This window comes from Manis javanica, chromosome 4 (genome assembly GCF_040802235.1).
Source record: "Manis javanica isolate MJ-LG chromosome 4, MJ_LKY, whole genome shotgun sequence".
NCBI classification, from domain to species: Eukaryota; Metazoa; Chordata; class Mammalia; order Pholidota; family Manidae; genus Manis; species Manis javanica.
In genome coordinates this window covers 166,503,005-166,563,952 of record NC_133159.1, presented here as the reverse complement: position 1 = coordinate 166,563,952, position 60,948 = coordinate 166,503,005, and the positions used below count along the sequence as shown (strand labels likewise).

At 48.3% G+C, this 60,948-nt stretch overlaps 2 protein-coding genes and 1 long non-coding RNA gene across 12 annotated transcripts; 2 read left to right on the top strand and 1 right to left on the bottom strand.

Annotated features, from left to right (window-relative positions):
- Positions 1 to 428: 428 nt before the first annotated feature.
- On the bottom strand, positions 429 to 27,536 carry NMT1 (N-myristoyltransferase 1). Of its 3 annotated transcripts, none has more exons than XM_073235700.1 (12): positions 27,368 to 27,536; positions 17,522 to 17,630; positions 14,456 to 14,600; positions 9,109 to 9,227; positions 8,469 to 8,560; positions 7,493 to 7,609; positions 6,504 to 6,674; positions 5,556 to 5,664; positions 3,313 to 3,383; positions 2,436 to 2,721; positions 1,502 to 1,639; positions 429 to 785 (listed from the first exon to the last, which is right to left on the bottom strand). In XM_073235700.1, the coding sequence occupies exons 1-12, from the start codon at positions 27,496 to 27,498 to the stop codon at positions 765 to 767; spliced, it is 1,509 nt and encodes a 502-aa protein (XP_073091801.1). In that variant the 5' UTR covers positions 27,499 to 27,536; the 3' UTR covers positions 429 to 764. The 3 variants fall into 3 exon arrangements, with proteins under 3 accessions (XP_073091801.1, XP_017526452.2, XP_073091802.1); XM_017670963.3 differs by having other exon boundaries at positions 2,436 to 2,603; positions 3,213 to 3,383; positions 27,368 to 27,535; XM_073235701.1 differs by lacking the exon at positions 2,436 to 2,721 and having other exon boundaries at positions 3,213 to 3,383.
- Positions 27,537 to 27,684: 148 nt separating this feature from the next.
- Positions 27,685 to 50,873, top strand: DCAKD (dephospho-CoA kinase domain containing). Of its 8 annotated transcripts, none has more exons than XM_073235702.1 (6): positions 27,685 to 27,911; positions 29,175 to 29,239; positions 43,355 to 43,579; positions 43,953 to 44,156; positions 47,531 to 47,618; positions 49,648 to 50,873. In XM_073235702.1, exons 3-6 carry the CDS (start codon positions 43,468 to 43,470, stop codon positions 49,937 to 49,939), a joined length of 696 nt encoding a protein of 231 aa, XP_073091803.1. In that variant the 5' UTR covers positions 27,685 to 27,911; positions 29,175 to 29,239; positions 43,355 to 43,467; the 3' UTR covers positions 49,940 to 50,873. The 8 variants fall into 8 exon arrangements, 7 of the variants coding, with proteins under 7 accessions (XP_073091803.1, XP_073091804.1, XP_073091809.1 ...); XM_073235708.1 differs by lacking the exons at positions 27,685 to 27,911; positions 29,175 to 29,239 and adding exons at positions 33,783 to 33,867; positions 33,957 to 34,074; XM_073235706.1 differs by lacking the exons at positions 27,685 to 27,911; positions 29,175 to 29,239 and adding exons at positions 33,783 to 33,867; positions 33,957 to 34,083.
- Positions 50,874 to 51,670: 797 nt separating this feature from the next.
- Positions 51,671 to 56,913, top strand: LOC140848769 (uncharacterized). The gene is made up of 4 exons (XR_012129886.1): positions 51,671 to 52,772; positions 54,254 to 54,432; positions 56,534 to 56,735; positions 56,875 to 56,913. It is a non-coding gene; the product is annotated as an uncharacterized lncRNA (long non-coding RNA).
- Positions 56,914 to 60,948: the final 4,035 nt, after the last annotated feature.

Sequence of the window (60,948 nt, the reverse complement as noted above, 5' to 3'; positions counted from 1 at the left end):
TGTAAAATTAGCTGGCAGGATGACTTCCCAAATAGGCCAAGAGGATGAAATCTCCTTCCCCAAATCGTGCCAGGCACCTGCAGGAAAGTCTGAGCAGGGTCAGCCCCATCTAGGACTCCACCTGCCATTCTTAGATTTGTCCTCTCCAACACAGCCCCTGCACCTTACCCTGCCTCCTCAAAGCCAATCATTCCAGCCAGTTCAGAAGGGGGACTCATAAAATTCCCCACATCCTCTTTCTCTTGCTCCCCCAAGAAGTCATGCCTGCTTTTGGAAGGAAATAATTCACTGTACCAATATGTGTTTATCTGGCACTATCCTTGGATTCTAATTTTGAGAAATGATCTGGATTGAGTTTTTCATTCAAGAATGAACATCCTTGTACATTTGGAACATGAAAGATATTTAAAATATTTATATATATAATATATATATATATATACTTTTATTATTCACCCGTTAACTCCATAATATGCCAATCACGAGCTAGTTTTCAGCAGTTACATTCCCTTGATCATGGCTGCGTTAAGGAAGTGATTAGTTGGAAAACAGGGAGACCAGAGACACGGCCAGAGGTGACATCACACAGCCTACGCCATTGCAATACAACTGTCAAGTTCAGTGGCGATTTGGTAAAGCCGGTTCGGTTCTATTCCCTTCACCAGGGATCCTCACGTTTGTGAAAATTGGACCAATAAGTGGCGGGGTTCCATTTCCTGGTTTGAATTCTCAGTGGCTTTATCCAGAATCTCACTGGCGACTGATTACTGTAACACCAGCCCAACCTAGGAGAGCCAATGGGGAGAGGCAGGGTTGAGTTGACAATTTTCCGAAGACTCTCCCACTTTCCCACCCAGTCCTGAGGTTCCAAATGACTGAGCCTGCAGTGCCATGGGGCTGCAAGCAGACTCACAGCAGGCCTGGGGCTCTCACTTGACCTCAAAGAGAGGCTTGGTATGTCTATGAGATCCTTCAAGGAAAGCAACTGCCTGCATCCTGAGGACCACCGGTCATAAGGTCTCCCTCTAGCTCGGCAGTTATTCAGTCATGCTGATGACATCCATGGTCCCGGGCTGCCCCTTGAGCTGGCAGAGCAATGGCTGAGGATGAGGGCAGCAGCCCAGATGAAAACCCCTCAGAGCCGGAGACTCTAACCTTCCTGGCTACCCATGGGCAACGCAACCTGCAGGCTCCTGAGATAGTCCTGAACGCCCCACCGCCATCCAGCTGAGGCAGCTCACTGGTGGGCAGGGAAGCTGGAAACAGCCTTCCTGCTTCTGTGTTGCTCTGGGGCCTGTCCCCTCTGCCACCCTCTCACCAGCTGCTGAAAGGGGAACACTGGCCCTGCTAGTCTGGCCATCAGAGAGGGGGACCCACCAAGGACCCAAATACCAGTGAACAGAGGCCCAGACTGATACTAGATCCCAGACTCATGGCCGTATTTCTGCTGGAGACACCAAACCCCTGACCCAAGCTGCAGCTGCCCAGGGCACACACGTACCTTCTCGGCCCCCATGCTGGGGCACTTCCAATTGTAAAGATAATACTGCAGGTTGCCGTCCCCTATGCCAAATTTGAGTTTCTCCAGGAAGGTTTTGTTCTCCATGAGATCCAGTGCATTGAACACGTCAAACCCTTTCTGCACGGAGGCAGGGACAAACAAGAACAGGTGAAGAGAGTACATGCTTGTACTCGGACCAAGCCACTGCTCCCACTGATCCGTTATGCCTCCCGGAAACACTGGTAATTCTCACAGTTCTCTCTGGACATGGAGCCCAAACACTCCCTCAAGTAGCTGGCCTCTATCAGCCACTCTCACATGCATTACTCCCTTACTCGCCAGACACCCAACCCTTAGGCCTTCAGTGTGCACCGTGTGATTTTTATGGCACCTGATACGCTGCCCTGAGACCGTGACGAAGACACCTCCTAAATCTCATCAACTTGATTAGATGCTCCCCCAGGGCAGGGACTGGACTGTCCACTGTTTGGCCGGCCTGCAGAGCCCATGATGAGGACTGACGGACAACAGCCTCTTGGGGGATAAAAGAAGCCTGTGCCCTCCCCTGTGCTCTGCAGTCAGCTGCTCCGATGACTCACCATGACAAGAGACCGATTTCCCCATTCCCCAGGTGGGGCAGTGTGTAAGGAGAACCCCTTGACTCCCCGAGCAGGCCTGGCTATTCAGGCTCCTTGGCAGCGCCTCCTGTGAGAACTAAACTCACTGAAATGAATCAGGAGTTCAATGCCTTCACTTCGTGTGGGCGCTCCTTGCTCCCTCCTAGCCTGGAGCGGCTGGCTGAAAACTGCTGGGACCCTTTCTAAGCTGAGCAAGAGGGCAGGGAGGGCTCAAAGCCCCCTGTCTGGGGCAGCTACCTCCCCGCACTCCACTGCCCTACCCCCTAGATGTCAGGACCCTCCAGTCTGCTCCTCACCATTTTGGCGAGAACAAGTGCGTCGCTCATGAGGTCTAGAAGAGGGGTCTGGGTATGAACGTTGTAGAAAGAATAAGCAGCCTTTAGACTCTTGTGGGTTGGATGGTTCATGATGGTGGAGGGAAGCGTATAAAAGCTCAGGAAATCTGTCACCTCACCATTTGCATTCTGAAGGGAAGACAATAAACAGAGGCAACGTCGTGCATGCACCGCAGCCTGGGAACTGTGTTTCCTATGCCTCTCACACCCTCCGGCGGCTCTGCCTCTCTGGATGAACGGGTGGAAACTGAAACAGGATACGCAGGGAAGAGAAAAATACACTGGCCAATGCCACTTGTGGACAGAGTCAGGAGGGTAGTAATCCAGGCCGGACTCTAGGCTGAACCTGTCACACACACTTTCCATGCCTGCACAGCGTCAGGGACATCCTGAGGTTCATATTCCCCCAGACTGGGCCCCTGATGCCTGGTCTGCACAACCTCAACCTGGGGCAGGCAGGGAACCAAAGGCTCACCTGACTGAGAGGGTCGTCTCTACCGTGTCACCAGTGGGGACTGAGGGCAGGGGCAGGTGGAAGGAGGGCTTGTGCCAGGTCCATTTTGGCAAGTGCGCCACAACTTCCTATTTTTAAGGAGGGCCAGGCACAGATGGTCAAGGAAGTCTGGGGTGTCAAGCCCCCATCAGTCAGTTCTTCAGTCACTGAGCCCAGGAAATACAGCCATCCAAGGACACCTCTCCACGTATGGTCAGAGGCCCAGAACACCTCTCCCTGCTCACCTCCACTACAAAAGTGTCGATGATATTCTCCTGGGGGAAGAACCAGTGCTCCACCTCCTCCTGGCTCATGACTGGAGTGAGGTGAAACTGCTTCAGGTACCTGGTGAGGAGCTGGTGCACTACTGGAATGTCCTTTTTTTCCATTGGTCGCAGCCCCGCTGTCTTGGGAGTCTGTAAGGCAGACAGACAAGACAACGTCAGATGTGTGGACTGTGAGCATCTTGGTCCCCTCTCAAGTCTTACGGACACTCCAAACTTCACACTGTCTCCCTTCTAACCCCAGTATGTGTCCACCCAGACCCTCAAGAGAGACTCATCAACCACCTTTGGCGACTCCCTCCTGCCCACTGTCCACACGCACGCAGGCACAGCTCCTGACTCTGTGCTATCTTTGGGCCCTTCCCTCCTATTCAAGCCCGTCATCCCTGGCTAAGGCTGTTGTTTCAATCCGTTATCCATTCGGCCCAGGCCGTCTTCCCAAGAAAACACAGCCCATCACACCCCTCCCTTGTTCCAAACTGTCTAACGTACAGCACAAGATCTGTAGCCTCTGGACTCGTAGGCTATTCTGGGTGTGACTTCTGTCCCTCAAGCCCAGTGGTTCTCAACGGGCAATTCTGCCCTCCAGAGGGACATTTGACAATACTCAGGGACATTTTTGGTCGTCACAGCTAGGGGGAGGAGTGCTTCTGGCGCCTAGTGGATAGAAGCCAGAATACTGCTAAATGCTCTACAGCGCACACAGGGAGATGCCCGCGACCATACCCAGCCCAAGTCAGTGGGCTGTGACAGCAAGCCTTCCCGACATCCCATGGGTGTTCTGGAGCAGGCCCAGCCCAGTGCTACTCCAGGACTTCAGCAAAAAGTTTCTTGGCACCTCTCCTCGGAACCCTCACAATTCTCTCCCACTGGACCACAGCTGGTCACTTCCTACACAGTCCCTCTCCTGTAGACTTAGAATGCTTCACAGCCAGTCCTAGCTGCAGGCACCATGGGACCCCAGAGCCCAGCAGTCTACCCTGGAAGCCCATTTTGTCCACCTGGACAGGGCTACACTAGTATTGGCCCCAGCAGAACATTGCTGCAAGTTGAATTCAGAAGAAAAGCTCAACTCCTGGGATTTAATACCAAACCAGAATCCCACCCCACAGCTGCTTTTTCTTAAAAAATGCTCATGTGGAATGAAGCCATGTGATGCTCTGGAGTAAATATTGGGGCTGACAGAACATCTCCAAAGGCAGGGTCAGCCAAGTCTGAAAACAGGGAGGAGTTACAGTTTATATACCTCAGTCACTGTGATACAACTGTTGCCTATGTAGGAATTGCTTTTAAAACTGCAGTTCCATGACGTCTAGCTGCCAAAACTCCTTGCTAATCCTGATGCCTCCAGGGAACACTTACTGACCTCGTTTCTACATGGCAGATCGTATAGTGACATCTCAAATCCTGGACTGAAAAAACAGCCATGCTGGGGTTCTCACCTACAAGTGGGAGATCCAGAGACAGTCTTCTGGCTGCTACACTTCAAGAGCACTCTGCCTGCCTACCACTCAGGGCAAATCGATCATAGTAACTGATAGTTTGGGGCGCCAAATCTGGTCTTTGGGGCAGTGTCTAACTACACTGCAGTGGTCTCTCAAAAGGTGACACCAGTGACCTTAATCCAGTGGTGGAGCAGCCCCATTCCAGGGTGACTAATCCAGTTTGGTAGCCAACAAGTCCAGGTGGGCAGTAACTTCTGACCCTGACTGGAAGACTCTGAGGGAGGAGGAGTGATTTCAAGACCCAACAGGATTCTGAAGTCAGGCACAGGTGGAGAACAAGCAGCACCTATTTCGCTGAGAAATGAGGCAAACCAACCCAGAATAGAAAACTAGCTCATTCCTAGGTGCCTGGTTCTTCAATGGCAAAATCTGGATGGGGAGTTGTGATACTGGAAATCTGGGCTTACCTCCCAAACGCAGGTCAGCCCTCCTGCACCTGCCGGGCACTCTAAGGCATATTTGCACTGGGCTTGGGGTGGGCTACAGTTCAGTAAGTGGATACATTTTTCTATTTATGCTTCCCTTAGGCTAAAATTACAAGAACATGCATTCTCTGAGCCCTCAACAGACTGACAGAAGTTAGCCCCAGCGAAGGTGCACGAGAGCTGAGAAGGTCAGACTAAAATAAAACCCTTGCTGAAGATAACACAAACAACAGAAACGGCAGGTCTAGGAATCTGGAACTATGGTTTGGGTCACTATTCTGACCCCAGCTCCCTTCCCCCTCAAAGCCGTGCCCCTGGGCCAGACTCTCTTCAGCTTCTCTTGCCCCTGCCCACTGCCCCAGAGCACCACTGGCCTCTGGCAGTCGGTAGAGTTTCATGGTACGCTGCATGGTCATATTTCTGCTCAGGTGGGAGAACTTCACTTCAATCAGCTTCCGAGGGTTTAGGGACCGATGCCAGTACCTGTGGGGACACAAACATCCTGTCCTCAGAGGATTCTGGCAAGTCCCCTTTAAGAGGATGATGGCATGGAGGATCTCCAGATGGCCAGCAGGTGGCGGGAGAGGCACACCAGGCCCCGTGTGAGCCAGCGGCTCCTCCCCTTCTCCAAACGCCCCCAAGGAATGCAGAGCTTCCCTGGCTCTTCCCGTATTTTTCTTCCTTCCTCAATTTCAAAAGCCACTGTCTGCTACAGTCGTTGTCTGGGAAGGGCAAACCTCACTCCTGGAATGAGACTTCTGGTTTCTGTGAATATTTACCCCCCTTTTCCTCCCCTACTGCATTTGCCTGGTGGTCTTGCTTCTGAAAATCTTGAGGCAGAGGCTGTTGAATCATTTTCAAACACCTTTCTGAGGCAGAGGTTGTTCTTGGGTCACACAGCAATCACACATGCTCTCTTTGGCTCACAAAATATTCAAAACAAAATCGAGCCAACCATTTAAAGCATCTGGACATTTACCATAAAAATGCACATTTGGGCTCATTCTTAAAAAAACTAAATGAAACCCTTGCAGACTGACCCCCCATTTCCAAATGGCAGGAATCAGCAGGAGCTGAGGATGACTAACCCCTGTGGACAGAACACGTGCTTTCCGGTGGCCGTTCTAGAGCCGCTCCCTTCACTCCTTGCTTCCTGCCCGGCTCCCCTGCACACGCCCCACCCGTCTCAGCAGCCTTAGAGAAGCAAGATGCTCTCGGCCACAGACAGCTGCTGACAGGCAGAGCTGCGACTCACAGTGAAACAATCTCCTCAACCAGAGCAGGCACGCCAGTATCGATAGGACCTTGCAAGAGATTTTTACCTACAGGTGCCCACAGGCTTTGGTAACACCACCCCAGCAGTGTAAACGGCTTGGAAGACGCCCTCCAGGTGAACCCGCCGGGTTATCTCTCGGATCAGGACCGGAGCCACCCTCTTGGAGCGCAGCTTCTTGTGGACACATAGGAAGTTGATCTCCACCATCTTCTTCTCTCTGGAGAGGGAGGGGAAAACCCAGTGAACAAAGCTTTTAACAGGGAAATCACTCCCTTCATGGCACGTGGAGCCACTGGTACAAGCACAGAGCCTCCAACGCAGGCATGTGTTCCGCCATCAGCCACACTCAGCAGACAGCATTTGGATTCCCACCTGCTGCTCTGCTGTACCCGGCAAGGAACCCACTCTCTCAACACACGCACGCCCTGCTTCCAAAGGTAAATGGGACCCAAGCAAACTTCTTTATTTAAAGACACCACCAGCTCCTCCCTGATGAATCCCCAAGAGCGGGCTAGGGGCATTCCACCTTTAGCAGGCAGGGCACTCCACAGTGTAAGTCGGGGGGCTATTCCAGGATTCCAAGGGTTCCAACTCCTGTAGAATCCATGGCCTAATAAGCCCAGAAGACTGGCAGATGGCTCTGATGTTTCCAGGGAAAATGAAGAGCAGAGCTTGAAGCCCCCATGACTATTTGGATGTGAGTCACATTGGCTCTGGCCCATTTCTGAAGCTGCTCAAGTGCATCAACATGTGACCGGTGACCACGTTGCAAAGAGTGCAAACACTGAGCCCTGTTCAGTGCATACTGGCCCTCAGGGTGCACCCCTTCTAGCCCAGGCCACGCACGAGAGAACGAGCAACAACTAAGAGCCCAACAGGCAGTTCCTAGTATAAATTTCTCTTCCAGGACCTAAGTTCCTTCCCTGGATGGGTCCTTCCCTCTTTTTTGTAGAAGGTATGTGTGTTTTCTTTCCCTCCCTCCCAGACCAAGCGGGTTGGTGGGTATGTGAGGGTGGTGGGTGGGACTGGGCTTACGTGTCATAGATGTGGATGTTTGCTGGGATGGCACTGATGAACCCAACCAGTTTTCGACTTGAGACCACTCGAACCCCACAGTGCCACTGGGGAAGCCAGCCAGGTGGCCGGAGAGCCCTAGAAGAGAGACAGGGGCTATGGTACTCCTTGCCAAAAGGCTAGGAATGCTGTTTGGGCTCCACAGCTGAGTCTAACCTTGTGCTACCACCTCCCTGGATGGGTAACAGCTAAATTAAATTTAGGCCAAGCCCTCCTGGACACAAGTCAGATGGAGCCATAGCCCCTTCCTGCAGCTCAGAAGGAAGCTTAGTCTACTTATCCACCTAATCCAAGGCTGTCATACTGAGGATTTTGTACCCAATCCAGTTTCTTGTGCTCATTCACCTTGACAACTTAAGCCAGATGACTGGCCTCCTTGGCTCTGAGTCCAGTGGGCCCCATGGGCAGGAGCCAATTGTAGAGCCCTGAGAGCTCTAGTTCCATAAGCCCCTCTGGTACCATCACTCTCTCTGCTCACCCATTCTTCCTTTCCCTCCCCTCCCAGGCATCTCTCTCCATTGCAGCCTCATGCCTATATCTTCCTGGACAGTCAATGTGGCCCAGGAGGGTGGATGGCTTAGCCAGGCAAGGCTACTTTCATACAATGAAGCATGCTCAGCAACAGGATTGAAAAAGACCCTTCTTTTAAATCTAGTAGGTTTCCTCCCTTCTACCCTTCTTACATTAAGTTATCACACAATAAGTGTTCTTTTTTTCTGGGTACCAATGACTCAAAGGTGTCTCTCACTCCATCATTCTGTCTTACATAAGGTTTTGATTCTAAGCTCCCCTGGAAGCAAGTCTCCTTCAGATGTGGGAACTTCAAAATTACACACTAAGTTCCCATTCAAAGGTTGACACTTAGCAGGGATGAAAAATCGGGTTGTTCTGCTCTATGCCTTGACCCAGAACATAAGAAAGCCCTCTTATAACTCACCACAAAAGAAATTCTGGGGAGTAATCAAATCGGAACATGTTGTCATCATCTTCCACATAATTCTCATTCAGGAGGGTATACAGTTCTTTCAGCTGCAGAGAAAGAAGGAGCTGCCTCAGAGATATTCTGCCAGCTGGGGACCAACTCCAATACCCTGAGGCTCCAAGCTTTTCAGAAGGACAAGGCAAACTACCAAACACTATGTTTAAACTCACAAATCCTTTCCATCCCGCGCATGGAAGAGACTGTTTTGGAACAAGTGTTCTAGCTGTAATAGGAAACTAAGCCATGAAGGACAGACGCAAGTACATAAAGTGGCAGACCAAGAATGTCATCCAGGTAACCAACCACTCCATCATTAAGACAAAGGAATGAATGAATGACTGGATAACAAGAAAAATGAATGCATGACAAAAGGGTTATCAGCCATGGGGAGCTTCAGAGGCTAACTCTCAACCTGCTAGAGAAGCCAAGTGCTCTCTACGTGGAGTCCTGGGCAGGACCCAGAGGCAACAGATGGGGGCCGCTCCTGACTGCTTGGCTCAGCTCTCAACAGTCCGTGAAGCAGGCTTGGGTAGACGCAGGGCTCACTGTGAGGTGGCGCCCAATCCACACCTTGGGCCTGCCTGGGCCTACTCACCACACCACGGTCCCCCAGGTCCAGGGCGTCCCAGGTGAAGCCCTGGGGCAGGGTGTAAGGCTCCTGGCGGATGTTGTCTTTGTCAGGCTCCACAGGACCATGGGTGTTCACAACTTCTCCTGGAAGAAGAGCACAGCCATGAGCCTCACCCTCTGCCTCCTGGGGGAGGGAAACAGCTCAGCTCAAAACTCAACCACAGCAATTCTTCCTGTCTCTAGGAGCCCTCCATCTGAAGAACACTCTGTGCTTGGCAACCGCAGACCATCTCTCCAGCTTCCCTTGGCTCCTAACTGAGGTCCAATTCTTCAGAACAATTACTGGGATCCAAGGTGGTTGGTTTTTTGGAAATCCTTTTAAAACTCCCTTTAGCTAATGAATGACAAACATTTATCTTGACTAATTTGGCTTCCTGCCTGCTGGGTGGTGTAAAGAGCACTGTCATAGCCTTGGCCCAGACCCACCGACCTGGATGGATTTATAAGGAGATGCAACAAGGCTACTTTTGTGTCAACGGCAACAACGTGTTGGGCCCATTCCTGAACCAGATGATGGCATCTAGGCGCCAGGCTCGATCTTAGCTCTGCCAGCCTTAGCTTTCAGCAACAGGAGCCAGTTAACTGCTGCCGCCAACTTGAGCCCTCGGTGTTTACAAAGTCCTGTGAATGCCTTTAGGATGAATCAGTCTACACAATGCTGCTGGGAAGTTTCCCTCGACACAACATCCCACCCTGGACAGATACCCTCCTCTATAGAGGAGTGCTTGGGGGTGCTCAGAAGATACAGCCTTAATTCCCACCCACAGCCAAATCAGACGCATCTGATAAACTTGGACGCTTGACAAATACAACCAGTTAATTTTGGCCCTTGCAATTATTTCGTTCCTATAATTCAGAGTCCATTCATGTTCACACTTGAAGGAGTGCAATATTTAGTACATTTTGAAAACTGAGTCTTCAAAAGGAACCCACTCAGTATACTGCTTGTTCCCAGAATAGGGTTTGGTATACAGTAGGCACTCAGTTTATGCTTTTACTGATTTTCAGACCTTCCAGCCCAAATATGTCATTCTAAGGTGCAAAAGGCAGCTCTAGACACTCCCAGTAATGGGTGTGTGGGGCAGGGGCAGTGGGAATGGCTGCATCAGGCTGCGTGTATGCCGAGGACCACACCATCAGGACCGACCATCTCTCGTTCACTCATCACATTTACTGAGCACCCACTGGGCATTAGACACTGTGCCCTGGGACACAGTAGGGAAAAGACAAGGCCCTGTTTCCACAAAATGTACCATCTTCTGAGCAAATCTTTAATAAACAAGTCATTACCAACCTGCTATGAGTCACAAGAGGGAAAGTACAGGCAACACAGGGCACATATAGCAGAGAAGCACCTGGCTGCCTCCTATTTGCCATCTGGTTCCCCAATAGGTTTGCTTGGGAGAAAGGTTATTCTTTTCTGTCCTATTTAGAAACTGGCCTTTTGATTTATTCATAACGTAGCAAATTAGTCAATGTAAGCAAATCCACTTCCAATCACTGCCATGTAAAATGTTTTGAGCCTAAATCCAAGGACCTGACCCTTAGAAAGTCCCAAGGTTCTACTCCAGCCCTGCCTAGGTGTTAGTCAAGCTTTCCTGTCTTGTACTGAATTTACACTTTTTCCAAAATACCTTTGACTTCAGAACCTGTTAATTGCTACTTTTTTTTAATGATTTCCAGAGAGGACACTGGCAAACTTTCCTACTGTAGGACGCTAAATCTCAAGGCCAAATCTTTTCATTTAGGCTGGTTACTAGGTCCAACACACAACAACACATGTTCAGAATCCTAAAATGTGCCAGATCAGTGGCAGAAGCTGGCGAGTGAAATGGACTCAGATCTTCATCATCACGGGCACCAAGCAGATAGGGAAGCAGGCACCTGCCACCGAGCATGAGGAGCGCCCACGACACTGCTAAACCAGCTCTCCCAGGGTACCTCGAGGGGGCTTGATGACTCTAAGACATAGCTGACAAAGCAGTTATAGCAACACTGAGAAAGCAGAAGGCACTTTTAACAGATGCGCAGTGTGGGGTGCCCACAGAGCAGAGAAGTGGCCTGAGGCGCCTGCACCGCCCTCTGCCAGTGCTCAGCCTCAGGGTTTCTGCCTGTGGGGACCACCTGCCCTCTACCTTCTGGAGGTTTTGAGCACCTCCTGCTGAGCAGGGGTGGGAGGCTCCGGCAGAGGATGGGAGACAGCCAATTTTCTCTAGCCACCCAGAGCTAGTGAACAACCGAGGAGGACACTGGAAAATGGAAAAGAAAACCCTGGACTTTCAGAGGGTTTCTTTCTGGGTACTTCCCCCCAAATTCTCTCTGCCTTCCAGTACTGAAGATCCAAAGCTAAGCACAAGAGGGCAATTGGGAAAGACTTGGGAGAAAAGAATGTGAGATTTGGAAGACATTGAACTAAACAAGCAGGACACGGAAGAGGGGAAGAGTGGGGAAGCTTCTCTCTCAGAGCCCAGAGAAGCCAAATCTGCATTTCTCCCTTTGGTTTGATAGTTACTTTTAAAAACTAAGAGTGGTCAGATTCCAATCCACTGAGATGAGGAAGGAAAAAGAGAAAAGGATTTACCACTCCCCTCCTAGAGTGGGAAAAGGAGGTGACTTTAAGCAAGTAGAATGACACGCTCTGAAAAGGGAGATCAAAAGTTTATTTGGGAGCACAGAGAAGTGTTACACAGCCTAAAACACTTAACTGTTTAGAAGGTCTTTCAGTGGTGAATGTAGGATGATTTTAAACTTCTGAAGAATTCTAGGTCTTTTCAGTCAAATACTAAAGATCTATACTTAAGTGGATCTAATTATAACTCTCCCAACAAGGTGGTGAGTACTGTAAACACAGTACATTTACATGCTTGAGTTTTACAATCATTAGTTCCCATTTAAGTGAGAAGAGTTAAGGCAAGGAGCTATAAATCACACTACCCCGGGATTCTCAGAAGTGAACCAGGGTACCAACTCAGCCATGCAGACCAACTGATGCCTGCAGTGTGGTACTTTCTAAGGGCTGACTCATAGAAACAAAGGAATCTGAATTTGGCTCAACTGACCACAGACCTGCAAGGCAGACCGGTCAGATGCTCAGTGACTGCTCTTCCACAGAACCCCATACAGCATGCTACACAGATGGCACATTCAGAGGAAATAGTTCGAACGGAGCCTCGTTCCACCTTCCTGAGATTGTCAGGGCTCCTGTAGCAACTGTGTGAGCTCTCTGAGAATGAACCTGTGACACTTTCTACATTTACTGTGGAGAAACTGAGGCAAACAACAAAGAGTATCTGTCCTAAGAGGAACAGAAATCCATTAATCCACTTCACCTCTTCACTAGCTCCCACTGTCTATGAAAAATGGAGTTAAGTCATTTGTACATTCCTAATGAAAAACAAAATCAAACTAAACCCATCTGAAACTGGGCCAGCCCCCACAATGCACCACCTCCGTGCATTTCACCCAGAGGTGGAGTGTGTGGCTCTGCGTTCTTCCTGCTCCTTGGGGAAGTGGCCACTGGGACCTATTACTAACGATGCCCTAAAAGCATTACTTTGACCCAAAGCCTCGCTAGAGGATTTAGCCAGTGGGCCTGGGACCTGGCTGATCCAGGCAGCCTGACAAGGTGGATGGGTCAGGACAGGGTTCTGGAATAGCGCCCGCTGCCGATTCACCTCTCAGAACCATTCAGCAGTGCCTTACTTCCCACCCCCCGTGGGGGCAGGCCTCAGCTTGTTTCTGGACTGTGACTAAGCTGTCCAAGAACTCCATCTGCTCCAGAGCAGAGTTCCTGAAACTTGCAGAGCAGATACAAATCCCCTGCAAGTTCTGATTCTGTGGGTCTGGAGTGGGGCCTGAGATTTTTCATTTCTCCAACTCTTAAGCTATGCCCATCCTGCTGGTCTGAGGACTACACTTTGAGTAACAAGGCTCTGCACTGCATACTCCTCACCTCTGGAACAGCTGCATTTCCTTGGGCACAGCTGCCCCTCTTCCCTCACCAGTCCTCAGCCCTGCCCTCTCCACCAAACATACTATCAAATCTCACTGTGTTTCTGGAGGGGAGCAGTATCATGGATAACCTGAAGGCCACTTACATTTGCTGATGGAACACATCTGTTTTCAAATATACTTTCTCATTTTCATAGAAAATAGGAATTGGACCATCAGTTGGGCTTAGAATCATGGTGCAACCACTCCAGAAACTTTGTCAATAGCAGCCTCTGAAGTTAGCCATCGACATTAGCTGTGGCTCTGTCTCAACAGGCATCTATAACTCTGCTATGTCAGGTCTCTTCTGGAATCCTTTTAGATGTCTGCCTGTCTCACCCCTCTAAGAGTCTGTGTAACTTTTTTACAGGGTGCCAACCAAACCTGCGTATGGTACTCCAGGTGTTGAGCCATCGCTGTTAAGCAATGTGTCAAATTACTTCGCATTTAGTAAGCATGCACTGGCTGGGAAGAGGCTGGGGACTAAGCCCATTCCATTATTAAACATTTGCCCAGATAAGCAAGATGGTCTCTCTATAAAATCTATGTGGGAATACAGAAATCCCTATCCATTGTGTGCCAATACATTGTTTTTCTTTGTAGATTCATATTGGATGATGATGGGCTAAGAGAATTATCTGTTCTCAGAGTGTGCTATTGTGAGATGATAAGGTCCCTGAACAATAGCCTTTCTATACAGCATACCTCATTACTGCATGTCACTTCACTGTGCTTCCCAGATACTGCGTTTTTTACAAACTGAAAGTTTTACAAAATGAACTTTCTTGTACAACTGCACTGAGTTAGTTGATTTGCGCCATTTTTCTAATACCATTTGCTCACTTTATGTCTCTGTTTCACATTTGGTAATTCTCACAATATTTCAAACTTTTTCATTATTATTGTATTTTCTACGGTGATTTGTGATCAGTGATTACAACTCACTAAAAACTCAATGATGGTTGGCATTTTTTAGCAGTAAAGTATTTTGTAATGAAGATATGTACGTCTTTTTTAGACATAATGCTATTGCACACTTAACAGACTATAGTATAGTATAAACGTAACTTTTACAGGCACTGGGAAACTGAAAACTTCATTTGACTTGCTTCATTGTGACATTCACTTTATTGCAGTGGTTTGGAAACAAACCCACATTATCTCTAAGGTATGCCTGTAACTGCAACTTAAAGACTACCCTCTAAATAACCACCAAGGAACTCCAGGACTTAACTGTCTTCCCTCCCAAATTCAGAGTGAGACCCTGAGCGCGGCTAAGGCGCATCCATGACCAGCGCCTGGGGAAGAAAGCACATACATACCCAGTTTGGGGACGGGCTGCGTGTCCCAGAACTGGTAGCTACGCTTGCTAGCCTCCTCCATGGTTTTGGCAGGCCCCTGACCCACTGAAAACAGTTCAATGGCCTTCTGTATTTCCTGGATCCTCTCTGCTGGCAAAGAGTTCATCTGGACAAAACAAAATTGGGGAGAGAAAAGGCCCATTATGTTAATAAGGACTTTTGACTAATTACAAGTTCAAGAGTTAAGGCGTACAACTCAAAGCAGAGGAGTGGTTCCTCTGTCCTAATCCCAGAGGTCATATATTGTACAACTGGAGAAAGAGTGGATGACGATGAGCTATATAATGGGTGGGTGCTTCCTACAGGATCTCTCCTTTGCTTAGTCTTATGATATTTGATGGCAAAAACAATACATGCTCTGTGCAAAAATTCAAATAATGCAGAAATGTATAATAAACATAAAAAGCAAAAACCCAACACTCCCATCCTTCAGATATAATCCTTGTTACCAACGGTCTTAATTTGGGAGGCAGGGTGAGAAGAGGCAAATATAATTCCAGACTTTTTTGCATGCAGGCTCCAAACACACACACAATTTTCAAAAACTAAAACTAGATCATATGGTATTATTCTACAAGCTGCTCTTCTTTAAACACTATTTCTTAGAGACCTTTCCATGTGGACACAGAGGCCTACTCATTCTGGCAACTGAGTCCACTACGTGCACAGACCACAATATATTGAGCCAACCCCCTCCTGATGGTCATTTTGGTGGTTTTGTCCCTCAGTTTTGCAAACAATGTCGTAATGAACTTTCTTATACATCTGTTTTTGCTCACTAGAATATGAACTTTTGCAGAATTAAGTGGTAGCTTGCTGGGTCAAAGGATGTGTATATTTGGAATTATATATCCACTTACTCTTTAAAAAAAGAATATTAATGAATAACCCAATGAACAGTGTTCATTAATTAACATCAATAACCCAAAGACCATGTGTTTCTCTAGACCTTTATCATTAGATTTACTAAATCTTAATCTCTGCCAATCTAGGAGAAAAAAAAAATACTGCTTTAATTTTAATTTCTTTCATTACGATTTTAACCATCTACACTCTTGGAACATTTTTTTCTTTGAGCCACCTACTCATTTCATGATTTTACATTCATTGATTCATGCATTGTAAATATTTTCTCAGTTTGTTGTTTATCATTTTTAGTTTTACAGAGACATTTTAAATTTGTTAATTTTCCTTTTATGGTTTCTGGGTCTTATGTCAGGCTTACGATTATAATTTCCTCTAAAACTTTTACTTTACTACTTTTTTTTATTTAGAATGAGAAGGAAAGAAAGAACATCAACCAATATGTATACATTGCTTATTCCTGGGAGGTAGGACTATAAGTGATTTTAATTTTCTTCCACTTGCTATGTTTTTTTCTAAATTCTCTACAATGAACTGCATCATTCTCATAAAAAGGAAAATGAAAGCTATGTAAATGATGTCTTACTAAAATTTTCTAATTCCAAAGTGACCCATTTGACGATTTCCCTCATTTGTGGAGTATAACAATGAAGCAAGACTGAAGGAACAAAATGGCAGCAGACTCAGAGACTCCAAGAAGGAACCAATGGTTACCAAAGGGGAGGGTGGGGGAGGGTGTGTGGGGAGGGAGGGAGAAGGGGACTGAGGGGTGTTATGTTTAGTACACATGGTGTGGGGGATCATGGGGAGAACACTGTAGCACAGAGAAGGCACATAGTGGATCTGTGGCATCTTGCTGTACTGACGGACAGTGACTGCATTGGGGCATGGGTGGGGATTGATAATATGGGTAAAGGTAGTAACCACATTGTTTTTTCATGTGAAACCTTCATAAGAGTTTTTTAAAGGTTTTTTAAGAATGTTTTATTAAGGTATCAAACATACCTTAATAAAAAATTAGAAAACAAAAAAACAAAAAAAACAAAGTGACCCATTTGATACAGGGTTGAGCTCTGAGACTCCTGGAGTCATCCAAACACCCACATCACACAGGCAAAGAAACAAAAACCCCTAAGGCCAAAGCATGGGCTTGGGTAAGAATTTCTGACTGAAAGACATGGGTGAGCCACCTGTCTCATCTTTAATATGAAGAAGACCCCCACCTAACCTCGCGGGGATGTAGACGGTTCGGGGGTTAATAAATGAAGTGCCTAGCAAGCACTTAGCCAACATGGTGGTCAATAATGATGGCATTTTTTTCATAGTGGGCTTGATATTGAAAATAGTAAAAAAAATTACTTGAAGCCGTATCTCACCAAGGTAGGAGCTTCAAACTGGAGCATAATATTTGAGGTATAAAGCAAAGAGTGGGTATACTGGAATGACACGATTTCTTGTGAGGCTTACAAACTGTTCTGGAGGCAATTCTGAGAGTGGAATTACGATTTGTCTTGAGCTTTCCCAGGGCCTATTCTGAAGAGGACAGTACTTACCTGAAATATAGGGTTTTCTTTTTAAAACATTGTTTTAGTTATGACAACAAAACAATCTTTACCCATACTTCTGGGTTTCATGTCAGTGTGTCAGTCGTAGGTCATAAGCTCTAGGCCAGTGGTTCTCAGCCAGTGGAACTCAGAAATTGCTTCTGTGGGCCTCATGGTTTTCATCACAGTGACTATGGCATTAGAAGAATGCCTGCGATATAGAAAGATCTGCCTTACAAAGAACAGGTCCTTTATTCTCACAGTGATGAGGACTTTCAACAGGAAAGGCCGAGAACCACTGCTCTAAGCAACAGGGGCTGTTACCACGTGACTCCTCTATGCACTGAGCCCAGCACCACATGCAGTTATGTGCCTGTACATTCTCGGGGGCACCATGCTTGGGAGCCAAGGTCTAACCTGCTGTGTCTTTTAAGGCACTGATAGCAGTTTCATCACCTAGGTTTAGGGCAGCAGAGGGCAGCAGAGAGATCCGAATCCTCCATCTTGAAGTAACACCAGTGGAGACTGTCAATCTAAATTGTTCCCGCACATTTATCCCCAAACTCTCTCATCTGAAAATGTGACTCTCAGTCACAAGGAAACAGAGCCTCCTTGTTACCTTCACAGGCTGGTCCTGGGCTGAATCAGCCTCACTGCCTTTCTCTTTCTTCTTCTTTTGTTTCTTTTTCTTCTTTTTGGCTCCAGTGTCATTGGCTGGACTCAAACCACTGTAAGACAAAGTAAATACTGATGCAGGGTTTAAAAAAACAATCATTTGTTTTGAGCTACACTGACAAAGAGCTTTCTGTGGAGCCAGACTTTTTTTAACCAAGCCTGTTGGCTTCAGAAGCAGCCTAAAGAATCCAGATCCCAGAAGGGGCATTTGGAGGACACCAGCAAACAGCTCTCCCCCTCACTCCCATCGGTTCCCAGGGAGGCAGCGCTGTATAAGAAATATCCTATTTGTTTGGAAGCACCTTTTCCACACTTGCTCTTATTTTATGTATTTATTTTCTTTAAATTGCCAGGTGGCTGGCACCAAAGGCAAATGATAATTCTTAACAGGGCATTCATACCATCACCCCTTCCTTAAAGCCCTGAATTTAAAAAGATGACAGCCAAAAGTGGTCTGTTTGGAAACCCTCCTCACCCCCACCCTCCCAGAGCATTAGGTTTAGTGGGTTTCCCCAGCTGGACCTAAAGCACAAGGCAGTACTGGGAAGGGAGGAAGGAACAAGGAGAAAGGCCGTTTAACGTTGCTGCACCCTGTATCCAAAATAACCAAACAATCAGGAAAATGGCCTAACTCAGGCCCTGAGGATTGAGAACTGTCAGCTGGCTCGGACTGGGTGATCACTACACGCAAAACCCAGAACTAGGGATCTTGGGAAAACCACCACGATGAAGCACCCAGCCACTCGGGCCAGAGCGCGACACATAAGCATGAGCATAACGAAGTGGATTGCCTCGGGCCGCTTTGCTCTGCATGACAGGCACAACGAACACAACACTTTCTTAGCCACACCGAACAGTTCCCTAGCTTTTTATTAGCGTTTTCTTTATTGTCTCTCAATATCTTTATTTAAACACAAATTATATTATTATACTGGTGCTTTTCATTTTCTATTCATTTGCTCCCAAATGTTTTCTCTTGATTCTTGTTGATTTCAGAAAAACAGTTTTGAATCTGGGTTTCCCTCACTGTATTGATGAATCTTAAGTTCACCTTGTAGCTCGCTTTCCTAATTATGGCTGCAGTTGGTTTCTGCCACAGCTGAATTGATTTTGGCATTGTCAGTCTGATGTTACTCTACAATTTTCCCTAGAGGTCGTCCATGAAAAGTCAAAAGTACTTCAATCTGAGATACATGAACCTGAATCTGCAGGATCAGCTAAATACAGGGTACTCTTTTAACTGTGTAATAAAGAACCAATCTTCAAAGAATTAAAACTGTAAAATACACATTCCGTACCATTATGGTAACTACCATTTAAGTTTTATTTTGTAATTCAGAAAGCCTTCATGGCCTTAAAATGCCTTGGGGTAATTCTTAATATTCATCATCATCTCATGGCAAGAGGTACTATGCAGGGAAAAGGCAATTTGAAGCCCTATGCTGCCATTTCTTATTGTAGAAAGCCTTCAATGTATCTCTTCCTAATCCTGATAGAGGAGCACTGCTGCCAAGACCTCATGACTTTATGCTCAAATTAAGGTTACCACCAGCCTTTACCGGATCTCCCTGACTTCACAATCTTTCTGCATCATCCTAAACCCTATACAGCTGAGGAACTCACACTCTGAAAATCGCTTTCCATGTGTCCCTCCTATGCTTGAAAGCCTACAGTGACAGCAGCTTCTTAACCTAGAATGTACCAAGCCCAGCTTTTCCCTAGGCCCCAAACTCTGCGTTCTCATCTAGCTTACCCACCCTTTCCCCCTCCTGTTCTGGAGTGACTGTGCCTGCCCATCCAGCTGGCCTCTTGGTGGTCCCTGATGCACAGAGACTAAAGTCAGGGGGATACAGTAAAAGCTAGAGGTCACTTTATCCCAAGGGTAAGGTCAGGAGGTCTAGATGGAAGTGTACCTCCTAAGTATTACCTTAATGAGCCACAGTAGGCATAACATGGAGGACCAGTAACACTCAGTTGTGGCAAAGAACAGGCACCATGAAGTCATTTACCGCCTGAAGATAATTTTTCCCTTCTAATGAACTCAGTTTTGTTATCACATACAGGCCTATTTGCAGTCTATGGCAACTCCGTATGGTTTTCTAATTCCAGAGATATTCATACTTCAGCTGCAGAATCATATAGAGCTTAAAAACTGGTTGATGTTAGGGGACAAAGTAATGTTCCACTGGTGATGCAATTTATAAGTCCTTATTCATTTCAGCCAATGGAATAAATTATCTGGTCCCTGTATGTGAATTACCATAAGAAATATTTTATAATTCTCTAGATTAAAAGAATCAAAAAGGTCAAGGTGAAGAACTGCTGCATATTAACCAATCGGATACTTAGTAAACACAATTTTACAAAAAGAAAATAGAAGAAATTACTTCCTCCAACTTTGGAAATCTTTCAAGTATGCAAAATCAGTGAAAAACTACCTTTCTGCCTTCGTTCTTGCTATTTAGTGGAGATATTTCTGTACAGCCACTGCCTCACAGACCCCATTTCTGTGGGAGGATCCAGGCCAATGTACCATCAGTGTAAGTGCCTGATAAGTTCCAAGACCCAAACTAAAATGAGTGAGCTAATTTCATTTTCCCTGTACTAAGTAACAATCCTGTTTCAACTTGTACATCAAGCATACAGACGCCCAAAGCACAAAGGAAGTTTTTTAAAAAAAGATCATCTTCACTGAGCTACCAGGTATTGAGTCACGTCCATGAGAATAACTTAAGAACACTGGGGCTTTACAAGTTGACCCAAATAGGAAGACAACTGACTCAGAGGTGAGACTTCCAAGAAGCCCACTAGTTAGTGTTCAAGGTGATTATAATAATTTTAATTATCCATAATAAATCAAGCTCAGAGGCCTTGAGGTCCTCAAGAAGCTTCCTGAGAAGCCAATTCCACTTCACAGAACAGCTTCTCCTTGCACCTGAGAACCAAATCAGAAGACCCCACTGAAGCCAGGCTAATCCTGGCTGGGATTCAGCCTTGTTTTCAAAGGCACCTGAAGTCCATATTCACTAGGTGGATATCTGAGGGCATGCTGGGATTCTGTAAATTGAAACATCAATCTCTCAGAGATTTCTCTAGGCCTGCCAGTCACCTTAGCATACTCCAAAGAGATGGGCCAGAACCTTGGAATATAGCAAATCAAATCCCAACTGGTTCATATGGTTTCAAAATAATAAGCAGATAGTTGAAATTTGCTTTGGGGTGGGGCAGGGCAAAGCTATAACGGACATGGAGATGGGAGTTCATATAAAAATTCTGAAATTTACCTTCTAAAGTGAAGTTGATCAACTCAAGGCATTAATGACCAACCTGGCCAATATGAAAAGAATTAGCAGAATGACAAAGCCGGAAACGGGAAGGAAAGCAATCAAGAAATGTCATTTCTTAATGAAGGTCAAAATATTCTAAGTTCAAACATCTAAGAATCCTGTGGATGCTCTAGTATAAAGTCAGGGCTGGGAGAGGAGATGGAAAATGAACCTCAGTACTTATTTCTAGAAACAGAATGCAGAGGCAGGGTGTGTGAGTAGGCAGGAGGGGAAGGCAGGCTGACAGATGAGCAAGAACAGAGAACCTCCAGGCAACACGACAAGCAGGGATAGGGTGTAAAGTAGGCCTCCCATAGATCCCACTGGACGACAAAGCCACTCAAAGTGCGTAGCTGAGGAGCAGAGGCTGTTATGGGGGAGTGTGGGCTAAGCCACGAGCACTGGAAGGAATCTCGGGGCCCCCTGGCTTAAACCTGTTGTTCACAAAAGAGGAAACCGAGGCCCAGAGATACAAGGCAAACTGGTCACGAACTATCCAACCAGTAGCCAGGGATAAAGCCACCCATCTCTAGAGACTTGGACCATTCCTTCTCAAACACTATGGTCCTGTTTCTGTGCAAATTCACTTGAGAATCCTCCAGAGCCACAAGAACAGTGTCTCATCGCACAGGGCCCTAAAACACATTTCTGTGTGTCAGAGGAGCAGGTATTAGAGGTCATAAGGAAAGTGAGCCATGCTTTATACAGAAAGCTGCCTGACAGCTCTAGCTCTCTTGATTTCTGAGATCATGATCTCCCAAAAAATACTTCATATATAACATATTGTTTCCTGGCTTCCCAATGAGATTAAATATTTCCTGAGCACAAGGATCACATCTCATAGAACTCTTTCCCACAGTACCTCTAGTTATGCTGAGTACACAGTTAAGAGTTCAACAAATATGTGCTTGACTGACATTTTCCAGATATAATAGACTAAAAACCATGACAAGCTAGAGCCCAAAAGAGGGTCAGCCAAACATCTTTAGTAATGTTTCCAGGGGATAGCTGCGTTAGTCCATGAAAGCAGTAGAACACTAGGTTCTTTTGAGCCACGGGATGAGATTTTAAATTATCAATTTCTTACTGAATTATTAACTTCCTTATTTGTTGTCTTCTCCCTCTTTAGGACCCGTGCTACAGGAGTTAAAACAAACACCTCTGCCATAACTACTTCAAATAGTTCCAATGTGTCTTAAACACAAGCCACAGGTTTAGGTTTGATTATGAGACCCAAGAAAAAGAGTTCAGAAAACAAAATTCATAACTTGTCACTTAAAACTGAAAGATAATTCTTTGGCCCAAAAATAAAACTTTTCATAGAACTTACTAAATAAATCCTAGCCTCTAATATCCTTTTGATTCCACTTTTAGGTATCAGGAAATCCTTCGGCAAACTAATTTGTGTGTGAGGTATAAGACACTCACGAGCAATCCTACCAGTACTCAGAAAACCCAAAGAATGAAGTGGCATTTACAAGGGTGCCCAGATGGAAGCCACGTGGCACAACTCAGTATCAAGTGGCTATCCTCTGTACCGCTAGGACTGCAGGATCACTTAATGAAATATCCCAAACATGGCAAATTCCCACCAGTTATTTATATAAAAACTGCTGTGAATCCTAAATAATGAGAAAAATAAAAACACTTTAGTACTGCCATCAAGGTATCCTAGGAGGCCTGTGAAAAGAACAGCAGGTTGTAGAAGGGATTACAAAAGATTGTTTTACTGCCTCCCTCTGCCCTCCCTGGGATGGTGAGCGAGGGTTCTGAGGGTGAACAAGCCAATTCCTGTCATGGAGGATGACTGGTACTTTAAGGGTCACAAAAGCTCTGATATACTAAACTGTTTAAAATAGGAATGATAAAGAAATGCAAATTCCACATCCTCTGAGTTGGTTTGGTGAGCTAGAGTGTAACCTGGCAACTCTGAGGTCAAATCAAATGCTGTTCAGAGACCATTTTCAGTAATTTTCTGAGCAATGACTCAATGCTGGCAGCAATTTCACACACTAGAATGACCTCTGCAAAAGACATTAGTCTACCAAGGAGAGTTTAAAGGGGCCAGCCACCTCCATCATCAAATAGCTCCCTAGTCTGGGAAAGCCTGTGGGTTGCTCAATGGATTCAAAGGACTTATACCACTACAGAGTCCATTGCAGAAGTCAAGACAGCAGAGAAAAAAATTCCAGGAAGTTCAGAATGGATCCTAAACTTCTTGAAATTTTTCTTCTTGAACAGTCAGAGGGAGAGGTAGGGATACAAATCCCAAGCCTCACCACAAAAGCTAAGTGAGTCTTTCAAAGTGAAGTCTGTATGAGATAACCCATACACAGGCTCGGCACAGTGGCAAGCACATAGTAGTAACACCAACAGGTAACATTTATTGAACACTTCACAACTGTGAGTCCTTCTTAGCTGCCTCTCCAAGTCAGCAGTGGTAGAAAAATGTTGGAAGCAAGTACTAAACTAGTTGAAGAAATTTAGTGGGGTTTTTTGATGTTCTCAATAGAGAATGCCCTGTTTTGTGTGCCCTAAATGCCACATTCACAAGAGCACCTTTCTAAAGGAATTAGAAGAGAGGACTTGCAGGATAGAGATTTCAGATAAAAGGATAAAGAGAAACAGCTAAAGAAGCATCCCCCTAAAGTTATGACATATATAAGTTATATATAGTCCAAAAATCGATGAACTCCACAGGGAAGGGGTGAACAGCACACTTAGTAAAGCTGGGAGATTTTAGAGTGAGCACACTAAACAATGTGAAAAATCAGCAAAACGGGTTTGCCATGAGCAGCAGTCTCCCTGAAATAGCCTCTCATTTACTTTTCATTTCTTCTGCTTTCCAGTCTCTTCTCTTTGAAGCAGCTCTTGATTAGTTTCTTTTTAAATTGCCACTTAATTGGGAAATAAAATTAGAACACTTGTTTGATATCTGTGATGAAGTTTCTCTTTTCATTTCTGCGTTGCTCTAGTTTTAAAAAACTAAAAGCTGAAGAGAGAAATTAAGCAAAAGGGACTAAAAAGATTTCTTCTTTCCAAGAGCTAGATGCAGCTATAAGACACCAAATAAAAATGGGAAAGAACCACTCTTGAAGAATCTGAAAAATAGAACAAAAGTTAAGTAAGGTGAGCTTTAAGGAATTTCAAGAAACCTTCTTTTTTCCTAAGTTTTTCATAAGGATACTATCTCATGATTAGGAAATGGGGAAAGCTTATAAGATCTCATTTTTACCTGTCCCCATAGAGTAAGAGAGCAGGATGGGAAAGAGACTCGCCTTATCAAAGTGCTCTTGAGCCATGGCTTACCAGCATCTCAATGGTATCAATGACATTGCAAAACAAATTCCTGAAGAATCCTAGGAACAAAATAGTCTAGAAATTCTTTCCTGTTTCAAAACACCCAGATAAACTTTATTGGTTCCCTTCTCCCAAATTAAAATCTACTGCCAGCTGATAAGGTTTATTCTTTAGCAATATTTCTTGGAAAGCCTTTCACTAAAAACAAGCATGTTAAACCATATAAATAAATCATGAGCTGGAGGGGGATGCAGCATAAAGATTATCTTAGTCTGATTCTCCTCTCAATTGCTTGGGGTTACTTATGTCAGGCAAGTAACAGGAAAATGCTACTCGCCTTTCCTCTGTTGAGTAGACTTAAAATATTAGCTTATAAACTTAGAGTCATAAGCGTGTGTGTGTGTGTGTGTATCAAACTACATATATACATATACTGTGTGTGTGTCTGTGCACTTTTATATGTACATATGAAATTTATACTCACCAAACAGTTTAATTGTGGAAGAAACACATAACTAGAAAAGTCAAGAACTAAACTCGTACACAAAAGGATGTAAAGAAACTAGCACACGGCATTTCCTATTATTCTAGTGCAGGGATATAGTTCATTTCATCAGTACCCAGTACTGTGAGCCCATCCTGAACAAAAGGCCTAAGAGACTAGGGGTTAGTTTGAACTATCATTAACTTTTATTACACATTACACTTTAGAATTGTTAACATTAAAAGGAAATATTTTCCTGCAATTCTAGTATCACTTTTGAAGACATATTAAATAATATTATGACAAGAAAAATTTCAAGCCAAAAAACAGTGGAAAATTAGGGGATCCTTCATTTCTGTGTATTTCATAAAATACACTAGTAAGGCTTACAATGAGACTAACGTGGGTGAAAGTATGCATGTAAGAAAAATCTGACATCCTCTCCCTCAATGAAGAGAAATGAAACTCCATTAACATTAGGCTACAAAATTGAACATTTGCCATTCATTCATTTAGCAAATACTCATTAATGCCCATTAAGCACCAGGCATCTCAAAAGCATGATCTCTGTTCTCAGGCACCTTACAGTCAGCAGAGGCAGGGACTGGACACCTGTTATTTAACTATTGTTATGATAAAAGCCACAAAAAAAGACAGTATGTGGTAAGAGTAGGGGAGCATGGTCCGGGAAGGAAGACAGGGAAGATCTGAAGAAAGAATAGGAGGAAAGGGGGAGGTGGCATTCCAGATTATACCTCATTTAATCCCTACAAATGGTGGTAAGTAACTTTCCCAAGGTCACAGGACTGGTAAGTGTCAGAACTAGGCTTTGAGCCCATGTCTGACTGACTCCTAAGTCTATGCTTCCCCACTGTGCCACTGCTTCTTCCCAAAACTGTTTTCTCCCATAACTAGTGGGAAAATGTTAACTCTACCTCAGATTCTAAGTGCCAGAGGTAGACTGTGTCCTCCAGGCTGGGTCCTCTGCTCGCCACCTCCAAACTCACACAGACCTCTAGATTCAGGATGCTAATAAGCTTAATTTGTTCACCCAGAGGATAGCCACCTACAACAAAAAACACCTCCAAAGGTTTTTTTGGGGTTACCACTTTGTTGTACTATAAATAAAACACAGAACTTTCTGCCAAACAATTTTGTAAAGTGATTCAGATTATAGGGAACAAAGCCACCTTGAAGATACAGGCATTGCTCAGGGCAACACTTGAGCAGAGAAAAAGAAAAGGAACTACATAAAGAGGAAAGGAAAAAGCCTTACAGTCACTTCTGAATGACTTTCAAATTCAACAACTCTCATCAATGGTTGGGATTGCTACTCTGGAGGGCTGCATTTTCCCTCCTTCCTATTTCTATTTCCTCTTTCTCAGCTCTTTCTTTCTTAGGATCTCAAACTTCAAAACAAGGTTGTTACATTAGATTTGTTGTGAGTCACAGCAAAAGAATAGTCTTATAAAACCAAATTTGACAAACTTCCTTTTTCTCTACATTCTTCTTGTGATTTTTAATGTGAGTTGAAGAACATAAAAGCTAGATCTTTTAACCTAAGGATTCATCACAAGCAGATTATAAATCACTTAAAATAATCCTTTATTCTCCCATCTCTTCAGGGTAACAGAATTTTTAAGTTTATCCAAAGGCATCAACCTTCTACGTTTACCTCCAGGACTACCACCAATATTGCAAATGATAAAATGGCTATGGAAATCAGACTGCCACAGACTCAGCCAAAGTTATACATTCAAAACAGTCTCTGGTAACCTTCCATTAAAAAAATCTATGTAAATACAGATAGGAAGAATCAGTCAGTGCCAGCCACTATAACAATATGAAGAAAATGGATGACAGGGTGTGGCTTACAAGAGTGAAAACTGATTTGTAAATAGAATTCAACACTCAAACTCCTGATGCATTTCTTCTGCCCAAGGAACAGTTTCTAATAGGCGAGAACCTAAAGTACAGGAGATGCAGTATTAGACCCACTTCAAAACACTGTCCAAGAAGCGACATCACTCAATTTCTTGAGGCTTGAGACTACTACGCAAATTTAACCAAGCAAAGACGCTGAAAGACCTAATTATATATTATTCCGGAAACTTGCAGAGTATTTGGAGCAACGGACACTGTATACGTCAAAACATCGCCACACGGTAATTACGTACGGTTTACAGGGTAAATTTGTATTTTGAGATCCCCTGATAATATTTTACTACATAATTATGGTTTGTATGGCCTGCTCAATTTCCTCATTGTAGGAGAACTGAAACGAAATGTTCTATTAATCGTTTATTGCTAATCACGTTGTTCACACACCTCTGTTAAGTAATGTTCCCTTTGCACTGTAATGTTAGATTGACCCATGCTGTGCCATCAGGAACCATCGTCCAACATGCTTTTTTCCCGGGACGCACCTGACACACGAGTGGCACATCACACAGGAAAACTTTCATATAATGAAAGTATTGAATGTCTCCGGCCCTTAATATACTGAGCACCACCCCTGGTAAATGACAAAGACAGCAACCAATCGCCAAGCAGGATCCAATGTCTCAGCCAATAAGAATACGGGGGTGGGGTTACACTAAGCTCCCATTGACTTCCCCGCACCCCAGAGACCCAGGCTGTGGGAGACTGGGCAGGAATTGAATTCCGAGGATCTCGTTACCCCCGGTTGTAGCTGTTGTCCTCCTCGTTCTCACAATCGCTGCAGTGCTCATGGCTATTTCCGTTCCCTTCCATCATCAGCGGCAGCGGAGGTGCCGGGGTCTTCACTGCTGTCTCACTCTCGTCCGCCATCTTAAGTTGCGAGAGCCAGCCTCCGCGCCTCGCTACACGGGCGGTTCCTATTGGACGAAGGGAGCTTGCGCTATACTTTGGGTTTTGTAGTTTTTACGGCGGAGGAATCCCCGAGAAACCGGAACAACGTGGACTACAATACCCAGAAATCATGAGGGGCGGCTGCCCTGGGTTGGGGGCCAAGAGCTACCGGGAAGTCCTGGGCATTTGGTCGCGTGTGAGGAAAGAAGGGCCACAAGGTTGGCGCGCCGACCCTAGCTGACTCCGGCGGCCGCATGGCATGCTGGGGATTGTAGTTCGGTGCAGGTTTAGTGTGTCGGACATGGAGTCTCCAAAATCCGAGGTTTGACTTCAGCCAGCTCTTGCTAGTGCCTTGGTCATTGGCTGTCGTTAAGGCCTGTTGCCATTCGCGGGTAAGTAAGAGATCTGAGCCCGAATGCGTTGGGCTGTTCTGGAGGGGCTTTCCTTCAAGAAGCCAGTTTGGCTCCTGGTTACTTTCTTCACTCAAGACTCTGGGCGGCCCCTGGTCGTTTGTAGTTGTACAGAGCGCTGACCCTGAGCCAGGACACCAGAATGCTCGCTTGAGCCTTGGCCTCGGGGTACTGGTCTCCACAGAGTCCTTCCGCACACAGTGTCATTTTTATTCTCCGCAGCAGCTCCCCATAGCTACTCTTTAATGAGCGTGTAAGGGCTCAAGGTAAGGCTTTTCATCCGTCTCATTTAATCTCAACATCCCTAGAATGTGGGTGCTATTATTATTCCCCTTTTTCACAGACAAATATGGCCAAGACTGGTTGGTAAAGTTCAGTCACATAGCTAATGTGACAAAACCAGTATACATATCTGGACCTGTCTGTCCTTAGGCTCTCTGAATTCCTTACCACTACAAAATTCCCATTGTCTGATACATCCACCCAAAGAATTCAGTTATTAGAAGGTAATTGGACATCTTAATCTATTTTTAGCCTTGACTGAATGCTTCTATCCCTTGCCTCTTACCCCTGTGATAGAGTAATTGCACCTGAGTCTTGAATAGACAGTGGAAGACATGGTGCCCATTCCTAGAGATTTCCCATTCAGGTTGGTTTGTGGTGGTTGGTGAAGGAAGCACAAGTTCTTAGAATTTAGAGAGCTCTGTGGTCATAAACGGAAATGATCTTTGCCTTTGGGAAACTCTCAACATGGGAAGAGGGTAAGTAGGAGAAACAGTTCCCATCTGACTCAGAAAAACAAAACAAAAGAAACAGCTAAATATTATCAACTCTTCGTTTTTATATTAGTGACAAGAGCAGAAGTTAATATGATCCAAAGCATCAGATAATCCCCAATCATTTATATTTGGCTTTGGAAGAGAAAGAAACCTGCTCAGGTTGAGAACTGTCACCCACATTCATTTCTCCAGGGCCAAGTTGTATATAAGTCATGATGCCTTATATACAACTGCAGGCAAGAGGAGGTCAGAAACAATAATAACAACGCGTTACATGTGTTAGATGGATTTAACTTTTCTAAGTGTCTCATCTGTTGTAGCTCACATGACTTTGTTAAGTAATAGTGAAGGGGAGTTGAAGAAAATTGTATGTGCAAAAAAAATATGTATCACAATGATACCTCAGTGCAGAACCAGAATTCACATCTATATTCTAATCCCAACCCTGTATTTTCTTTTCTCACAGATAAGCAGAGGTTGAATGAAGGCTAATGAAACATAACCAAGCAAGTCTGATTGTAGGAATTGAAGGTTGCTTTCTGTGGACCCTGCCATTCTTGTAGTTCAAAGCTTAAGTGGGATACGCTGCCTTGTATTTTACTTCAAACTGAGTTTTTGCTCAGTGGAGAGCCTTTCTGGGAGGTGGGGAGGCAATGTGACTGTCATGTCCAAGGTCAGAACGCAAGTACAGGTCCAAAGTTGTGGAATCCAGCACCTCTGAGAATTTTTAGAGTTAGAAAGGAACTAAGAGGCTTTTATTGTCTCTCTCTTAGGATTTTTCAAGTTAGAATCCTCACTTAGATTTTATAGGACCCATGGTCTCTCTGTAATAAAATTTAAACTTTATATTTTTAAAAAGAAATTGAGAATTTGTGACACTTTTTAAAAATGACCACTTGGTAACAGAATATTCCCACATGTGATTTTGGTGCCTAAGTTTACTTTTGAGTTTACAGTTACACTTGTACAGAATGATCACCCAAAACAACGCAATGTAGAGTTTCCTAAATTGGCCCTATGCATGCTTTCTTGGGGTTCCTAGAGTTCTGGTATTTGTTCCTCCACACTCCCTCATAAGAGAGTGCCTTCCACTTTCAAACAGCTTCCATTGGTGGAAAGTTGGCCAAGTTCTGCCTTATGGAGTTATATAGAATCATAATCCTGCGTCCTTATAGATACTTGTTATGTATTCTACAATTAATACCTGTTTCCCTAAAATTCTTTTTTCCAAGATAAACATTACCAGCTTTCTAAGTACCTCATTACTCTAGAATAACAGGATTCTGCCATCTTGCTTTGCAGGCTCCTCCTACCCACTCATTGTGGCAGGAGCATTATAAGAAGGTAGTGGGGCTCAGGGGGTGACTGAGGGATATGTCTGAAGTTCTGCAGATTTTGGATCTCTCCTAGTGTAGATACCCCCATTATCCCTTCATGTTACTGGAGACAGTGGAATATAGTGGTTAGGAGGTCCACCCATATTGCAAATGGCAAGATTTCTTTTTATGGCTCAGTAATAGTTCATTGTATTTGTGTACTATATCTTCTTTATCCATTCATCTGTTGATGGACACTTAGATTGTTTCCATATCTTGGCTGTTGTAAATGCTGCAATAAGCATATGAGTGCATGTATCTTTTCAAATTAGTATTTTTGTTTCTGTCAGGTAAATAACACAGAAGTAGAATTATTGGGTCATGTCTTGACCCTCTGTATGTCTTCTTTGGAAAAATGTGTATTCAGGTCCTCTGTCCATGTTTAGATTGTATTGTTTCTTTTCTTGGTGTTGAGGTATATGAGTACGTTATATATTGTGGATATTAACCCCTTATTGAGTATATCATTTGCATATTATCCTCCCACTCAACAGGTTGCCTTTTGTTTTGTTCATGGTTTCCTTGCTGTGCTGGAGTAAGGTGCTTTTGAGGTACTGCAGTGAGAATCATGTGACTGGGACTTAAAGCATGAGGAGCATTTGGGAAGTTAAGACTGAAGGAGTCAGGAATCAGACCTGGAAGGGAGGTGGATGCCATGCTGAGGAGTTTGGGCTTTGTCCTAAAGACTCTCAGGAGCCACTGAAGGATTTTTAGCTGGGGAGAAATATGATCAAAATTTTAGTTGGCGAAAGATACTGGGCAGCAGCAGCCTGGCTGTTCTAAGGAAGAGAGTTTTTTCTCTGAAGAACAGGGCTAGTGGGCGCAGTTGTGAACTAAGGAATGGGGAGATGGTCTTTGGCAACTTCCTATCTCCCCTGGAACTCACTTTCAGGGAGGGTAGCCTTCTTTCCCTGTGACAGCCCCTGACACAGGGGCCTGGAGACAGTGGGCTCGGCCTTCTGTTTGGTGCTGTGGGATTTAAGAGAGACTGAACCAGGCATTCCCTGCCCAGAAGGCACTTAACAGTGAAATTGGGGGAACCAGGCACACTTGAAAACAAAATAATAAGGCCTGACTGCGTATGATTAAATGGACTAGACAGATAAATTAACTGAAGCTGAGGGTGGGGCGGGGGGTGCAGATCTCTGGGGCAGCATTGTTAGGAAAGGCTTCCTGGATAAAGCAGACTTTGAACTTAGCGATGGAGGCAGCTTAAGCCCTAGGTTCTGGGGGCCCTGGGGGCCTACTCCTGAGCTGGAGTCACAGCTGCAGTTTTACTTCTGTTTATGTGGTTAACAGTTTGCAGCTATTTCCCCCTATAAGCCTCTGTGTTCTGTGTGGGAAGAGAACAGGTTGGATTTTCCTCACCTCTGTATCCCTTTGGCCAGCACACAGTAGGCCCTTGATTAATATTTGTTGAATTAATTAATGTGTTAGTAAATGGTGAGAGAGAAGGGATAAGGCCTTCAGGGTGTGGAAATGTTACAAACAAAGGGCAGAGGCAGGAACACAGTATAATGGCCTCTCTTATTTGTGTAGTGTGCCTTTTTGCTCATAAAATGTGCTAACATGCTGTCTTGTTTGCTCCCTACCATTAACTGTCTTGTTTGACCCTGTGCAAAGAGCTGGGCAGGTGTTATTCCTGTTTTAGTGTGAGAAAACATGTTCAGTGATTTGTCCAAAGTTTCACTGCTTAGAATGAATTCAGACTTGAACCTGGCCTTGTAACATCATGTCTGGTACCACATCTAAGTTACCTTTGTCCTTCACCTTTCCCAAGGGGAAACATGTCTGGAGGAGTGATCAGGGGCCAAGGCACAGAAGGCCTGGAGTTTGGACTTGCTGGTGACAACCTATGGGAGCTTGTTCTTTTTTCTACACCTGCCTAATAAAGGATAAATATTAATGATATTTGTAAGGTATAAATTTAATTGCATATTAATATTTATTTTAAATAAACATAAAGAAAGTATGTTTAATTTTAAGAACCAAGAGTCAAAGACCCAGGAGTCAAAGGAGTCACCTCTGTTGGACTCAGAAGATTGTTCATCAAACACAACTTGAAGCAGCTTGGTCTTCTAGACATCAGGCTAAATGCTGAGGGCTCAAAGATTATTGAGATTCAGGTCCTTGTCAGGATGAAGCAAGATTGTGTAGGCAGCTAGAGCCAGCTCAAACTTTATTATTGCCACCCAGAATAATGGAGGATATGTGTTCGAGCTAAAAAAGCCCTTGATGGTATCACTTCAGAACTGCAAAGGCAGAGCCTCAGCTTGGAGGAAGTGCCTGGGTTGAGGCCCCTGCAGCAGCCCTTCAGCCTTCTAGGATTGTCCCAGAGCAAGACATGCAGCGGCTATTGGCAGATTGGACCACACAGATACCTACTTAGAATACAAGGCCTCTGTGTGTATACCAATTGCTCATGATACTCTAAGACAGTTTCTGGAAAAAGCAGGATCATCAGCAGGGATTTCTTAACTGTTGCCCTAGGAAGACCTTGGTAATTTGGGGAAGGGCAGGCATGTTCTTATCCCTATCACTGCCATGGCCAGCCATTGTTATGGATGTGAATCTGGGGATCCTGATGTGTCAGGAGTAGGGAAAAGATTGGGAACCACAAATTTAGGTTATCTGTAAATTGTTTAGTCAAGGAAGGGGACCGGGCCGTTAGATCAGGCTCTAAGGAATAGGAATTAGAATTGTTCTGCTTGACCCCATGGATTAAAACCAAGAGAGATACTAGCTGAGGGAAAGCTTCCTAACTGTGAGAACTAAACTTGAAAGACAGCATGAAGCTGTCTTGAAAGACAGTTCAGACACTGGATATGTTCATGTATAGAAAGCAGAGATGATGAAGAAATTCAGATCCCGGATAGGTATTTGGACCAAATGGCCCATTTGATCATAAGATGCAGTTCTGTTTATTGGGTGACAGCAGTGGGTGCTGTTGAAGGGAGAAAGTTTTCAGGAGCTGGAAGTCAAAGATGTTGAATTACTTTATTCTTCAATGTGTTGGAACCCTATTATGCCTGGCACCGTTCTAGGCACTGGGGATGCTAGTGGTGAAGGTAGGCAAGACTCCTACCTTAAATGAAGCAGAAAGCAGAGGTAGTTTAAGAAGGGAGAAAGGAGGCAGGGTAGGAGTTAGGGACCATCTACTGTATGCTTTTATGTATTTCCAGTTTTTTCAACAAGCAGCACAGTAGCGATTACCCTCAATTTAATAGAGACAGTGAGGAGGAAAGTGACTTGCTAGGTTTGTATGGATAGAATGTGAGCTGTGCAGCCAATGCCATTATAAGAGAGGGCAAATGGATTAATCTCTGAAAGTCAGTTCCTTGTGTAAAATGAGGACGGTGACAATACCTTCCTAAAGGATTATGAAGATTCAGTGAGATAATGCCCACAGAATGCTCCTAGGACCTGGCAGGTAGGTGCTCAGTTAACTACCGTTGCCATCATTGCCATTGTCAAGAGTTTGCACAGCTAATGATGGCCAGGCCTGACTTTGAAGTTAGGACTCCAAGGCTTTCATTTTCCTGGGCTTGGGGAAGCCTCTGGCTCTGAGGGAGCAGTGACTCTGCAGTCCCCGTCCAGCGCAGCGCTGCTGGGCCACGCGCCTGCCACTCCCATGCCCCCCGACCCCCGCTCGGTCCCGCCCCTTCCGCTGGCCGGACGTCCGGTCCACATGCATGCGCTTCGGGGTTCCGCCTGCTCGCCGGGACCTCCCCAGTAAGCGCCCCTGAGATTGGGCGAGCGACCAGGCCGGGTCAGAGGTCCCGGGTACGTAGTGCGCCTAGCGGGTGGGTAGAATCCGCTCCGAGGATGCCTGGGCTGGTTGGCAACCCTCCTGCGCTGCTTTGTTCTTTTAGGTATCCCGGCCTCCCGGTCTAGTGGGCTTGGTTCCCCGCCGAGGCTCTGTGTCTTGGCTTCCGGCAGGGCTCTGGTCGAACAGAACCACTGCCCGAGGCGCACCGATCGTGCTGAGAGGTGAACATAGTACGCACCTTTTTTTCAAGCTTTAATACAATTTATTGGGCACATACTATGTAGCAGCCACTGTAAACGGTTTTGCATCTATGGCTCATTGCTTTGACAGCAACCCCCCCCTCCCCCAAGAAAGGTTTAATTTATCTGTTTTTAAGCCGTGGAAACGGAGAAAGATTTGCGACTAGAAAGCGGCGGAAATTCAAGAGTAGGTTCAGTCCAAAGCCGCTACACTTTTTAACTTTGTGGTAAGATCTAATTTTGACTTGTAAATCCAGCCTCTGCCACTTCCAGTTGGTGGTCTTGGGTACCTTTCCAACTTTAAGTTTGCCTCGTCTGAAAAATGGGAATGATGCCTATTTCAGAGGGTGGATGGGGAAGTGCCTTGCTGCGTAGCTTCTGTTTTGCTGAGTGATTATCTCAGCTTTTGAGATTCAGCTTCCCCTCTTTTACGTGTTCCCCAGGAGGCTAGCCAGGTAATAAAGCTTTAGCCAAGACCCCCCACCCCTGGGCGGCGGCGTGGAATTCCCACTCATCCGTTAGTAAAGAGGGCGACACGACTGCCTGCTTCTCTTCTTACCCAAGTTCCCAAATGGAAGCGTTACACCTCTGGCGTTTTTTACTTAGAAGTTTTAAAAGATTTTTCTCTTTCCCTCAATTATGGAAAAAGTATTACCCAAATAAACCCTGGCATTAAGTCCTAATTTTAGAGATGAGGAAATGGAAGACTTTGAATATGTTGGGGGCAAGGGACGGCTGATTTTACCCAAAAAGACGAGATGGATTCGGCAGGATGCAGAGAGGTCTCCGGAAATGGTGAAATGCTAGAGAGAGATTCCAGTACAAAATGGACAAGACGGTTGGGGCATTATTTTCTTATCAGGACCCTAAATTTTCACCATGTCCTCATCTGTCTTGATCAAGGTCTGAATCTGTCCTGGGTAATATGTTTAAAGGGTTCAGAGCCTCTCTTGGTGCCTGTGCCTTAAGAGAAAAGATGAGGGCTGATAACTGAAGGCAGGCAAACAGCTTAACTTTGTTTTGAAAACTACCCATTCACACATTTTTAGACAGCTAAAATTTTTCTCTGAAAACGTCAGTAGTTGCCAAGGATATGATTTCTGGTTAATTGTAAATATTGACATTTTAAAAGTGAAACTGTTATATCAGGCTTTTAAATGTCTACAGTGCAATCTAAATACCATAATGGTTTGATTTCCCTCATCCTTTGAAAGAAATACAGGAATCAGTTTTTTATTTAACTGTTGAAATTTGACATTCCTTTTTTCTCTTTGAACTTAAGTTTGCTCCACTCAATTTTTTTCTAGTAAATTAGATTGTGTGCTTGAAAACCCTTGATTTGTCATCCTACTTCTCTGCAATAAATATACATAAAAACTTAAAGCATTTTTGAAAATTGTGGACATAATATTAAACATGTCTTTTGGATTGAGTTATTATAATTGTAAAATACACAATTGATCAAAACAATTTTGATAATTGTTAAACATGTCTTATTTGAAATGCTTCTCTTAATAAGCTGAGTGGAACTTCTTTGAGTTCATGTGTGTCTCCATATATTTTACTAGAAAGAGCAGAGCTTTTCATGGCTGTGAGCATTGAAAAAATTGGTTCATGTAAATATATACACAGGACTTGAAGGTATTTTGTTGTGGCAATATCACTCAGTTCTTTGAACACCTTCTGAGTTATGAGCCAAAAAAAAAAAAATCAGTGATCTATAATTGGAATCAATTATTAATGACCTAGCAGCAGACAGTTCTTTGAGGTCTTCCTTTAATTGAAGGTGCAGATTTGGAAACTACCTGACTCAGCTGGAGGATTTGTTACATAGTCGCTGTGGGCAGTCACATACTTAGCAGGAATGCTGGTGTTTGGAAGCCTCCTTTGTTGTGCCAGGGAAATTTGCACTGTGGCACCATGCACTTTAGTGAGATTTGGCATGGGTGGGTAGTTGTGGCTTTCTCTGAAACCTGAGAGATTGGGGTGATTGTGAAGGGGCACCTGGGAAAGGAGAGGTTGCAGTCACATTCCAAGGCTGGGCTGTTTCCACATGTAGACGCTATGGATGAGTTGGAAATTTATTTCTTTTAAACTGCTCCTGTGTGTCCCTTGGAAATCTCATGCATCTCGCAGGGGTTCCCACCACACACTGTTAACTACTTAGGGTAGATAACTTCTTTTAACTTCCATTTCCTCACCTTTAGAACTGGGATAGATTCAAAGCACTGACCGCTTTGGGTGGTCATGCTGATGAAGTCAAGAATGTGGGTGGCACAGAGAGAGCACTGGGATGGGGGGTAGCTGCTCTGGTATTCTAGTTCCTGCCTGTGAGAAACTCCCTAGGCACATTCTGCCTCAGTTTCCTCTTTGGTGAACCCAAGATATTGTCACCCCAGAAATGTGGGTTTGGATATGATGTGGAAAAGGTTTTGTGATTCTCAAGAGTAGGTTTTATAAAACAGATAATGTTATTTTTAAATAGTTCATGTTGAGCTCCTGCTTACCCATGAGCTGGACATTTTGCTGCATGCTTTATGTATTCATTCAACAAATTTTTTTTGAGGACCTTCTATTTGTCAGGCCCAGTTTTAAAAATGCCTTGGATACAGTACTGCCCAGATTCTGGAGAGAGTGGCAAATTACAATAAATAAACATATATATAATGTGTTGGGTGATGATAAATTGGAAACTGCTGTGAAGAAGAGTGGAACAGTAAGAAGGAAGTGAAATGGAGTGCTGTCATATATTCAGGACAGTCTTTGTTAGGTGACAGTTGGGCAGAGAAGGGAGTGAGCCATTCAGTGCTCTTGGGGGAGAGCTTTCTATGTGGAGGAACCAGCACGTCCACAGGCCTGAGGTTGGAGTGTGCCCAGCATGGTCAGGGAGCAGCATGGGGGCCAATGTGTGTGGATGGGTGAGATCAAGGGCTAGGTGGCAGAAGATGCCTGTGTCTCATGAAGCCTGCAGAACTCTGTAAGGACTTAGCCTGCACTGTGAGAAGGGAGGCATTCCCTCCGAGAGTTTGGCAGAGGGGTGACATGATTGGACATGCATTTTTAAAGGATCACGCTGGCTGCTCTATTACGAATGGACTGAGGAGGAGCAAAGATGGCAGCAGGAGGGTCACTCAGGCCACCACAGTCATCCCAGAGCAGGATGGTGGTGGTGGCTGATGCAGGTGTCTGGCTGGGCTGTGAAGGTGGGAGGGAGGCTGAGCTGGCAGGGGGCACTGGTGGGTTGGATGAAGACTGAGAGGAGCCAGGAGGAGACTGAAGTTTTCCACCCAAGCAGCTGGCAGGATGGAGGTTTCCTTGAGGGAATGGAGTGGGTTGCTGTGACTGTGACGTGTCACACGCATGGAGCTGGGAAAGATGAGGTGATCGTGATATATGTCACATCATTTAAACCTGACAAAACCCTTGTACATAGCCATTAGTAATCCCATTTTATACTCAAGGTAACAGAAGTCCACAATGCTGAAGTAATTGCCCAAGGCTACACAGCTAGTTACAGGACTGAGCGGAGATCCAAGTGAGGACTTTGATGTCACAGCCCCTGAAAGCTGGCATTCCCTGTGATCCCTCTTCTGGGTAGATGCCAGCATAGCGTCCCAATCCAGGCAGCCTCCCTGCCCACTCCTGAAAGCTCCCTGGAGGGATGGTGTGTGCTTGGAGAGTGAGAAGAGAGACCTGTTCTTGGTGATGGCAAGGGGAGAGGGCGGAGGAGACGGACCACAAGCACCCTCTCTTGCGCCTCCCTCCAAGTAATTGGCAGCCTGGAGGAAGTGGTGACTTAATAGGCCCAGCAGACAAGAGAACTTGGACTCACAACCTCTCACCAATAATGAAAGATTAGGAGTGGGGAAAACCATAGATAAAAAGCACTTACTAGTTAACTGGAAAATAATACATTTTTGCAACTGCAGGTTCCACAAGAATATAATTGGGTCCCAAGGCAGGGAATGACTTGTTTTCATGAATGATTATATTGATCATTAGAGCAAAATGGATATATCCCCTCTGGAAAGCAATGCAAATGAGAAGTGTCCGGCTGGTCAGGTGTGGCCAGCGTGAAATCCTGAGAGGCTGCAAGAGGAGGAGGAAATGAAGCTGAGAGCTAATGAGCCAGGTCCTGGCCTGGGTTCGGGGAGGTCTGGGCTGTTGATTGGGTGATGCGAAGCAATAAAACTTGCTTCTGTCTTAAGTCTTGAGCTCTCCCAAGGAAGGAAAGAAAGAGGGTCTGTTCAAATACCAGTTCCTTATTCTGTTTAACCCATTGGGTGTTTTATTTGCTTCTCTTTTTTTCCAGAAGGGATTTGTTAGTAGCAAACAGCATGTTCTAATGGGAAAAGGAGCAGGCTGGGAGGTGGCTCCAGCCCCATTTTTGCCACTGACAGGAGACTGTGACCCCCAGGTGTTTCCCCTCCCCTCCCCTGGTCATGGACTCATTTAGTCATTCATTTATAAAGAGTTATGAAACACTCTCTCATAACAGGGAGCATTGGTGTGGGCTCAGTGTGTGCCAGGCACTCTCTAAGCACTTTCTGTACATTAGCTCACTCTTCACAGCAACTCAAGAGTAGGTCCATTAGCTCCATTTTACAGATGAAGAAACTGAGTGAAGAAAAGTTATGTAACCTGACTGATAGTCCTCATGTGGTGTGTGACAGATGGATATCAGACACTGTGCTAGGTGCTGGAGATGGCTACAAACTGTACATGGCATGTGGCCTCATGGAGCTTATTTTATCTAACACATTGAAATGGTCACACAAAAGTACAAAGCATGATGGGTACAAGGCACAGAAAGGAAATGGAATGGTGAGAGACCAGGAGCCTGGTTTCAGTTGCAGGGTGGACGAGGCACCCTGAAGGAGCCGTGATGAGCCCCCATGCTCACTCAGACCCTCTGGTCCCCCATTTAAAACAACATCCCCTATCACACTCTACCACACCTATTGTGGACTTAGCTGTGTATACTCCGCGCCCCTCCACAGTAGAGTGTAAGCTTATGGTGACATGCCCTCTGGTTTTGAACAGTGCCTGGTGCCTGATTAGTTGAAGGAATGAACACAGACTAAATTGAGGAGTTAGCCAACAGGTGAGTGTGGTGGGCATACATGGGGCCTGCGTGTTGAGGGACAGAGGCAGGCAGGTGACGAGCGTCAGCATAGCCAAGGATCCTTGGCTAGGGGTGGAGGGGTCAACAGTGGACAGGTCACGTGGGGCCCAAAGACCTCTGAGAGGCTAGGAGTAGAGGGAAGAAGGCCGTGAAGGTTTAAGCAGGAGAGTCACGTGATCCAGCGTCCACTTCGAGCCGTGGCCTTGGCTGCCTTGGGAGAGGTAAGGCAGGGTCTGGAGGGTCAGGTCGTATCACAAGGCTGCTCTAGAGGTTGGCATGAGGTGCTCATGACCTGGGTTGGCGGGTGGGGTCTACTGAAGGTAGAGCCTGGGCAGACAGCATGAGCAGTGGGACATTTTTCTGGGAGGCCTGTGAAGCAGCTCACTCATTTTTCCTTAAGAAGCACTGCCAGAGGAGATTCTGAGAGAGACTGCCCTTCTGTGAATGTATTTTCGTCTTCTCCAGGCTGTTGGGGCCCAAGAGGTAAGAAATGAAAGGCAGTTTGGAGAAGCTCGATGAGAAGGATACACCGTTTTTGGAGACAGTAGAATTCGATCAGTTGACCATCGCCTCACAGGCTGGAGACACCACCTCTCTAACTCAAATCCTTACCCTTTTCTTTACACCCTGCTGTCTCCCCACTGACATAAGGGAAAGGAAAGGGTTTGGATGTGTCTCCCTGGGATTGGAATCTAGTCTTGGCTGATGAACCCCAGTTCTGGGAATTCAGCTTCCATTTCTGTGCTGAGCATTAGTTTCTCTCTGTTACAATGGGACTAAGTGTGTTGCCCTTCCTACTCCGGCCAAGCCAGCTCTGTGAACGGCTTTTGGTATTGAGGAAGATTTCCTGGCCACCAACAGTTGTGTCTTTCTTGGTCGCCCAAGTGAGCACCTACTGACTGGGAAGTGACCCACTTAAGGGGAGGAAGAAAGTGCCACAGCCTCCCCTGGAGCCAGTGCTGTTAGAACTGGAGGTTCAGCCCCTTGCTTACAGGTGTGCAGATTGAGGCTCAGAGAGGGGCAGGCAGTGAGGGCTCAGCTGTTTCTCATGTATAACACACCTACTGGCCTCAGCCAGACTGGAGGAAGACTTCCCACAGCCACACAGGCGGGTTTGTGCAGAGTCCAGTCCCAGACCTTAACTTGCGGGCCTCAACCTTCCATGCCAGCAGCAGTTCTGGGGCCTGGCTGGCTGCTAGGGCTCCACCCTAGATGGAGATTCAGCGGGCTAGGGTGCGGCCTGGGATTCTACCCTTCCATGAAGTTTCATAGGATTCACATCAGAGCCAGGTTGAAAAGTTGCTGTGAGGTTCCCACCGCCTCTGTGTAAAGAGGGAAACTGGACTGGAGAAGGATGATTTCTGAACCAGAGCAGGAAGAGCATTGTGAACACAGGTTACCATAGGTAGTGGCTTCTCTGAGCATATGCAGAGGAGCTGCCAGACAGTCCCGGGTGGGACTTAGAGGCAGCTGGGAACACAAGACTTCATTGCATCCCTGCTGAGCCTTGAGAGGACAGGGGGCTCTTGCCGCAGCTCCATCCAGGGCAGGTCCGTGGTTCACCCCCAGCCCCCGTGAGTACTGCTCAGCTGTAGGTGCTCTGTTCTTGGCTGATTTCATTGGTTACTGTCTGCCCCTCCAGTTTTCCTGGGGCGCGTGACCTCTGTTTCCTTTGGCCTGGCACCGCTGCGAAGCGCAGAGGCAGCAGTCAGTGCTGAGGGAGGGAGGGAGTCGTGGAGGGGTTTATGGGTGGAAGCAGCTGTTATTTGTCCAGCCCCTTCAAGCCAGGGGCCCAGAGCCTCCCTGGGCATGTGCTCCTCGATCCCCCTTGCCTTCCTGACGGAGGTCAAGCAGCTGTTGGTCTGTTTCCACAGATGGTTAACCAAGGCACAGAGAAGGGAAGATACTCATTAGGTTACCCCGAGAGCCTGGGACGGAGCTGAGCCTGGAATTTGTGTCTATGCCCTGGTTGCTGTCCATAAGACCCAGCCTCCTATTCTGCAGAGGAAAACACCTGAGAGGAAAATCATCAAATCATTTTTCTTTGGCTGAGTTGATTTGCTTATAGACACAATCACCATCATTTTCTCTTACTTAGTGTAAAGGTCAATTTTTCATTTCCTGGTTACCTTAAGTCGGAATCTAAACTTGGAGTTAGGAGTCCTGAACCCCATCCGGTCTCGTCTAACAGCCTTGGCCCTCCCCACGTTCCTTCCTTTCTCTGACCCTCCATCTCCACCCCTGTAAATGAAGAGTCAGTCCCAAGCCCCCTTACACAGCAGAGCTGCCTGGTGGCTCCCTTGCCAGATTCTGATTGAGTGCATCTCAGAGGGTCCTGGTCCTGAGCACCAGCAGGAGCTGAATTCTGCTCAGCTGTGGTCTTCCAGGCCCCTTAGACCAAGTCTGGCAAAGCCAGGTAGCCAGGAGACAGTGGCTTGCATTCAGTGCTGTGGAGAGCTGGCCCGCCGCTTCCCTGGCCTCGGTCTCTCCCCAAGGCCCTTCCCACTCTTCCAGATTGGTCTTGGGCAGCAGAGAAGCAGGGCTGTTGCTTTAAGGACATGACGGAGTTGCTGGATTTTCCATTTCAAAGCTTCAGCCAAATGAGTCAACTTTTTCTTTTTTCTTTTGACCACGGAACCTTATCCTTAACCTTTTTTGTAAACTGGAGGAAGACCACCTGGGGTGACTTTAGTCTCAAGAGAATGAGAAGAAGTGCTTTGTAAATGGTTTAATAATTTAGTTTAGTCTCTCCATTTGGATAAGACTGGTGAATATTTTCCTCTCTGCCTCTGGTTTCCCTGGGTGAAGAAGAGCCTGGGCAGATTTAAACTAGGTTGGTCCCTCACTGCCCCAAGCTTCCTTCCCGCCCAGCCTGCATCTGAGCAGCTGCCCACCCGATGTCGTTCTGTGTGTCCTCAGGGGAAGCAAACTCATTTTCATTTCAGTATAAGGTCAAGCAAAGTGTAATTAGGACAGTAAATCTGTTTACCAAAAAAAAGGCCTATGACACATTTCAAGGTCCCAGAGAAGTGGTTTGTCACTGAAGGAAGGATGGGAGAGACCTGGCTTTCTATTTAATTCTTCCAGTCTGGGAGCAACGGTAACCCTGTTTACTGTAGAAAATGCAATGCGGTTTTTAAAAAAAACTATTGTGAGATAGTCTGAGGTTGCAGGAATGGGGACCTAGCTTCATGAAAGTCTTTTTCCTTTCTGTGCCTTGCAGTATGACTTTACCCCTACCTTCCACCCCGTGTCTGTATCCTCCCTTCCTTGACTGTGCACTTACCATGTGAATGGCAGTGTACCAAGGGCTTCATGTACATTTTCTGTATTCAGTCTGCACACCGGCCTTATGAGGCAGGTTCTGTCATCTGCGTTTTATGGATGGGAGAACTGAAGTTCAAGGGGCAAGTGACTGGTGCAGCATGAAAGTGGAGGAACTGGATTTGAAGAGGTCCATGCTCCTGACTGCTGTGCTGCACTGCTGCTGCTCAGTCAGAGCCACAGATTGCCACGCCAAGCTCAGAGTTACCTCCCTGCGTCCTGGCTTCCTTTCCTCATACTCCTTCTTGGCAAGATCCATGCTTCTCTGTACCTCAGGCTTAGTGGCCATCAAACCACTGGGCCGCTTCTTATTGAGGTGGGGGGGATTAGTCATCTCCCTCTAGACGAGCCTTCCTGGTGGGCCTAGCACGGGTGCTAGGGAGGGGCAGACAGGCCGTTTCTTCCCTGTGAGCCTCAGTGCCCCACAGTAAGGTGGAGGCTGGGGGTGGGGGCACTGTGGCCATCTGCAAAGGGCCTTGGGTTCACTACAGAGGGATGGGGTCCCCTTTGTGTGGGAAGTTTGCCAGCGGTGGGGTATTGCCACCTCCAGAAAGCACTCTTTGCTTTAGAGCATCTGTTCTGTTCTGCCTGGTCAGCATTTTGATCACTATACTGTGTTCACTTGTCTTCTGTATGAGTGCTTTTTAAAGAAACTGGAAGCCTTGCTGGAGATTTCCATCTCAGGATAGGCCCAGAGCTCTCCAAGCTCAGGTCTTGACTCTGCCCGGCCAGGCTGTGCTACCCTTCCCTTCCTTTGCCTCCCGTTCCCCCAGTTGTTCTGGCCCAACACTGATCAGGCCTCTCCTCCAACAGGCCGGTCCTCTGGGCCCTCCCATGGTGGGCAGTTCCCATCAGCCGCATGTGTGCAACACCGGTGATTCCAGCTCCTGGTTCTGGGGCTCACTGACTCCCTCTTTCCTGGGAAGATGTTCCTGGTGGGCCTGACCGGGGGCATTGCCTCGGGCAAGAGCTCAGTGGCCCAGGTGTTCCAGGACCTGGGCTGTGCGGTGATTGATGTGGACGTCATCGCCCGGCTGGGTGAGTGGGGGCCGTGGGGTTCTGTGAGCAGCTCCCCCACGTCCTCCAGCGTGCCGCACCTTTCTGTCAGTCCTTTCAAGGCCTCAGCGGAGGGCAAGGCGTTCCTCCCAGCTGTGGGCCGTCTGTGGCTTGTCCTCCTGCCCTTCTGTTTACTCTCCCCTCTCCTTAACCTCACCCCATGACTGTGACCACCCTGGGGTTCCGTGTGCTCTGCTCTATGTCTCACCTGCTTGTCCTCCCCTCGTTCTGATTTTGCTCCAGCTGAACAACTCTCCCCATCAGTACCCCCACCATTTTGCCTCTAGTCACTTGAGGGCGGCCTCTGCTGGCTGGAGGCTCTGGAGAGTGACCTAGCCTCCTCCTCATGCCATAGTCGTCCAGCCAGGATACCCTGCCCACCAGCGCATCGTGGAGGCCTTTGGCACTGAGGTCTTACTGGAAAATGGCAACATCGATCGCAAGGTCCTGGGGGACCTGATCTTTAACCAGCCCGACCGGCGGCATCTGCTTAACACCATCACTCACCCTGAGATCCGCAAGGAAATGATGAAGGAGATGTTCAAATACTTTCTCCGAGGTAAGCCCCCGGGCCTGGGATAGGGATAAGGCAAAGACCCCTCCTTACAGGGCCAGGGTCCTTCTCAGCAGAAAGGTTGGCCAGGGTGAGGGGAGCTGGTCATGCAGGCTGTTGAGCTCATACTGATCACTGGCACCCTGCCACATGCACACACACACAGCCCCAGAGGAAAGAAGCACGTGTCCCTCAACTCTTAAGGAGGTTGACAATCTAATGAGAAGAGCCACTTGAGGCTTTGGGCCATGATCCCCAGGAAGTAAGTTGATTTTTCTCATCGGATGAACATAATAATAGCTGATGTTCTGAGACCTGGGTGTAAGTCCTGGCCCTCACAGGTTCTAGCTGTGTGACTGTCGAAGGAGCGAGCCCTCCACCTGTTGCCTCATCTGCATACTGAGGCTAATCATGCTGCCTTAAAAAGCTGTAGAGGGCCTGGAAGTCCCCATCAATGACTGTTGATTACCACACAATGTAAACCATGGTCAGAGTCAGATTTGGTGCTTGTTGGGATGCCTGGGAAAGAAAATTTGCAGACTGGACGTTAGGGAGGGTCTAGGATGGCCGGGGGAGGTAGGGGAGGGGTTCTAAGTGGAGAATAATCCTTGGGAGCTGGGATTTACTAGAAGGAGTTAGTCTGGCACGTGCAGGGACAGCCAGGCGGTAAGTGGGGACTGAAAGAAGGGGAGGGTGTTTGAAGAGCAAGAGTTTGAAGAGCCAAGCCCTCCTCCATGGTGTAAGCCCTGTTCTTCTGTATAGCACTGAGCAGGGGTGACCTGCCACTGTCCAGGATCACTAAAAGTGGGAGAACAGAGTGCAGCGGCTTGAGATCAGGCCAGCTGCCTCAGGCCGCTGCGGATCTCCCTGCTGCCCTTGGCATATGTGGCCTCCACCCTGGGCCTCAGAGTTGAAGGCCTGGCTGCTTGTCTCCCACTGTCAGTCATGATGCTGCAACTTTCCTTCCTGTCCGTATGGGCCAGCATTTTAGGTTTTCATCCGACTTTTGCACTGTGATCACGGCCAAACACCTTATTCTTTCATCCTCAAGTTCTCATGTACAGACTGGAGAACCTCCCCCAGCCCCATCTCCCTCTGGCTAGTACCTTCCCACAGAAGGAAAGGGATAGTTTGACAGACATCCGTGATGTCGACCCTCCACAACCCCTCTCCCCAGGTCTGGCCAGGATGAGGCCAGGCTCCAGACCTCCTCCCTGTGGGACCAGCTTTGGCTTGCATCTCAGCACCTTGCTGCAGGCCTCCCTCCACTTTTTCTCCCTCAGGGACAGTCTCTGGACTCTTTCTGCCTTTGTCCCACCCCTTGTGTCTGTGCCAGGACCCCCTCCTACTCTACCCAGGAGTGAAGCCTTCTGCCTTCATCCTGCCCTTTACATTCACTCCCAAGCCAGCTGCAAGTCCATCTGCAGGGCTTTGAGGCAGCAGTGACCCTCCCCTTCTGAAATGAGGCACTGGATAATGTCACCCGCTCCAAAGTTCTCCGCTGTGTCATCCACCCGGCCTCCCTCTCCCCAACCGCCACCACTTATATAAAAGCCAGAAAGCTCCTTTCAGCTCGATAAGGTGAAAAATGGGGACGACAGCTGTGGCTTCCACAGTCCCAGTTTTTCCCTGATGAGTATAACAAATACAACTGTCAAAGTTGGTATAATCAAACGTCAGATAAGATCACCAGCTGTTGGGGAGGTCTCTGTGTAGGCAGATGGATGTCTTAATAGAGTCAGGATAGTTTGCAGAGCTTATCAAGCAGGAGGGATGTGACAGCTGAATAGCCCTTTGTCGCTGCACCAGAGTACCGGCCACGAGCTCCCAAGAGGGTCAAGGAGAAAGGACAGTAAGGGGGGAGGAGCAGGCAGGAGAGGGAGATAAGAGGCCTGGAGAGAATCTGGTCTTGGCTCCCATTCTGAATTGGGAGGAGTGTGGGGGAACCAGTGCTGCCACCCGCCTCCCCACCCCAGGGAGGGCCTTCGGGGAGGGGGATGCTATGGTTTACATGCCTCTGCATATTTGATCCTTACCATCCTCCTGGTAAGTAGGTGGTCTTTCCACTCATTTACACAGATGAGCTTGTTATGGGCCCCAGATCACATGGTAGGAAAGTGGTGGCTATAAACCCAGGCATGTCATCAGAGCCAGTTCTCTGAGCCCTTTCATTCAACTAAAGGTTGCTCTTGCGATTCCTGAGCAGGAGGTCCTGGGGAACAGAAACCCAGCAGCTTGGGTCGCCACCCCTGTTCCTGCATCACCTGGAGTGCCAGTTTCTCCATGACACCCCAGGAATTGGTGCGATGTTTGACACCCTGGGAACTGGTGTGATGTGTATCCCGTTCTTGGGTTGGAAGTGTTCACAGTGGGATACCATCCAAGCCAGGCTGGGATCTCTGGGCAGAAGCAGTACCCACTCCTTTCCCTTCCTGCTGCCAGCCCCCTGCCAGCTTTGTCACACATGCACAGGGCAGGTCTCGGGCATAGAGAACTAGGAGAGAGTAGCCCACAGTGTTCGTTGGCGAGCAGCCCAGGAATGTGCCGGCTCACAGTAGGTGAGGGTGCCGCCCTTGACTGGCCTTGGCTTGTAGTGCGAGGGCCAGCCAATGCCTTTACCTCACTGCTGTTATATGGTACTACGGTTATACAGTACTAGTCAGAACCATGACCAGCCCTTGCAGCTCCTGGCTGGAGGTCTGCCTGTGACACCCATTAGCAGCCTTCCATTGGGGCTGCTCTCATGGGGAGCTAGTAGCGATGGACATACTGGACTCTTAGAGGAGAACCTTTTTTTCTTTTCTTTTTTAAATTGTTTTTAGCAAAGGTAGGTGAAGTAGAGCAGAAAGGGCCCAGTTGCTCCTGGAAATCCTCTCCAGTCTCCTACAACTCTGGCTGTGTCATTTCCCTGTCAGAAATAACAACTCTTTGGGTTCAAGATTAAGGTGAACACCCTTTGTGCCTGCCCTGACCGCCTTGTCCGCTTCACCTCACATTGCATGAGGCCTTCGCTCCAGCCAAAGTAGTAGTGCCTCACTGCTCCCTGTGCTCTGCTGGTCCCCGTTTCTGGAACCCTCACCTCCACTCCCTCATTTTCAAGTATCAGAAGTCCTACAAGCTTTTCGAGACCAGTATGCATGCCATCCTTCTACACAGTCTCCCCTTATCATCCAGTCAAAAGTGACCTCTGCAGCGTTCTGTTGTGAATGGCATTGGAACTGCCTGGCGCTCAGGCTATGCCTCCTTGGAAGGTCTCTCCCACTGCTGGGGAGCCCCTGATGCAGGGGCCAGTGGCTTCAACTCTGTTCCCAGGCATGACACAGGCAGTCCTTAGTGTGTGCATACAGGACTGAACTTGTGGGTTTCCCGCTTCTCCCCAGGATACCGCTATGTGATTCTGGATATCCCCCTGCTGTTTGAGAACAAGAAGCTGCTCAAGTTCATGAAGCACACGGTGGTGGTATACTGGTGAGTGTGTGGTGTGGTCTGGCATGGCCCAGCCCTACGGAGGCTGTCAGGGTGGAGTAAGGCGTGTACCTGAGAAATGGCCCACATTGCTTTACTCCTTCCCCTTGAGGTGGCCAGTGGGCACGGGATGGGCAACAGTGCCCAGAGCCTATAGAAACCGACCTCTGCGCCTGACCCAGATCTGCCCCCAGGTAGGCTTCTCTAGTGCTTGGGAAGGGCTCCCCCTGCTGGCTACTAGAAGCACCTCAGCCCAAATGCCAGGCCCTGCTGTGAACGAGTGTTATTCACTGGATTCCTTTGCCTTCCTGTAGCACTTCTCAACTTTCCAAACAGCGCCCACATTTATTACCTCCCTCAATTCACCTTTCAACACAAAGTGGTCACAGAAGGAGTTGATGCCTCTGAGTTACAAAAGAGAAAACTCAGGGGGCTTACAGAATTTGTCCAGGTCACCCATTGTCATCACCTATGAACAGGAAGTCGTGGGCAAGAAACTCCCAGAGCCCAGCTAAGGAAGGAGCTTTGTTGTCAGGGTCCCCCAGGACGTGAAGCCAGGAAGATCAAACTGTCAGAGAAGATGAGTCACAGTCCCAATGGGGTGAGAGAGCACATGAAGCTGCAGGGTGTCTCTGCCTCCCAGAAGCTTCCCTGACTCTACCCGCATGTATGCAGACAGAGGTGGGCACTTAACTCTGCAGATATTTTGAGCACAGGATAGCTCTCAAGAGACTAATGTGTGGGAGGCTCCTAGCACACTGAGGGTCGGTTGTGGGGGCCTGGAGTGCTCAGTATCCAAAGCATCACCTGCCCTCCGCCTGCTCCCCACTGATGGTTGTTATGTAAAGCCCAGTCGGGATCCACTGAGCCTGGTGACCCCCATTGGCACTTGTCTCTCCATGTAAACCTGCAACCTCTGGTTTGTTCCATTTGTGAAAGACTATCGGTTGAGGCCAGGCAAACTCCAGGAAGACAGGATTCTCTTTGCCTTGGAGTCTTAATACAACTGGAACTGTGTACCAAGGGATCAGAAACAGAGGGGTGGGGGTTGGGCTTGGAGTGGAGATGAGAAAACAGAACAGGGGCTGGTTGCATCTGCAGTCAACCAATCACCCTGCGCCTACCCCTGCCACCTTCCTCTTCTGACTCTTTCCTTCCAGGTTGGTCTATTTGATAAAAAGCAGAGACAGCGTGGCTCCTGACAAAGAAGCAGGGCTTTGTAGAATCTGCCTGTTCTCCAGCAGGTTCTCCAGGAAATCCTCCAGCCCCACTCAGCAGCCAGAGGAAGCTTTGCCAGATTCCTGGGTGCCATTTGTGCCCCATTTTCAGCACATGTGGGTGTACAGCTCACAGGATATACCAGAGATACATGAATTAGTGATTATTTGCTTTTCATAAATGGGATCCACACTTTACAAAAATCAGGATCCCCTCATGGAATTCTTTAACTGTTGAACTACCTTTGGTGTGTTGGAAATAATATGCTTGCCCATCCCACGTCATCAGTGCCATCAAGCATGGCAGCCACCTTCACAGAATGGTGCTTTTGTGCTACATGTACAGGGGTGGGGGTAGGAAGGCAAGGAAGGGTTTTTGTGGTAGCCCAGGAGGCTATCTTTGATGCTGCAGGCCCAGGGGAACTATAGGAAGCATTGAGCTTACAGGCACAGGCCTTTCCGTAAAGGTCACCCACCCAGGGATCCAGGCTGTAGCTGATTCCAGGTGATCAAATCCTCCCATTCTTATAGTTAGGAAATCTTAAGCTTAGTGGCAAAACAGAGACCCAGATGGCAGAAAACAGCTGCCATAGCCCGTTCCTGTCCTTGTTTATAATAAGGGCTTTAGGTAGCCCATAGTGCTACTAGGATCCTCACAGTGGAGTGAGGTGGAGCCGGCAATCTTCTGGGTCTCCCTCCCTGGCTGTGGGAGCCTAAACAGATTTGGGGAAAGGGGCTGCCCACTCCTGAAACTTACCGGTAGGAGGGAGGCTGGGGTCTACAGTGTCTGAGCAGCCCTTTTGCCCTGTCCTTAGTGACCGGGACACACAGCTGGCGCGGCTGATGCAGCGGAACAACCTGAACCGCCAGGACGCAGAGGCCCGGATCGAGGCCCAGATGCCCCTGAAGGAGAAGGCCCGCATGGCCCGCCACGTTCTAGACAATTCAGGAGAGTGGAGCATCACCAAACACCAGGTCATCTTCCTGCATAACGAGCTGGAGCGCTCCTTGGAGTACCTACCACTGAGGCTTGGGGTCCTCACAGGTCTGGTGGGCATTGCCAGCCTCCTGTACCTGCTTACCCGCTACCTCCTGTCTTCCCCCTAGCTAGGCACTCCAAGGCAGGAAGCACCAGGCCTTGATCTCAGAGGCTGCATCCTGTTTCCTTCCAACCCCCTTAATAAACACACACACACACACACACACACACACACTGAATCTGGACTGGAGCCCTGCACTGGGCCACCCCTTCTTTGGAGTGCATCTTGTCTGAGGTACAGAAACAGCTCCCTGTCAGGAGATAGTCCTTCCCACCTTCCCCAGGGCTCCTCCCTCTGGAATCACCTACAGAACAGTGTCCCTGGTGGGGCATGAAAGAAACAGTGGGAGGCCGTTACATTCCTTGTGGGTGGAGGTGGGGAAAACTGCCTCTGTGGTCTTCACCAGTGGTTAAAGCTGGGAGGAAAGTTCCCTGGGCTAGAATCCTCTCTGAGCACATGTCTCAGCAAGGCCAAAACCATGCAGACCATGAGAAACCATTATGGACCAAGGGCTACCCCCTTCTCTGCCAAGTCAAAGCCCTGAGCCAGGATACCGTGGATTCACTGTGGCTGATGCTGCAGCCAGGCAGAGGCCAGGCCTCTTCTGGGACGACCCACCGTCCCACCCCGGTGTTTCTCCAGCTCTCCCACTCCCGCCCCAAATATTCCTAGCTCTGAACTCTTGGTAGTCTACATGTTTCTCACCTCTGTGCCTTTGCCATGTTGCTCCCTCACCTAGAATACCTTTTTTGCCCCCACAACTGATTAACTCCCAGCTGAGGCACCACCTAAAGCCCCAGGGTGGGAGGTATTCTGGGCCCTGCTATGGTTTACTTTAATCCACGATATAGTAATCATCCAAAAGCTAGTTGGTCTCTCCCCTGGAAGCCCCTTGAGAGCAAGAACTGTGTTTTATTCATATGTGTTCCTGGTGCAGAGCCTGACTTGCCATTGGTGCTTAATAAAGTGTGTTGATCGGGAATGCCCTGCACTGCCATTGTGCCCGTAGCACTGTGGACTGATGGGTTCCCAGACTGGGTAGCATTTGGGGGTTACTCTTGGCCTCCTCCCACACCGAGGCTCAGGCCTCTCACTTGCTGGGCCCCAGGAGGACTCAGCTACGTCCAGGTGTGTCTTGTGAGAGGTGGGTAGAGGTGCTGGGGCAGCATCATGCCCACTTAATCCATCTTCCTTCCCCAACCCAATTAGACCAGTGTAGACATCAGCTTTCCCTTGCCAGAGCTGGCAGGCCTGCTGAGGCACTGATTCTGTGGCCGGCAGCCTATTAAGGCCAGAAGTGAATGTGACAAATGTAAATGCTGTGGTGGCCATATTTTGTGCCCCCTTTCCTGGAACTGCTTGTACCTCAGAGACCAGCTCATTAACACACTGCAAAACCCAGAGGGGCAAATAAAGGCTTGACAAGGAGGTAGCAGGCTACAGGGTGAGGGCCAGGAGGAGAAAGGTGAAGGCAGCTGCTTCCCCAGTTTGTTGGGACGTGGCAGGAGGGGTAAAAAAACAAGGTATGGACCCCTTACAGTGCCCTGTTACCCCGACCGTTGAGAAAATGTCTCCTCGTGAATGTCCTTGATGTGCTGGGCCCTTGATCGATATGTGACACTCTATAGGTAACATTCATCATTCCAATTCCAGACCCAGAGAGATGGGGGTATCTGACCTGGGCCACAGAGCCAGGCCTCAGAACCCTGCCCACTGCACAGCCCCTGAGCCTCCCTGCAGAGGAGCGACCTGGGACCCCCTGGGATTGAAGCTGGGCTCTATCTCCTACTTAGGTGACCCCCTGGCTCCAGCTTCTTTTATCATGCATGCTTCATGATGCTTACATCAAGGTATCTTAGCAATGGAAACCTTTGCAAACTGTAAAGGTCTTGATGCAAGAATGTCAGAGGATGACCTGACTGGAAGATGTGGAGAAAATACTACCCAGTACTCCTTCGACTTCCCCGCCACAGCCCCCACTTCCTCTCCTCCTGCCTCCCTCGCGGCCTCCCTTTCTCAGGCTAGGCGACCTTCAGGGAACGCTTACTTTCCCAGGGGCGTGACTTCCAGGTTAAACCGCTGTAAGGATTCCAAAGCCCCTGAAACAGGAGCCAGACCTGGGAGCCGCAGACCCGCTCCCGAGCGAGCGGCCTCCCCTCTGGCCGGCAGGTGGCAGCACCCGCCCGGCTTGGGACAGGGCTTCCGTGCTGGCGCTCCCGGATCAGTTACTTTCTCCGCCTCGCTGTCCCGCCTTCCCTCCGACACCCAGATCCCCCAGCCGAGGGGCTGCGGCGGGAGCGGGAGCAGGCTACCTGGCTCCGGGCGCTAATTAAAAGCTGTGCTGACCGCGTACTGGAGCTGCGGGCCCTCGTGGTCCTGGCGCCGCGGGGCGGAGGGATGTGTCCCCATCCCCCTCCGCGAGCGCGACCCGCACGAGATCCCGGCTCCCACGCTCCAGACGCGCCGTTGGGCACCGCCTCCATCCCTCACTTTGGACTTTACCCACCCTGGCAGGCGTCCAGCGTTAATGCTGCCCGCGAGGTTTGCAGACGCACTGGCCTCTGGGTGGGAGATGAAGGGGACAGGCAGGCCCGTCCCCAGGCTCGGGCTGACCCTAGGGTAATTAGCAGAGCTTTACAATTTCAAAGCACATTCAGGGGTTATCGCCTGGAAATCTCCCAACTCTGTGAGGAGCGAAGGAGGTAGGACTAGGATTTTTTGAAGGCTCAGAGGTTGAACCATGGGACCCAGGTAACCAACAGGCATAAATAATCAAGCTTCCGGACTCCCAGTACCCCGCCCTGCCGCCATTAGCTACACCTGGCCCTTTATCTCGGAGTTATTGTCTGCTCTTCTTCAGATGTTCTTTCTGGGGAGAGTGAAAGAAGGGAAGAGGGAAGGTATGGAACACTCCATAATGAACCTCCATGGTGAGAAATTGAATAGGAGAGGGAGAGCGCTGTATGCTGAGTACCCCCAATTCTCATAAAGGCACTTTAGGTCAAGAGGAATCAGTCCCAGGCCCAGGTGAGGGAATGGGGTGGCAGTGATGACCTGAGGCCAGGGGGCCACATAGGTGTGAGCAGGGGAGACCCCCAGAGATGGCAGGAGAGGAGCAAAATGAAGGAGGTGATGAGGCACTATGGATTGCTTTCCTGTTCCCTCTGAGAAGGGCAGATGTGGCTGGTGGCTTCCCTGTCCCACCGGCAGAGCTGAGACTGCACCCAGCTGGGGCCCAAAAAAGCCTCCTCCCTCTGCTCCCCACCTCCCTTTCCCCTCGTCGCTCACATTCCAATACAATCTCCAGCTAACCAGCATGTCGATAGAACAAGTTGGACAGCCGGATTGCTGGCCAATTACAGGAAATCATTCTGCTCCATAGCTCAGTGCCTGGGGAGACGGAGGGAGGGAGGAAATGAGAGGGAGCAGGCTCCCGGTTTGCAGGCTGGGCAGGGCTGTGGCTTGGGTGAGGAGTGTGCAACCCCTGGGAGGCCTGGCATGGGAGAGCAGAGGTGGCTGGGGATGCTTCTGGGGACGATCCCGCCAGGGTTCTTCCTCAGCCTCCCGCAGAGCTCTGGATCCAGCTCCCCCGTGGTAAGAGACCCATGCCCAGAGCCACAAAGAGACAGAACTGGGGCCTGAGGGCCCAGGAGGTGAGGCATCTGCCTGGAATAGAAGGGGGGCAGAAGAGGGATGGTGAGACCGTTCTCAAGAGCCCTTTGGGAGTGGGGATGGTACCTGCACGGCCATCAGAGTCCCTAGAAGCTGGAGGCCACACTCCCAGGACCTGTGCCTCTACACCCAGCCATGGACCAAGGGGGGTTTAAAGGGGAGGAAAGGGGCTGCAGCCTGCAGCTGATTGGACCAGCAGCAGCCTCACTTGGGGAGCCATCCTTCCACCCCACAAGGTGGGGCACAGAAATGCAGGAGGGGTCAAGGGCCTCAAGAAACTTCCCCTGAGATGAAAGTACCCACACCTGCCTCTGCTTTCCACTGGACTGGATCTATCCCCATCTTCCACGTTGACCTGGATGCCTCTCTGCCACCCCACCCCCACCTCCACCCCTCACCCCATCTATCCCAGAACTGTCCTAATACTCCCAAAGCTGCGTCCTGAAATGCCCCTGCTTTCCAGCTCCAAAGGTTAGCTCCCCTTTCCAGCCCTGGGGTCTCTCTCCAAAAGTACTGAAAGGTCACTGAGGAAAAGAAACTTCCCTCTGGACTAATTCCACCCAGCAAATGGCTGTTACTGCTAAATTTGTCTCCAACCCAAGAGGAAGCAACTGTAACCCTTGATCCTATCCCCGGCTCCAGGCTGCAACCACCACTCCAGGCCTCCTCCTTAACCGCCCCTGGGTCTCACTGCTCTTTCCAATTTCAGACCCCTCCAAGGGCGGAGACTGGGTTGGAGTCACCCTTTTGGCCAACACAAGGATAGACAGATGGGCAGACAAGGGAGAGACAGCCCTCAGAGCCCAGCGTGCCAGGCACCCAGCAGCCCTCAGGACAGACGCTGAATGAATGCTGTTGAATGCCAGAGCCATCATCCAAGTTCCTCTGGTGGGTGCACTGGCAGAGGGGGTCAGAGCCCTAGGGCTGCTGGCTTCCCCAGGATCCCTGCCCGAGTACACAGGCTTGGACGTCTGGAGCAGGGGTGTCCGAGCTGGCCCTATTTGTGTCCCCAGCTTGGCACATAGTGCGCCCTCTCCGCTCTACGGAGCTGAGATTATGTCCGGCTGCCGACTCCAAGCGCCCCTCCGCCCTCCCTCGGGCGCTTCCTCTTGCGGGCCGCGTGCCCGGTGCTCGGCTATCCGGAAGAGGGCGCCCGGCCTGCCCTCGTAAGCGATGCTCTCGCTCGGCACCCCGCGCTCCGCAGCTTGCAGGCTCCGCGCCATCGATCAGGCCCCGGGGACACGGGCGCACCGCCCCCCAACCCATCGTTTTTCGCTTTTAATTGAAGTTTGTTTGAGCAGAGTGCGGAGCGGGCAGAGGCAGAAACCAAATATTTAGTTGCTGCAAATTGGCACCTCCAGATCAATTACCCGGCCCGTGTCAGGGCTTGTGCCGCCCCCGCTCCCCGCGGAATCTCAGTGCCGCGTCCCCCCGCCCGCACCTCCTGCCTCCATTCCGCTGCACGTTTCTCATCAGCTCCAGCCATACATCACCCGTGGCAGCGAGGGGAACAGATTTTCAATGGGAAAAGTTCCCCGGGGAGGGTCCTCGTTGGTGATTCCCACCGCGCCCTACGCCGTCTGGCCCCCGCCCTCACCCAGCCTGTCTGATGGGAACAGCCGGGGAATAGGAGTGAGCTAAAATAAAGAGTGAGTTCCAAAGCAAGGTCTTTGGTCACACGGATTTGACCCAATCCTAACTCCTATTACCCTCTGGGTGACCTGGGAAAAGTTACTTATGCTCCGTGAGCCTCGGTTTCCCTATGTGTAATAAGGGGCTCCATCTTCACCTTGCAGGGTTGTTGTGGGGTCCAAAACCCAGAAAGACAGTGCCTTGTACTGGGCTAGCGTTCAGTGGCTCTTTGCAGATAGTAGTTCTCATCCCTGCTAGAAGGAAGTGAGGGACACTGGGTTGGAAGCGACTCAGTCAAGCTCCTGGAAAATACCAAAGGGAAAGCAGAGGGCAGCTAGCCCCTGAGAGTCCCTGGAAGAGGCAGGCAGTAAGTAGGACCCACGTCAGGTCCCACCTGGGAAAGTTTTGACCCCCAGCCCAGCTAATCTGGGCACAACCAGAAGAGGAACTGCTTCTCAGTATGAGGATGGAGTGGTAGCTAGGCCTGGCAGCTCAGCTGGGAGAGCCAGGACCCCAGGCTGGGCCAGGGAAGGAGGCCGGAAGGTTCTGAAGGTCAACAAAGGCTGCACACCAGGAGGCTGCACCCACCAAGGCAGCTGGTGTGGGCTGAGGAGATGAGCCCCTGCAGGGGAATCAGGAAGCTGGGTTGTAGTTGAGGCTTGCCTTTTCCTGGCTGTATGACCCTGAGTAAGTTATTTAACCTCAGCTTTCCCATGTGTAAAATAGGGCTGATACTCTCTACCTCCCAGAGCATTTGTGAATAATAAAAGATGATGTATGTGAGTATGAAGGAAAGTCACCACAGGCCTTAAGAGGATGGTGGTGAGTTTGTGTGTGAGTTTCCATGCTCAATGATGCTGGGCTTCCAATAGCTCTCTGAAGGAACTAGAGTCAAATAGTTTGGCATTTTTTAAATGGCTGCCCTGCCAGACAGAGTGACAGGCATCCGGGGTGAGAGGAGAGGTGTGGGGGAAGGCTGTGGGTCCCAGGCTTAGTGCTCTGAGGGGCCTTCCTTCCTCCATTTCACTTTAAAGAATGAGACTATCCAGTCTGTCCTCCTCCTGGCTTCAACCACCCCCACCTCTCCCCAGCCAGAGACCTACATGCCCACCCCAATTCCTCAGGGCAGGAATCGCCATGCCTGGAGGAAAGTATTTTTCTCCATCAAGCTTAGAGTCCAGATGGGAAGCTAAGACTGACATGGCCTCCAGAGCCTCATGAGAAATAAACTCAGTCCTCAGCCTCTTCATTTTCCCAACTGTGAAATGGGATCATAGACAGCGAGCCATTAATTACAAGGCGCTGTTTAGACTTGTGAGTGACCTCTATAAGTTGAATCTATTGCTCCACCTTTCAGACAGGCTCCTACCCACCCACCCCTTCCTCCACCTGCAACAGAATTCTCTCTGCTGGCAAGACAATTCCACCAGCCTCCTCAGGGAGGACAGCCACCATTTGTCAAGTCAGAAAGTCCTTCTGACGGTCTACCTTAAATCCCTCACCACTGCCTGAGAGAAAAGTTAAAGAACACACAACAAAAGATAAATGTTTATGGATAGGTAAGGCCACACTATTTTTTTTTTAATACCCCCAAAGAGGGCAGGGGGTAGGAATTAGCTTCGGACACAATGCTCTTTACACTAAACATCTTGGTGATAAATATAGCTATGTAATTTTTTTTTTTTTTCTCCTTGGCAGAGAGAAAGGCTGAGGCTGGGCAGAAAAGCAGAGGGACCCAAAAATATAAATCAATATGTGACTTTAATATATGTGCTCTCGGTGTCTGTGTGTGCTGGGGGATTATTAGTAACCTTGATTCCAGCTTGGTGTCCATGTGAGGCGGGGAGACACAGGGCCCCCAGGGACGAGAAGAGAAATTAGGAAGCCAAATTCTTCTCCTGATTGACACCTGGGTAAACATTATCCCGGCAGAAGGGGAAGGAAAAAAGATCAATGCTGGGTATTTTTATCACGTTCCAGGGACGGACAGTGGGGAGAATTAAAGAAACAGTCCCCTGGCCTTGCTGAATATGCTCATCTCCAAGAAAGAGGCAGACAGGGGAGCACCCAGGTGGAGAGGCAGAGCAGAGGATCACGGTAGGAGGGAAGGTGGGTGTGTCCCAGGGATCAGGGACCTTTGGTCCCTTCTTCCTTTGTCCTGGGGCATGTATGTGACCAGCAGCAGGTACAAAGGAGCATGCCTTTAATGACAGAGCAAAGGCATCAGCTTTGATGGGGACAATCAGGTCACAGAGCCTAACATGAGATCAGGCTGGCTTCCATGGAGGACCAAGAGGCATTAGTCTTATGGTGTTGTCAGGGAGGTATTTCTACAGGGAGGTTCCAGCACATGGGGAGCGAAAGGAAAGCAGCTTCCTTAGGAGCTCAAGGGAGTGAGTGGCCCAGGGTGGGTCAGCACCAATGTGAAGGGAGAGAGGGGTATCTTTCTGTATGGATTGTCTTGAAAAGGGGGTCTTGGGTCTACAGTCAGGAAAACCTGGGTTTGCATCTGGCCTCCACTTCTTCCTGGCTATTATGACCTTGGCCAAGTCATTTGACCTCAGGAGTCTCACTTTCTTTATCTGTGAAATGGAGGCAGGCAACCCCCACCCCTCTCATTTTAGAGCTTTAATGAGATTATAGAAAACTGTACAGGGATGAGAGGTTGGCTATTCCTATCTAGAGTAGCACTGCCCGGTAGAAATATAATGCAAGACACACAGGTGCTTTTAAATATTCTAGTGGCCATGTTAAAAAAGTATAAAGAAACAGGAGAAATTAATCTGAACACTGTATTTTAATTTAACACAATATATCTAAAATATTATTTCAACATGTGGCACTAGCCACCTTCCTAGTGGCTACTGTATGGGACCAGAGCAGAGCTAGAATCAGAAGCCCATAGGGTAGGGAATCCTGCTCCCAGGACAGTGGCGAGGGGCCTCTGGAGGCAGAGGGCAAAGTGGTGTGGCCCTGTGAAATGCAAAGCAGAGCACCCCTTTGTAAGGGAGACAATTTTATTGCTATACAGGGGCCACAGTGCCCAGCAGAAGGCTCTAAGGGGTGACAGCCTGGTGGTGGTCTCCCCTCGGTATGTCCACCACAGGTCCCCAGTGCTCTTGGACAGGACCTGGGGCTGGCCTGAACTCTGAGCTTTCTGACATCCCCCAGCCCTTAAAGCAGCCTGGTGTGGTGGGAACAGCCTGCCAGCTGGACATGAACATTCTTCATTTCTGGTGCCCCTACTTCTGGCTGTGGGATCCGAGACAAGTGTTCTCTGGGCTCTTCTGTCTGTCGACAGGGATGCTCATAATCAACCCACTTCAGCAACGGTACAGAGGTTCCGTGCACAAAGAAAGCATGCTTTGTAAGCCATGAGCATGTGGGAGGAAAAGAGGGGAAAGGGAGGATGGAGAGCCCTTTCCAAGGCCACCCTTTCCTAGGTGGCTATTGCTGGGCATGTTCTCGGGGTCTACAGGGTCCACCCTATCATGGGGAGGGCAGGCTCTAGCTGAAGGAAGAGGGTAGGAGCAGAGGCGAGGGAAGGCTGTGTTTCTCCAGGAGCCGCAAAGCAAACCCAGAAAACCGCTTAGCTGGAGTTCCCTGGTTTGGGGCCAGGACACCAGGTTCCCACTTCTCCATTGCTTTCAGCAGAGGATTTGTGGTCAGGAGTGAACAGGGCTATTCAGGGCAGTGCAAAGGGTGCTTGCTGCTGGCAGGGAAGCAGACCTTCCAGGTCTAGCCTGACATTTGCTGTTGATGCTGGGAGCCCGGGAAGGGGGCCTGGCAGCCTGGAGCTCTCACACCCGGGCTGGCTAGTCCTGTACCCAGGTGTCCCCAGCCAGTCCTCCCTATGCTGGCTGCAGAATTTTCCTGCCAGAACAAGGGTGTGGGGAGAGGCACCAGCTACCCAGGACCAAGTGTCCCCAGCACATCAGCCGGATCCTGAGAGCCACAGGGAGCCCTTAGAGCTTTTGCAGACTCTGCAACTGAGGGGCAGAACTGGGATTTTAGGCACTCGAAACTCTAGGAGGTCCTGCAAATGGGCTTCAAGGGGTCCTTAAGCATGTCTCCTGTCCCCATCATGCGAGGCAAAACCATGAATATATGCGTTTTTCTAAGTAGAGATCTAAGCTTCTGTCCAGGCTTCGAGGGATCTGTGACTCCTACAAGAGTAAGAACCGCTGCTCTAGACACACACACGTATATACAGACACCTTCACATATGCGCCAAATACATATATGTGAACACACACATGTACATGCACACGCACACACACACACTCCCTCCGCCCCTCCCCTGTGTCCCTGTCTCAGGTCTCTTCCCTCTTGGTTCCATCTGCCATGGATCTGCCTCACAGACACTCTTTCTCCAAAACGGCTTTAAGCCCATGCGTTCCAGCTAGGGACTTGTAGGGATTCCCTGTGCCCACCAGATTCAGTTTCAGACCCTTGGTTTGTCAGTCCAAGAGGCCCCCACTACAACACCGCGTCCTCCTGACAAACAAGAGCCTTGTTTCCAGCTCAACTTGCAGGACTAACTAACTCTGCCTTACGCAGTCCGGCCCCCCTGCCTGTACCTGGGCAGCTTTCTCCCCTGGCAACATCCTTCCATTCCACCCCCACTTCTGCTTATTGAAATGCCACCTGTCTGCAAACCCTGGCTCACATGCCACTCTTCTGGGGAGCCTTTCACAACCCATCAGGAAGGCCCTGGACCTTTATCTCTCACATCTTCAGACTCTGGGTCACTGGAGAGGGCACTTAGCTTGTCGCCCTGGAGGGCAGGGTCTTTCCAGGGTGTCCATGAATCCTCTCTGAATCCACTGCCCATCATCACACTTCCTGTCCTGTGCTCCCGCTCCCCAAGGTAACATCAAGGTCAAAGTGAGAAAAAATAGATGAAACAACATTTTGCACACCACAGTGTAAACTCTGCTCCAGTGCTCCCCTCCTCCCAACAGTCCTCCTGGACTCCTGGCTGCCCTCGGCTACGGTCCCTCCGGCCCCTCCCCGGCCCATACACCCGCTTCCCCCAGTTCAGATGTCCAGAACCTGAGCAGCTCAATGGGACGGATGTGTGTCTGTCTATCTCTGAGTCTCGATCTCTGTGTTCTCAGGAGAACATCTGGTCAGGCTGGGTCACTGGGAATGTGAGAACCTACCTTTTCTTTTTGTCTTTTTTTCTCTCTTTCCATTCCCTACTCCATTAAAAAAATAATTTTGAACAGCTTTCAGAGACACACATGGCAAAATAAAAAATGAGAGAGGAAGCCGAGGGTGGGAGAGGTCCTGCCTCCTCCTTCCCCAGGCTCTGTCTCTGGAACCCAGCAAAGGGCACCTTTCAGAGCTGCCCATCATGAGCCTTTGCTGAGTCCATCCATCCTGCTTCCCAGGGGCTCAGGTGCGGACTTGGCCAGCACCCTCCTCCCTTGCCAACCTGCCAGGCTCTGCTGCCAACCTGGCCCTGCCAGCCCCCGTTCACCCACTCAGCCCTTCATGCTCGGGCTCTTTCTCTCTCCTGCCCCCATCTGCAACCATAGCACATCCCAGCTGTCTGATTAACTCAATTGATTAATTAAGCTCTAATGAGAGCTGTGACTCACCCCTGCAGCTGCTGACCAGGAGGCCAGCCATGCTAGGAAGGGCACAGGGGCCACCGGCATGGGCCTAGGAGAGGCCAAGGGGCAGGAAGCTCAGTGGATGATGCCACTGGTAAGGGTGGCACAAAGCTTGCCCATGGCTGGGTCTCCCCTGAGCCCTCGTGGGCAA

Coding starts and splice junctions, on each gene's coding strand:
- NMT1 (XM_073235700.1), bottom strand. CDS start 27,498: ATGGCGGACGAGAGTGAGACAGCAGTGAAGACCCCGGCACCTCCGCTG. Junction 8,561..9,108: donor ACCTGGGGGACCGTGGTGTG/GTGAGTAGGCCC, acceptor CTTTCTCTGCAG/CTGAAAGAACTGTATACCCT. Junction 2,722..3,312: donor GTGCACCAGCTCCTCACCAG/GTACCTGAAGCA, acceptor ATCCTGTTTCAG/TTTCCACCCGTTCATCCAGA.
- DCAKD (XM_073235702.1), top strand. CDS start 43,468: ATGTTCCTGGTGGGCCTGACCGGGGGCATTGCCTCGGGCAAGAGCTCA. Junction 44,157..47,530: donor GTTCAAATACTTTCTCCGAG/GTAAGCCCCCGG, acceptor GCTTCTCCCCAG/GATACCGCTATGTGATTCTG. Junction 47,619..49,647: donor CACACGGTGGTGGTATACTG/GTGAGTGTGTGG, acceptor CCCTGTCCTTAG/TGACCGGGACACACAGCTGG.